Source organism: Opisthocomus hoazin, chromosome 12 (assembly GCF_030867145.1).
Source record: "Opisthocomus hoazin isolate bOpiHoa1 chromosome 12, bOpiHoa1.hap1, whole genome shotgun sequence".
Lineage (NCBI taxonomy): Eukaryota > Metazoa > Chordata > Aves > Opisthocomiformes > Opisthocomidae > Opisthocomus > Opisthocomus hoazin.
Window position 1 is genome coordinate 21,573,921 of NC_134425.1, and position 60,948 is coordinate 21,634,868.

General features: G+C 38.1%; 1 protein-coding gene across 1 annotated transcript; it reads left to right on the forward strand.

Annotated features, from left to right (window-relative positions):
• The first annotated feature begins 32,423 nt into the window (after nucleotides 1-32,423).
• On the forward strand, nucleotides 32,424-56,284 carry N4BP1 (NEDD4 binding protein 1). The gene is made up of 7 exons (XM_075433620.1): nucleotides 32,424-32,826; nucleotides 35,307-37,072; nucleotides 44,520-44,650; nucleotides 45,086-45,182; nucleotides 46,918-47,025; nucleotides 48,535-48,642; nucleotides 50,766-56,284. The coding sequence occupies exons 1-7, from the start codon at nucleotides 32,581-32,583 to the stop codon at nucleotides 51,100-51,102; spliced, it is 2,793 nt and encodes a 930-aa protein (XP_075289735.1). The 5' UTR covers nucleotides 32,424-32,580; the 3' UTR covers nucleotides 51,103-56,284.
• The last annotated feature ends 4,664 nt before the right edge of the window (nucleotides 56,285-60,948 follow it).

A 60,948-nucleotide genomic window follows, 5' to 3' on the forward strand; every position in this document is an offset into this window, starting at 1 on the left:
TCCCTAAGATTTCAAAATAATAGCTGGGGATGAGCATGGAATATGTAATGGAAAGCTGATCATCTTCTCACACCATGCATTTAGTCAGTGGATCTGCAGGGCTGACTGTTGGTTGTGCAGAATATCTAGACACTACAGTAAATAGGCTATAGACTTTCAGATATTTCTAAAGAGAGAAATGACTGATCCAGGCACTGATTTAGATGATGCAGATGACAGTTTTGTGCCTTGTTTTGTATTACAGAGGACTATGTATGACTTTGAAGTCACTGTAGACATGTAGTAAATCTGTAATGAAGTGGGGTCCCTGTGCTGTTGCTGTCCTGAGCTGGCATGTAAATACACAAAGAGACAAAAAAGAAAGATAGCCTTAAACAATCATCTCTAAAGGAAATAAACCCTGCCTTATAGCTGTTGTGTTTATACTGACCTGGGTTCTGGCACAGACTGCTCTGTGAGGCATTTCTCTGCAGAGAGATGCCCTTAGAGTGCTTGCATTTCTCCTCTCTACCTATAAAATAGTTTTCATTGTGATACAGCAAAGACCCATTCATATTATAGGGGTGAGTGTTGACTTGATAGATAAGTAACAATGTAGGTATCCCAGAGATCTTTAAAAATCATTCTTCATAATTTCAGTGCAATAGCTCATACTGACAAAACATAGCAACTACGTGGTCTTTCGGTTGTGTACTACAATAAAAAAAAAATAAGCCACTCATTGTTAAAGGAAAGTTGTGCTTAGTATGAGCAATTTTGAAATTCTGTAGAAATAGGATGTGGAATTAAATTATGGATTTAATCCAATCAAGTATTAATAAGCCATGACTCACTGAAGTGCTGTGGAATACCATGAGAACATACTGTTATTATTGTTATCACTTCTTTTTAACATTTAGGTTTGATCTTAATGTTTACTATTCAGGTTCCCCAAATAAGAGAAAAGTCGTACCAAACACATATTTAGGGATTTCTGTATAGTAGGTGATTATGCCATTCATAATCTTTTGAAAGAAGACACCAATCACTTTTACTAGTTAGACAGAAGTTACTAGTTTAAAAACAACTTTTTGATGTTTAAAACTAAAATTCAGTAGTTAGCAAGACATATTGCTCTGGTTGTTTTATCATAACAATGCCTTATCTGCCAAGTTACACAAATTTAATATCCTGGGAAAAATTAATATATTATAACATATTCTGCTTTATCTGGCAAAAAGGGGGAAAATGGATTTCAGAAAGAGGCTTAGTATGTCCAAGAACCATGTGCAGTTCCCAGTTAATATTAGGCTTTACTGCTATCTCTACTCATCGGCTTCACCAGTTGCTTAAAGAACGTCGTTTTTTCACAGGCAGCATGCTAGACTTGTTCAGCAGCAAGAGCAACAATTTTTCTTTCAGACATGGTCAGCTTGCCACAGCAGCATGACATGGGTATGGAACCTGCACTTGTGCATGTTACAAACATTTCTTGCTCCTATTCTGCTGTGTGGATGGAATTCTTCAGTTAATCTGATTTTAGATAAACCCCCATGTACCCTACGATCATCCTGGTGCACGCGGGTCCTGGTTCAAAACTGAATTCATATCTACAGAATTGCTCCCATTGGCTCTGGCAGACTTTGGCTTAGGCCTTTGCTAAGCATTTATAGGAGCTATCCCCTTCTTTCACTTGGTTTACAAAATATATCACATTTTGTTATGATGCTAGATAGTGCTGTGGAGTGCACAAAGATACAGAGTGAATACTTAGTATTTTGAGCTAACCATAGGGGATAATAATCCTGCTCATGCTTCTCAGGTATTTTACCAGCTATGCTGATATAGCGTAATTAAAATTCAGGATCATAAAAATCCTAATGCAACCACTAAAATTTCAACAGCGTATTTTCAAGACTGATCGTTGCTTTAAATTCCAAAAGCATCTAACTTAAAACTGTTCTGGCAAATGGTAGTGTTACAAATCTGAAGTGGAGACATGATTAACAGACAAACCACCAGCTAGTGATTCGAGTTCCTTTATCTACTTCATCTACATACCTGATGTGTACTTGCCTACCTTTAAGTGTGGATTTTTTCCTCCCTTTTCATGAGGGTTTATAATGAAACTGTGATATCAGTATACAGGTTATGTGACATCTACTTATCACACAGTGCACTAAGTAATCTGCTGTAATGCAGGAGGGGAAAAACCTGCTTGAATGCTGATCTGTTCCTTTCCAGTTTTACATACAAAGAATGGATATTTTGGCAACTGATGATGATTCATTTCAGACCTAAGCAATTGGTGGAAAAATTTTTTTAAGTCAAGTCTGAGGTTCAGTTGTGCTCTTATTCACTGTGATTTCAGTGCATGAGAGCATAAGTGAGTAACACCTCTTAATTTAGCAGTAGGTGCCAGCATAGAAGAGTATATGGCACAATCATTACTTTGATTCACAGCAGGAATGGAATCACCCATCACTTCAAACAAGGAAAAGATTTCCATAAACTTTCAAACAAACAACATTAAACACATTTTAACTAATACCTACTTCTGGGAAAATGTGTAAGCTTTAGTTGCTAATACACTGCTAAGAGATGAAAATACTGCATTATACCCAATCATACACAATTATTCCAAAGCATGCTTTATCACTGTACTTCATTTTACAACAACAGATGCAAAAAAATTACTCTGCAGGATAGTTTCATATATTATTCTTTTTTTTTATTGAAAACCTATGATTTAAAAAAATAGAAGCAACTTCAATATTCTATAGGCAAGATTTTTAAGTTATCATAAACTTTGGACATATCTAAACTCAGTATATATCTAGAAAAGAAGAATCACAGTAAATTCCTTTGTATTTCAGTTAGCTGAGAATTCCAAAACTTTTAACACATTTAATTTCCCACTATTTAATTACATTTAAATTCATCAATGTCATCCAACCTATTAAGGAACCAAAGGTGCTTAGAGTTAAAAAGAGGAAAGTAGGAGATTTTATTAAGTCCTGTATGGAATAAAAAGGTAAGATATTTCCAAACAAGTCTAAATTTGTACTCGGTAAGATTTTTTCCTTGAAATTGCACAAAGCTTAGTTTCAGGTGCTGTGTATTCCATACTCATCTGTTTATTTTGTGGTTATTTATGGCAGTGAGACTCACCTTCCAAAAATGTAAATGAAAACTCCAGTGGAATGAATATAAAATGAAAACTCTTACATGGTATAACTTTTTTCTGAAGTGTTAAAAAAATAAAGCTAGTCCCCTTGAACATTCCTGTCACTACTTCAAAATAAATATTGTACTACAGAAAATAGATGATATATTGATATGAAAGCAAATAGATTTTCCACCTGAAATATAAGCATACAGCATACACCAAGATTACTGAATTAATTTTAGTATTGCATCCCAAAACAGCAAAAAATAGTTCTTCTAAAAAATGTGGAAAACACTTTAAGTACGCAACAAACTTTTCTGATTTGAAAAAGTTTTATTGACTCTAGTCTACTGATTTAGACTAGAGGTCTCAAGTTGAGTGTATGTAAGAGAAACGTTTAATCACCATGATATCATAATCAAAGTACATATACACCTCACCCAGCAATAGGCCAAGGATTTGGTACACAATAGCTAGTGAGTCTTAACCACTGCATACAATTTTACTGACAACAGAAGAATCATTCTTGTCTCTTCTACAAGTCAGAAGTGGGTCTATACCATCCTTTCCTCAGAAGATATATAAATCTAAGTCCTGGGTTTATGTAATATGATAAGTCAAGTTCTTCTCTTGTGCAGTTCTACCAAAGTTGTCATAAACTTTAAATATATACACCTATACTTACACTTACACACACAGAAATAACACAGTTCTTAATTTCTCTTACAAAGGTGCTACATGAAGCAAGACTTCTGGCTGTTAAAGTTTTAAAATAGCCCTGGTTTGGTATTGCTTAACTTAATAAAATAAATAGGACTTTTATATTAGCAAATAGTTTACATGCAATCACTATAAATGTACAATATGTCAAAATAAGTCAAAATATGTAAAATACCTTATAGAAAACTGTAATCAAATTATATATGCAAAACACCTGAAAACCCAGGAAATAACTACACCCTGATGTCAAAATCTATACAGATAGCATAAGGTTGAAAATATGCTGATCAAATGCTAATCTCTCCATAATGTAAAAGGATGCTTCCCATCATTTCACAGATCTCATATCACTTGAGGGCTCTTTTGCAAAGATTGTTCTTTGTATGATCAGTCTTCCAAGACCCACACACTACTGAAAAATGCAGCTATTATTTATGTTTGATATTCAGTTTTCCATACAAACGTAATGATCCTCATCTTTGGGCCTCTCATTTTAAAGGTTTTAGAAACATCAAGCTGCAGAGTTAGGAAGCTGAAAAAAGACGCCCAGATTTACCAGGGAAAATATGTGTATGCTTATATCAAACATGTTGACATATCTGAGAAAATAAAGTAGCCATATTTATTCACATTGCTATCCTCTTTCATATACCTTGTCGTAACTACATTTTAAAAAGACTAGCACACTAAACACATCTTTCTAAAGTCCAAATAAATGTTTGAAGAATATGGAAAACAGAACAGAAAGTGAAGCAGATGGATGATCAAGAGGGGATTTTTCAGAAGCATGTACGATCAACAGAACTAAATTTTCCACAGAGATGTTTTTTCTTATTAAAAAAAACTTTCAGCTCACAAAACCAGAGACAAAATATAGTTTGTTTCATGTTAGCATGAACTGAATCATATCAGTTTATTGAAACGACGTGAAGTTTTTCTTCTTTATTTAGATCAACATGTAAATTTTTCAGTGTGTCATAGGATTCACATGGCCAGAGGTAATATCAAGAAATCCAGTCTTCACAGAGTGTATCACAAATCAGAAGCTGGGATCATCAAGCAATATTCTTTTAAAGGCCTACCATTTGGATTATGACCAACAGCTTTTTAATCCCATTAAAATATGTTTTGTTGAGCAAGTATGATTCATGCTTTGGTAATGTCCTAAGCATGTAAATGGCCCTGCTGGCTTCTCTGAAGCTGCTATAACTTCAGCCTGCAAGAGTATACTATGCTCAATAAAATCAGGCAGACTAATAACGCGGTAAAGATGAAGCACTTGCTCATGTGCTATGTGAAATAAAGGCAAAAATACTTAGAATCATGAAGGATCATGTCCTGACTGCTGGACACGAAGAAGTAACCAGAAAACAATACACAGTCAGATCCAAATGCTTAAAGCATAAAATTTTAGGTTTTGAAATTACACACATAAAGAAGCTCAGAAATACGCAGTACATGCATCATGAAATTCTGCTTACCAACTCATATCATATTTTGACAAAAATAACTTCAGCTCTCTATGCACCTGTGTTGTCTTTTGTGACCTCTGTCCTTTTTGTATGCACACAACAAAATTAATCTGGCTGAAAGCTAAAGCTTTGGCAGGAGACAACTGAATCCTGTGAAATTACAAAGCTGCAGTTACAACTGCAGTTCACTGAGTAAAAGACTAGAGCAGCTCACAACTCCTGTTTCAACAAAAAACTACTTTTATTCCTCTAGCCACCAGAAAGATACTGCATGGCCAAAGCAAACAGAAAGCTATTGGCCAAATCCATTGTGACAGAATTGTTTAGTCAAGATGTGCAGCTCAACTATCTTGATATTGTCTTTTCCAGAAATCCTAGCTCTCCCATAACAAGTGATGATTAATTACTGTTTTAGCTGAAAATACAAGCCTTGAGGTAAATGTTTTAAAAGCAAATAATTTGCTACAATTCACTTTTATGTCATAGCCTGTAGTCTGCAATGGAAGATTGCTACCAAATCTTCTCTACCATGCATGTGTTGAATGTTTACGTGAATATTTCCTACTACACAAACATAAGGACTTTTCAACTGTATCTTAGGGGTGCCCGATCAGGTGAAAAATGAGACGAAGAATGTTTTGTGCCTTTTCATCAACATGCAGATTCAAGTATGCTAACTATTATGTTCTCAGAAGCTCCAGCTCCATTCTTCTCCCCACTCTCTCTCTTCTTATTACTCTAACCTTTTTCTGTACATGTGCCAGAAACACAGTTGTTGCTGCCAGAGCTCAGTATTATTATATATTCCTATTTTACATTCTATTTCTCCCTTTCTTACCATGGCAATTCCAGCAAATCCCAGGATCCAGTATCCCCTCCTATCTCCCACTGCTGCCATAGGGCCACATCCTGTACTCATGCTCTTGTCTGCAGTGCCCACACTATGCCTCTAACACTTCAGCTATCAGATTCCCAGCATTCACCTTTCTGTCTCAGACTTCTAAACTCCTCTGTACAGGATCCTGACTCCACCAAACAAGAACCATACTGACTCGAATAAAAGATCCATCTGTCCCAGTACTCTATTTTCAGTGGTGACAATAAGCAGATTTTTAGTAAAAAAAAAGAGAACAGGGCAAATGTATAAAATACTTCCCAATCTAACAATTTCCTAGCCTCCAAATAATTTCAGCTCAGAGGATTTCCTGAACCTGATTATCTGATTAGAAGGATCATCCCAAAGGATGTCTCTGTCTCTCCCTTTTGAAGTCCACAAACTTCAGCAACCATGACATCATTTGGCTGTTTCCCGTCCCCCAAAAGATACATTTTTTTCAGTCTGAAAAGTTTTAACCTATTCAATCTTTCTCATACAGAAGCCACTCCATGCTTCTATTTATCCTTGATATGCTTTTCTGAATTTTACCAACTCTAATGTATTTGTTTTTAAATGAATGGAGCATCAACACTGAATCCCCTTTTATCTAATCTTTTCTGTTTCTTATGGTGGAGATAAACCACTCTTACACACCAAATTTCTTTTAACTAGTTATCTCATCCGGAATAAACCTGTGTTATTTTATAACTTATGCCATCTATGAGCTCCAACAATCCTTCAATGATCCAGACACAGAATATGCCAAGAATGAAAAATGAAAACCATTTTTTCCTTTTTCAGAAAATAGCTTCGTAAGCCAAACCAGGTATCAGTCAAAACACGTTCTTAGGGAACAGCTCTGTAAGATACAAATCAAATGCAGAAAATGGCTTCTAAGAAATATATACCTAGAGCAATGATTCCTTGGCCTGAAACACAGAGAACATGGCAAAAATTTACTAATGAATGTAATACTAATTGTAACTGTAGTAGGTAGTAGATATTAATAATAACATACTAAATTTCTAGTACTTTTTCAATTTACATCCTGTTTATTACTACCACTTGATGATGTCTACAGGAGCACCCTATCATCTCCAGCCATTCTCTGTGATCTCCAAGCATTCATCTGCATGAGTATTTTAGCTGGGTCAAAATCTGAGAAAAGACACAAGCGTCTTGAAGAGGCTTGCATAAGCATGTGCCAGAGAAAAGCTTCTTCCATACGAGCAGGGAGCTACATTATACAGTCCCCCAAAAAGATCAGATCTTCTGTCAGTCTGTTTTAATCAAACTACATGAATCAGCAAGAATTTTACCAAAGTCTAAACATCTGAGTTTTATGCTAACTTCAGTGAAATTTTTCATGCTAACTTCAGTGTGGTAATGATCAGAATCTAGTGTCTACTATGAACAAAATGAGGAAATTGTTTAAATATGTAAGGGTTATCTACAATTCTTTATGCTAGAGCAATCTTCTATAAATAACTATAAAAACTTGTTAGTGATCAGGAGAAAAGAAAGCTTGCTCAATCATCATTCTAATATACCCTACGTGATAAGTACTAAACAATTTGTATTTTTGACAGAAGAATTTTATTCATACTGTCTTATTTTAACAACACCACCCACAGTGTTCTAGCATCTTACTAATATAAACCAAGCCAAGTTCCTGGTACAAAAAAAGTTATATCAAGGAAAAAAATAAGCAGAGGAAGAAATTAACATGATAACCTTCTACCTTGACCCTACAAACATTATTCACTTCAAGTTAGGAAGCTGGATGGCTCAGCTCAAGACACTGATATACGTAAATGTCTGTAACACTGGAGGCAAAATAACTCAACTGCTAGCTAGCACATCTCTTACAAGTTCTTGTTAGATATCTGTGGTTGACGGATTACTACTAATTTTTATCAGTGTTGCAAAATTATATCATCAAGCTCAAATTTTTGTTTTGCTAGGTACAATAAAAATACACAGTAAAACATGTCGCTGCTCCAACAACTTTACATTAGTAACAGATTATAGAGCTATGGGACTGATTTCCTGAAATGCAGAGGAAACCCTTTAAATGAAACTATCATTTCAGAGACACTTGACTGGATCTAAACCCCTTATAGCTGTCAGAAACTGCTGAATAGAAACCTGAAAGTAGTGGTCTTGGAAGGCTAGTAAAATAAGGGTTGTGAATGTCATGTGAAAGTGACCCTAGATTTAGTCAAGGTTAGTCTGACTATTAGAGAGCTCTTAACAACTGAGCAGCAGTAATGTTTGCCCGAAATGCTCCTGTTCTCTTGACTAACTGAAGTAACTTATTTTTTGCCCAACTGGATATAAGCAAAAATAGCTCTAAGGGAGAAAGGACACAGAGCCAAATATTATTGAGCTAGGATCCTCATAAGCAGCCATCCCTGTGAGGAACTAATATGAACTCTATCTACTTTATTGTTACAAATAAAATGAAACTCCAAATAAGAAAGAGAACTTTACATAGCATGCGGACTGAATTGGTGGAGCAGGTTGGGAAATGTTTCTGCTTATTATACCTCATAAGATAATGCAGGGGGAGACAGAAACTTTACCTATTTGATTCTTTAATGTAAATTAATTCTTTTACTTGTCAAAATTATATCAAAAACCCAGTGGAAAGAACACACTATTCTTTAAAAAAGTAAACAAACAAAAAAGACAGCTTTGATTTGAAATAAAAACAAACAGCTATGAAAGATAGACTTTCATTATTCTGGAGACCTTGGCATTCTTGTGGATATATTCATGAATTAATCATTGAAAAACTTAAACTCAAATAAATCAGGCATTTTCCAATGTCAATATTCTCTAAAGAGTACTGCAAATGGTTATTAAAGCATAGTTCTTTAAACTTCTTGTATCAGGAATCTCTTTCACACACAGCTAACTGAAAGAAATGCATGACATTAAAGGCCCTGTAATCTTGCAAAACCAAAGAAAATTGTGAGTAGACACTAGCAGTATGTCTCCATGTATTAACAGTACTAAAATCTGCTAACGAAACTACTATACGTAAACACCAGGAGTTTTGGAATGTCATGCAGCTTTTAAATTATTAGCACTAATTAACCAAATCAAAAAAAGATCAGGAAACACATTAGAAGTGAAGAGAAGGCTACCTGTATTGTTGTGTCAAAATTACATTTCCAAACAACCAATTAGTAAAGATGACCTTTCAGCCCAATAAGCCATATGTAAAGTGGGACGGCTTCATTACGGTGGCTCCCTAATTAAAATGTAAAGGCTGCTGATCATTGCATAATTAAACAACATGTCATGTGGTTTCATCTGGCAATTGCAAGCAGCTAGGCCTAAAATCATTAATGACTAAGACATCGTCTAAATGAGTCCAGAGACTGTAGAACTACATTCTGTCAGAATGGAGAGCATCCTATGGTCATTATGGAGATAATATCCTCCAAAGGGACTGTTATGTACAAAATGTTGAAGTTATTTCTCTCAAAATGACTTTGACTTTTTATATCCAGTTTTCTTACTAATTAGCCTAAAAGAAAAAGGCTAGCAAGGATAATTAACTTCCAGCTACTGTAATCTAAATATGAAGCTGCAGAACCAAAGATTTTCCCTGTGGATATTCTTAAAGTTTGTCATAAGTTAAAGCTCTGCTATTGAGAAATTATTTGTGAGCTAACCTTATGCCTTGACTGAAAATCCCTTACGTGGCTTCTCACTTTACAGAATGCCTGAGGAGCAAACCCCTTTGCAGCAACAGTTCTCTGCGTTCCCTATATCACAGACAGTCCATTCAGCCGTCACTGATGATGCACCGAAATACTAAGAACACCACAGTGAGTTTGTAGTACTGTAAATTTACTGGAGAATTTTGGGGGTGGGAATTGTATTGCAAAATAATAATGCCAGTCACAAGAAGAGCATATATCGTGAAAATCACTTCTCCATCTATACTTTTGGAGTTTAAAAGTGTAATGGACAAAAGTAACATTAGTTCAAGTTCCTTTGAAAAGCAGAATAGACAGGATCTTTTGTAAGCAGCCAGAAACAGCATCTGCTCCACATCCCAATCAATACTTTACAGTTCATCTTCTGCTCTTCTTACATCTTCCATGTGTATCCTTCACATACACCTTTACTGCACTAGGGAATTCAGGCGCCTTCTTTTGATCACTTAGATGCTAATACTCATTCAAGGGCTTTGACATGTAAAAGTAAACAACACTGCATCTAATTGAACTTGAAAGAAAAATACTTGGCAGAAAAATTAAGAAGTTCTTAGTGTTTGCCAGATTTGCAGATAATATGGAACTAAATGAATTTAGGGGAGAAAGAATAAAAAATAATAGCAACAATAAATATCTGAATATGGCAAGTGGATAATGATCTGAAACTAAGGGTTAACATGCGACAAATGCATGCACATTTTATTTCTCAGCTCACAATACCTATATCAAGTTGTCAGCCTCTCACCAAAGCTCGGTGAACAGATAAAGAATCAATTCAAGACTTCGGTTTGAATGTCACTTTTTTTTCTTTCTGCTATATGTACAATTTGTACATTTTTCTTGTTCCAAAACATCACAGAGACTAGTCACAAAGTAAACCACCAAGATGAACACTAAAAGTGAGTGAGACAACTCTGAAAAAATATATTATCTCTTCACAAACTTTGTAGTGGAAAACTACTTGAAGTGTTATTTCCAGCATTTGTACTGCTCTCGCACCCTCTCTTCAGCATTTCTGCGGACTTACACAGATATAAAACTGATCCAGCTAAAATAATTCAACTTCAACCAGTGTAAAGTGTGTAAGAAAGGTAAGTAGCTGGCCAAATGCTTCTTACTACCACACTTGCTACTTTATACAAGCAATTTACCTAAAAAAATGCAAACAAGAGTTATTTCCATTCTAATTAAATGATGCATTTGCTCTCTGAGGTTTCTGTATTTCTTGCAGTTCAAATTTCATGTTGGTTCTATGGCACGCTGTTATGATTGTTTTGACTATTCCGCTGCACTTTCCATCTAATAAGTGCAATCAACTTGATGCCAAGAAATCGCCCTCGGTATTTCTTCTGTTGTCTCTAACATAAGCTAAATTTTGCTCTAGATAGATACAGAACTCTCCTCTTTGAACTTGCTGGAGAATAGTTACCAACTGTGTGCGATCACTCTGCAGATCTTCTCTCTGGTAGAAACACCAGCCAGAAAATTATTGTAGTAGGAAATCCTACTGTTTCCTCATTCAGCCTCTTATTAACACTAACTTTTGGCCTTCTGTGTCTAATGGCTTTACTCCTTACAAAGACTAGAGGCGCCTTTACAGCAAATCAGTTAAACAATGCTGCCAACTGAAAAATGGGCCACAAGATTTATAAACACTCTGCTATTCACAATGAACTTTACATGCAGTTAAAATTGCCTTTTCTGAAAGAGGAAGTTCTTATTGGATTTCTCTCTACTGGGAAACAACTATTTTCCCATGGATAACATATAAAAGAATGACATATCCTTTTTACTTCCATAAAAGACCTCAATAAAAGGATATATTCATAGTTGATCCTTTTGATTCAAAAAGAACATGCTTACAGTAAGATTGCCTAATTATTAATGTAATTCTACAAAATAGCGAGTGAATGCTCACAAATTTTCATTTGCATTCATGATCCACCATCAGGTTTGGACTATAAATTTTCCATTTTAAAATACAGTAAAAAAATAATGCCCTTTTCTGAGGAGCATGGCTCAAGTAGACTATGTACCTAACAACTCTAAACAGCAAGGATTTTCAAAGAGCAGACCACTGCTGACTTGTTTAGTAAAAAAAACAACTGTTGCTGAATAGGGTTAACCCCACCATAGGGTTTACAAAGTATTCAGAATGCTGGTTACTCTGTTCCCTCTAAGATGATGTTTCATATTGTACATTGAAATTACTGTTTTATACACACTATAAATGTGAAGTGTCAAATGAGATTCTTATAGCTGTATTAAAAACTTAATTTTACAAATATAAAATCATAAAATACGGTTGATGTCCCCTACAGAACACAAACACACACCTTTCATGCATCCATCTTCGCACAAGGAGTAACAAGCAGAAAGTTATCCTTGGCCAAACTATTTTCTCTTGTTCTGATAATGGTGATGACTTTGCCCATTTCTGCATCTGAACATAAAATAGAACATAGGCATGGTCATAGCATCATAGAACCATAGAATGTTTTGGGTTGGAAGGGACCTTAAAGATCATCTCGTTCCAAGCCCCCTGCCATGGACAGGTACACCTTCCACTGCACCAGGTTGCTCAAAGACCCATCCAGCCTGGCCTTGAACACTTCCAGGGAGAGGGCACCTACAGCTTCTCTGGGCAACCTGTGCCAGTGCCTCACCACTCTCAGAGTAAAGAATTTCTTCCGTATATCTAATCTAAATCTACCCTCTTTCAGTTTAAAGCCATTACTCCTTCTCCTGTCACTACGTGCCCTTGTAAAAAGTCCCTCTCCAGCTTTCTTGTAGGCCCCTTCACGTACTGAAAGGCTGCTATAAGGCCACCTCGAAGCCTCCTCTTCTCCAGGCTGAACAGCCCCAACTCTCTTAGCCTTTCCTCATAGAGGAGGTGTTCCAGCCCTCCGATCATTTTTGTGGTCTTGTCTAGCCCCGCTGCAAAAGGTCCGTGTCTGTCCTGTGCTGAGGGCTCCAGAGCTGGACGCAGGGCTCCCAGTGGGGTCTCACCAGATCAGAGGGGCAGAATCACCTCCCTTGACCTGCTGGCTACACTGCTTTTTATGCAGCCCAGGAGATGGTTGGCCTTCGGGGCTGCGAGCACACATTGTCGGCTCATGTTGAGCTTTTCACCAACCAACATCCTCAAGTCCTTCTCCTCAGGGCTGCTCTCACATGGTCAACAAATGTGAGTAATCTGACAAGCCATCCTCCTAGCCACTCTGTTGAAATTTTTTTCCTATGTTTTCTAACTGATAAGCATAGAAGACAACAGAAATTCCTGGAATCTCAACAGAGATTATCAGATGATTACTGTGTAGAAACACATATTCTTTCCCCAAACATTCTTCTATATTACACAGATTTTCAGAGAAGTTTCAGAAGCAGAGCAGGGGCAGGACACACCATATAGACAATTAAATCCTTTATCTCCCCCCTGTGTGGTATGGAAGAACAGAAATCTGCATGTACATGATCTAGGGATGGAAAATGTGTATCTTTTAAGTCTTACAGTTGAAGAAAGTATGAGGTAGGAGTACATACTTCCTCAGTTTGAGGATGGAGAGAGATATCAGAAAATCTCAAAATCTTTAAAATAGAAGGGAAGAAGTTCAGTAAAGGCCAGGAGCAGTCAAGGTTTTGAGAGTGGTTTTTAAGTAGTCAGTCAATGGACAGCAGTTACAGAAAATAGAAGAGCTGCCTAATAATACCATTACATTTATTTATTACCATAGCACTGTCACCATCCCCATATTATGTCCATTACTAACCATAATACTTTTCTGATACATCTGTTAGTATTGTTACTTCATGATGCTGTGATACTTTCATGCTATTGCTGTCATGAAAGATCCAAATGTTATTATCCATCATTCTTCATAAACAAATACAATATTACAAAGCATCTCGAGGCAAAGGTTAAAAGGGGAAGGGAACAATAGCATTAAAGAAGAGATATCTGTTGCAACCATTTCAGATAAATAAATTATCAAAGGATAGCCACAGAGTAGGAAATGGTGGAAGGAAGAGAAAGGGGGACAGAGAAGAAAGAGAGAGTATACGAGGGGGGAGAGAGGGGAACAAACTGTGAGAATTTACATGGCAACTGCAGTGGTTCCAGATAACAAATAACCGGTCTGTGAGTTCAACAAACCATCAGATGTGCTTAGTTTGTAATAGACATATCCTATTATTACTCTCAGCCTCAGTGCACAGCTAAAGTCTGACTCTGAAATCTGTCTCAGTTTTTGAACTCTTTAGGTCATTCCCCAAATCAACCAAGATAGCAGCCATTATTTAACACAGATTATTTAAATTCCAGACCAGAAAATATATTTGCACTAAATTTTAAAGATGAGAGTATGATCAGACATGCCTTTTCTTCTCTATATTATTCACTTTTTTTCACCACAATTTACACTGAATTCTTCCTCTGCTAGGAACAATCTGAGAGCTGTCAACATTTCAGTGAAACCCTGGCAGACAAGCCTGTCTTTTCCATGCATACTCTTTCGGTTTTGAATGCATCAATCATGTCACAGCCAATTAATGTTATCCTACAAATTGATTAAAAAATTTAAATATAAATCCATGGTGAACAGATAGACAGGTGTCTTTTCTATATAATGTATTATTTGCAGCAAAAGATATGATTTCTTATGCTTATTAAATGTACCTGAATGAATTTTTCCTTCATTCATGTGCAGCTTATATGCACTGTGCATATCTGACTTGGAAAGCAAATGCGTGCTGCATGTCACTGTGTACATATCATGATACGAATACATGCCTTTGCCTATTTTCATTAAAACTATAACAGGCCAATTGCATTTCATGCACTTTTATAAGGAAAAGGTAGCAGCCCTTCTTTTCCTAACTATGATGACAGTAGTGAACCACAGCACTAACAGGGTTGTGAGACTTCACCTGATACATGAAATCATTAAGCTGCCTGGGAAGGGACCATTTCAGATGTATTTCACTCAAAGCAGGAACCAACTATGTTGTGTTCCAAAAAAACCCTGAGAATGGCAGACGTGTTTCCATATTTTTCTTCTGAGTGTCAAATGTTTATTTTCTTGCTGTTTGTTCTTTTTCCCATGGTACACTAGAAAACTGAAATGCTGGTATCCAAATAAGAATATACATTTTGGCTCCAATACATAGCTTTCTAGACAGCTAAGGAAGTTCACAGTAAAAGCTATAGTCTGTTATGTCCCTTTCTTCCCCACTATCACTCTTGATAAGCTAACTCCACAGAACTGCTAAAACACTAAGATGAAAAGAACCAATTAAAAAATACATAAATATGTAATTAAAAGCAACTGCAATAGAATTTCACCTGCCCCTCAGGAGTGGAGCAACCATAAAGATTCTGCATTTGTATCTCCCCTCTTTGTATGTTTTCTGTCATATTCCTAATACCAGTCTGCATTTGTTGATTTATCAGAAGGATTAGTAAACTAAGTGTACCAACATGATGGCTCCAGGCAGTATCAATTTATGGGAATTTATATTAGCAGAGTAGAGCCATGAGGGATCAGAAAAAACCCACTGAATTTTCAAAGTATGGCCAAATCATTATTCCTACCAGTGAGGGTTAAGACTCCCATAAGAAACTACCTTTTTCAGAATCTAAACCTTCACATAGGCAGAGAAATCTACATGAAATCAGTCCATTACTGGGAAACTGTTAGCACTGGCAACATTGCAAAATGTAAACGATAAATTACAATGCATAATTTCTCTATAAAACTAAGAATTATTAAAGCATATTGAATATAAAAAAGAGCCAGAATGTAAACTTTTAAGAAATTCAGCAACAGCAATTCAAGCTTGCTCTGAGGAAGCTCTATATGCTGCAGGGCTGATAGTGAGTTTTTTGTATCTACAGTCATTCTTTCTAAAAGGCTGGAGTCATTGATCCAAAATCTGTTTTCATTTAAACCTGGACAAACTCCTTGCTGTCCAAGCACAAGATACAGTAACCAGTGAAGACCTCCTTTATGCCTGGATTCTAGAAAATATATTTAAGGGAAATACCCTAAGTACTCCTTTGCTTCTTTCCATCAACCTTTCTCAAACATTATCACAGAAAACAAGTCTTATTATATGCAGTAGATAAGAAAATAATGGACTGATAGATGGTTAAGTAAATGGACACTTCACTACCTTGCAATACATTCTTAACGATTATTTCTGTAATAACAGAGTCAGAGTACATAGCTACCAACTCTTGTGACATCATAGATGATATAGAGATGCTGATTATGTGAATTTTGGTTAAAGAATAACAAAAATGAAAAATTAAAAACCTTCCTGCAGCATACCAGGAAATCTCACAAAGTCAAAAGTTTGTAAATAGATGGCAGAAGAAGATTTTAGCATAAAAGATCTGAAACAAAAGGAACATGAGTGGGGATACTTTCTCATCCTTACAAATAACTCCTTGTCACCTCAATCATATCTTGAATGCTAGCCAAAATATAACAGATACACATTTAATTGCAAGCTATTAGAATATGAAATATTAGATACAAATGTTCACACAAAACTTCCAGCATTTCAGCTCATTAAAATATCAGGATAATTCTAATGTACAAGCAGATTTTATGCTACTGTAACCCCATTGGGTTTATGGGTTTGTAATTTTTTGCATTGCAAAAGCTGTAATAAAAACATTTACTGACAACAGTAGAGAGGACAGAGGAAATCCTGAAATTTATTACATACAGTGAATATCCTTTACCCCCAAAATACTATTCATCATAGTATTTTATGACCATTCTCATCAACGTAATCTTCTGTTATTTCCTTTTGTTACTCATATTAGCTACTGAGAAGAGTGTTGTATTGACACTGTCAAGATGCCTAAACTGAGTTATTTCACATCACTTTGGCAACAGTATTTACTAAAAAGTTAACTGCACTATTTCAGGGAACTGAATAAAACAGAATTTGGTTTTGTATCCTACCTCATTATGCACAGAGTGTCCCAAAGCACTTCATAACACAGTATCTTACTGACAACCCAGTGACTACAGGAATACGTGGCAGCCAGAATGCTCTCAGCAAAAGCTCAGATACATTCAAAGGCAATAGAAATTCTTTTATTCAGAAGACTTGTTGCCCAGAAACCTAGGGTTTATTTTTGTTCTTTTTCACAAGAAAGACCTGAGACAAGTTTTTCTTCAACAAGATAAGGATCCTCTTTACATCAGATGTGTTAACTGGTTTCAGTTACAAAACACATTATTTCACACCATTGAACAGAGTATTACAAATGGAAAGCTGAACAAAATTGTGGTGAAAATAGTACTAAAATACAGGGATTCTGGAGAAACAGTGTAACTTATACTGTTTTGCTGATACCATTATGTCTTCTGGAGTCTGAAAAAAAAACATATAACCCAGCTGATGTTATTCTAGATGACAAAATTCCCACTGCAGACTCAATTTAATTTACTTCAGCCAGTAAAATCGGAAATGTATACTAACCAACATATTTATGTATATATACATATACATATATTGCTAGCATATGTTACATCACAGCTATGATACAGGAAACACTGCAATGTAACTGGCAAAACTTAAATAACAGAATTGAGACTGGAATCATTCATTCAAAGTCTTGCACAGTTCTTGAGGTGACAAATATAGACACACATTTTTGGAAGGGCAAATGTTTTAGATATGGCCACTTGTTTATCTTCCCTGTAAATATCAAGATCCACAAAGCTTTAGCCTCAAACGTGTGTACGCAGCTGCCACGTCCTGTGGAGTTAGGATCACGTGCTTGTTTTACCCAGCCCACAGAAGCGATTATTTCCAAGGCCAACTCCACCCCTTCTGCTCACATTTCCTCTGTCTTCCACTTCCACTCCAGTCACAGATCACTCGAATTGCTGTTTTTATTTCATCTTAAGTGACCCCTCTTTATTGTCTGATCTTGCAACAAGTTGGTTTTATTTGCAATCAGAGATGGTTCGATTGCCAGCTCCAAAGAGGTTCTTAAATGTAGAGACATTACTTTCGTAGCAGAGGATGGATATCCTAGAGAATTACCATGGTTTAATATTGTTACCCCTATGTAAATATCCAGCTCTAGCAGTCAAAGAAATTAACATCACTTGGTGCAGTGCATCCACTAAGGGTCACAAACAGTACTCTAGGATCTAGTGGGAGCCTTCTTTTATTCCAGTACTGTCCAAATCCTTATTTAGGTTTTTTTTGCTAGTACCATGTATCTTCACTTCAGTGCTGCATTCAAATTTAATTACTTGGCTCCCCCAGGGCTGCAAACTGAGGCAGCTTCAAAATGAGGGTGGCTTATATTAAATATACTTTAATTACTGTCTTCTGCATCTGCAACAGTAAGGTGGTTCTGTTAATCAAGGGGAATGAATTTTCCTTCACTCAGATTAGTTGTACGTCCATTTTGGACTTTCACAGGGAGAAATATCAGTTCATATTTTTTTTTAATAAAATATATAACTGCTTTCTTAAAAATGATGAACATCCATGGAAAGTGGAAATCATAGTTCTGCAAACACAAGTTGCAAACAGATTTTCAACTATGTCCTGGCTAGTTGCATTATTATTACAAAATAAGAGGTATTGATTCATTCTGATCTGCAGAAACTCAAGCTGCTGTGCAGAGGACTATAGTTAAAAGCTGAAAAAGGGCACTGTGCTTATTCTTTCAGGGTTTCTTTTCAAACTTATTTTCACATTTATTTAAATTCTTCAATCTACCTAAAGACACACCTATGCCTTATTTGTCTCCAGCTGAAGAACCAGAACAATATCCCACACTTTAGCTGAATGAAACCTGTCAATCTTGAATTCATATTCATCCCAGCTATCTCAACAAGTAAAATAATTCCTAAACATCAGTTTCAAGTTTTTGCAGCTAAAAACCAAATCAAACAGATTTTCATAATGTCATCAAGGTACAGAAGAATGAATACAAGAATCTGTGAAGTCCAGAACCTTTGAAACAGTGCTGTTTGCTATAAAGCATGACAACATCAGAGAATACACAGAGAGTGATTCTGCTGGTCACTCTTCAAATATGCTGGACCAGAGAAGACCAAACCAGATTTTGCTGTGCTCAATGTAGTGCTCAGTATAAAGCAAATAGTAGTTTAACTGAAATTTCAAACTTCCTTTTTTTAGAAATGGAAAAATGTTGTTTGAAAGAAGATAATTGCTTATTTATTTGAGGGGTTTTTTAAACAACTATCTGCACTCATTGCACCTCTTGATATTGCTATGCAGCATTAGCACTGTTTCTATCCCTGTTTGCAATACTATATGTTAGACTCAAGCCTGATCTTGAGGGAATTACAGGTCACATAGCACTGTCCCTCAGAAATTGCTACTCCTAAGTAATACAGTTTAAAAAAGAAATAAAGAGAGAAAACTAACTAATCCAAGGTTAAAAATGTCAACCAAAATGGAAAGCGGGTAAAGGAAGAAACAGTGGAGATGATTATTTGAAAATTAAAAGCAGAGTCTCCCCAGAGGTGGTGAAAGTAGGAAGGACAGTATCATTTCACTTCTGCACATTTTAAAAGAAAACAATCATCATGTAGGCATATTTTGAGAACACTCCAACACTCCATTGGTTAAAAAAGCTACTGGGTAGCTAACTGGTAAGATGTTTAGGAAGTCTAAAACAATTCTGAAAATGATCACAGGCAGAGCTTGTCACCTAGATATTTTCTTTATATACTTTAGCCAACTCTAAGCTTAATTTTCTCCTACCCTGTATGACAACTAACTGGAGTGTTTGTATTAGATAGTATCTAAATAGTTTTGTTATTTCAGGATTAATTAATTTTTCCTCAGTCCGTTGGGTGATTTTGACTATTTTTTTTTAAGTAAGGCCTCAGCAATAAAACAAATACATTAAAAGCAGTGGGGAAAGAGAGAAAATTCTTCTCAAACTATTCAGGTCATGGTCCTTTGATGGAGCTTTGTGATTATATAACTCTATGCCTTTTGGTACTCTAGAACTAGAGTGGAAAAAAAGAATCAGGCCCAAAATAACCTACATTTTATTTAGGAAGGTGCTGCCTGTACACTTACTCTATTTTCAAGCCATCTACCACCATGTTCACCAAACATTTAGTTTGAAGGATCACATATACAGCTGATTCTTTCAGTTTTGAGCAAGCTGAGTGTTCCAAAAAGTCTTGCAGAGGTGCACTGAGACTGGCAAGTCTTCAGACAGCACTGAGACAAGGATAAACTTTGGTATTTCAAATATCATTATTAAAAAATTGATCTAAATTCAGTGGCTAATTGGGTTACAGGTTTACTGACTACATGTAAGCTACACCCCCGACTATGCAGTTACCCCAGGTATCAGAAGGTTACCTAAAGTAAATCCACAAACCACAGTGCTCCTGTTCTCCTAATAATATGGTTAGAGGTCTCTGCACAGCACTTAGTAATAAAGAACTTTCGCTTACGGAAAATAGCTGCTGAACAATGACATCTGCTGATACTGCAGCCTGTTATACATCTTACTCGAAACCCCCCATTCTCTCCCACATTCATATCCCCACAGTATCCTGCAGAGTAACTTCAGTGCATCTAAGAAAGGGTAAAAGCTTTGGGTTAATAATTCATTCTGAATAGTCTACATTTTCATGCAGTGTGTATCCAGGTGATACTATGCTTTATATAAATCCAAAATGTCAGCTTTTTTTTTTAAAAAAAAAGAAGCATCTCTGTCTTTGTTTTAATTGTGAATCCTCAAATAATTTATTCATAGTACCACAATAAACTGTCAGCTATCTTGACAACTAAAAATGAAGTGTACTGCACTCCTTGGAAATTCTCAGAAACATTTTTTTGTATTACAAAAAGAACAGAGCAAAAAGATAACACATTGAAACCCCCAGCCAGACTCCACATGCACAGAAACTTCATTCACATGCCATTGCACTAGGATCTGTAGAGCTCTTAAGTCATAACAACCTATCAGAAAAAATCACCTGAAGTGATCTCAGCATATCTAAAAATGTTCAACTGTCCTTTTGAAGCAGTAATTCAAGTATTTAAACTCAGAAAAAAAAAAACCTTGACGGAAAATACAAGGAAAAAAGCATGTTACTGGAAGAGAAACTGCCTTAATTGGGTAGTTAAGAGTATTTGATAGGATTACAAAAAGGCAAAACTGTCAGAATGCAATTCTTCTCCTGGCCACTGGCCAAAGCAGTGCAGATTTTAGAGGAGAGAATAAACCACCACAATTAGTACAGCATCTCCCACACAAGATAATTTCAAAACACTTCTCAGCATTTCACTTTTATTTGCATCAGAGGTAATTTTCACTCACTTCATAGTTTCTTACTGAATTTCTTCAACATTTAAGTCTTTGCCTATAACAGGGAATATGCCCCAATGAAAAGCCACTGATAGCCAGCAGCACCAACACATATTTCTAGTGTGGACAAGCAAATATTCTAATAGCACCAGAAGAATTTATTCTTGTTTGAATCATTCCGCTCATGCAAAGTATCTGTACCAGAGGCTGCCTCAGTTTAGGCACACCAATGTCTCAGCTGTAGCTGGAGCTAATGTGCAGGTCAGCAGCAGCTCCCTGCTATGAGACTTGTATTCATCTTCAGCTACCAAAGTGCTTCTCTTCTCCACATGAGCCACAACTTTCTTTTTCTCCAAACTTTAACCAGTGATTTTTAAAGGCTAACCATTCTTCTGACCTAAAAAAGCCTGCTGTAAGTGAGGAGAAGCTCACCAGGAAGAGAAGATAGAATGAAGATCCCAATACCTGTGCAGTACTGCTGAGACTGGTTTTATTTTCAAAACGAAAAAACTTGCACTAGTTGATACAAATCCTGCAAATCTGTCAGAATTACTATCCACCCAGTGGAAAGAGGACATTTTCACTTGGTAAAACGAAGAGTCTCATGAAATACCCTCATGTCTGCTGCCTCTGAAGAGCAAAGGAAGCTTTTTTTCTTTTCCTGTAGGTGGCAAACTTATTTCTAAGTATTCTGTGATTACAACTCCTATATCAAAAAGGCACAAAGGAACACATGAGAAAAATGAGATTGTGTATTTACATATCGGGGCTTAAAGCTACATTTCACTTGCCCTTAGCCTTCAAATGGCTACCAATAGTTTGATAATTTGTTGGTTTATATTTACATATTTAAATTTTATTTATGTTATGTATGTATGTATTGTACATATATATGTCTTATCCACAGCAGACATGACATATCATGCAGAGTTTGCTCATTGTTGTCTCGCCTATTTTCATTTCATCAAAGAAAAAAAATATTTGAATTGAGAAAGAGGCTCAGAGCTGTATTTTTGACAGTATCTGCCGTTTGTCACAATCCAACACATTCTGAGAACGGACATGAGGGATGAAAGTCCAGGAAACCAGCAATGCAAATGTAGGACTAACATCATCAGGTCAGTATTCCTCTTTCCATTCCCTTCCCTCCTACTATTAATATGACTTTCTCGATCAACATGGACAAGATACATTGACAGCAGCAGCAACTATGACTGCAGCATTTCTGTTGGGTCCACAGGGACAACTTCATTCAAGCAGATGAAACACATGGCGTTCCCATATTTCTGTTGATCCTTGTAGTCAAGGCAGCACTTCTTCAGTAGAAGGAGGCATCCAAGACAGCCATTTCAGAAGAAGTATTATCAGTCTGGTGAAGAGTCCCAGGATTTTGTCCTATCTTGTTTTGTCACAACTGCACATTAAAAATTAATACCTGCAAATATGACAGACAAAAAAGCCTCCTGACTTATGCTGAGGATGGTTGCAAAGTAGGAACCATGGCAATCTGCAATATATACCTCTCATCTGTACCACTTCCAGTGGTCAAGTAATGCTTTTAAGTGACATGTAGTATCCTTGCGTTTTCTTTCCGTTATTGGAGATGTTGAATTTCCGGATTGGGATTTCCAAACACAACAGTTTTGACAACATTATCAGATATCCCGAATTCTGGGGAAAAGAGCTGCTGCACAAAACCAGATCATCTCTTTATGGTATGTTCAGGAGTCAAACAAACATGCTCACGGCATGCAGAAACATTTCTACCTTTTCAAATTTCAATTTTTCATAGGTATTCTAACGACTGATCAATATGCAAAGTAACAGTTTATTATCATTAGCTGAAGAATGTTCCTTTGGTTCAAGTGGAAGTTACCATACCTTGACGCTCCAACGCTGTGAGGAGAATTACCATTCTTAGGATTTGGTATCTATTACAAACACTTAATTTGATATGGCATATTACAGCATGAATAATAGCTTAGTACAACACATTTTCTTGGTTCACCAACAACCAGCACACTCTTCATTTTCCATACAGATCTTCTGTTCTCAAATACAGCAACCCAGCCCATTAAAAAATAAATTAGTCTTTTTTTACTGTCACACGTGTGACATTTAAAAAAAAAGTACTTCCTTTCTTCTTTCCTTTTTGCATAAGAGACACTGGAGTAATTTCTTCCTCCTTGACTCACACGTTCTACTCAACATACCTGTAGTGTATGAAGCTAGCATAAATGACGGCATCTTCAATTCTTACTACTACATCTTCATTATCTAAAAAAATTCAAACTTAAGGGAAATTACAAAGTATATCCATGCAACGTAGGCTGCAGGAAGATTTTTTAAATTATCCTTCTAAGATTGTAAGGAATCTAATTACTCTGACAATCCATCATTGTCTATTGTGTGTTAAGAGAGACAGCTGGTACTGTTGTATTCAAACTCTTCTACTCATCTCTCACCTATAACTAGACAGCAAGGCCTAAGCTAGTCCACTAACTGCTTTTTTCTTGTGAGCAAGCTCAGCCGAAAGACAAGTTCTATTAAACAATTACTCTAAAACTAGGAGCAGGACTGAAACTACCATCAAATAGCCCTTAGTGTTATGAAGAGCAAATACAGTGACCATGAGTGATTCTGCCATGCAAATAATGTAATTACACATATATTTTCTATAAAAGCTTTCATGTGAAGGGTCTATAAATGGTTTGAGTTCCTACAGCTGCATGACAAGTTTTTTTCCCTCCCAAAACATTAAATCCAGGCTGAAAAATATATTTTAGAATCTCACCAAACATCAGCACTCTTCCAAAATAGCATTACATAACTTTTACTTCTGTTCAGATTTTTCTGCCTTTTAACTTGTACATATTTCATAAATACTGACAAATATTTTTATGTGATCATTGCTATGATAAAAACAGATCCCAATATCAAAATGTAATAAGACCTGAGATGAGGGAAAGAGAGACTCAATGTTCTGGTCTTATTGAGGGTCATAAGCCTGAATCATTCTACCTGAATAATCCTACCCTGAAACCAAAATGTACTTTAGGAAAACAGCATATACCTCGCAGCCCACAGCCCATCCAAACATATTTGATGAATCAGCACTTCTGCACCATGGAGAAAAAGATGAACTACTTGTAGCATACACAATTACAAAGTATATTCTTTTGCTTGCTTGAAGAGCATGGAGAGTAATAAACTTGCTATAAATTTGTTCCTCAATTACAAACCAAACAGCAACATAAGCATTTAATGCACATTAAAAAAAAAAACTTTACAATAAAAAAGTTAAAACAAAATTGTTTCACTTACAATTAAAAAATAATGAGATTTTATAAATAACAGATACATATATAAGTGAACAGAAATAGCTACAACAATTTACATGCTGCTAGTTGTTTAATCACCTTTACACTCTCTTTAAAATTTAATTTTAAAATGCTTTCCTGATCACACTTACTTGGCAAGTAAATATTAATATCAACACCTTGCTTGCTTTGTTTCCACATTTCATAAAGTTTCTATGCATTTAGACATTCCAGGATTTATATTTACTGGTTTGAAATCAGTGTCAAGGATCAAACATTCTATGAATTATAAAAACTGACTAACACATCAAACAAACAAAATATGTTTGTACTGTTTAAAAGACATAATCAGAGGATAAAGAACTAAGTTCAGACAATAAGTAAATTAGATTTATGTTTTGCATGTAAAGATCACTGATATAAAGTGCTCACTTGTCTCAATTCATCTTAAGCAGAAGTGAGGGTAATGGCACTTACAGAAGAGTCTAGAAATGATAAATTACATCTTATTGTATTAAGTCAAAGGTTAAACTTATTATTGCTCACCATAGGCCAACCTTAACCCCAGGATTAATGCCATAAACAAAAAAGAAAATTCAGTTTGCACACATAACGCACTGGGATAACGTCTCTGAAGAATTACAGAAGTGAAATGATGCCCCCTACTGCTCCCACGCAAGGTTTCTGTAGAAACACGGTCCTTTGGTTCAAAGGGAAATTATCATGTAAAGCCAATGAACATGTATTTTCAAACTAAGCAGTGCTCATTAGCATGACATCTGCCAAAGACAATTTATTTCTCCTCTGGCCTTTAATTAAAATATATGAAGGCCCTTGTCTTGTAGAGGAAACCCTCAGGAACATAAACAGCTACAGTGAACATATAATCTAAGTTTCTCAGAAGTTATGTATTTGGGTTAAGAAAGTATGAAGACTTAATTCAATATTTTTTCTTGATGTATTTCTGAATACATCAAATTTCATATAACAACTTTTATATAGTAATGATATTTTTCACACAGCAAAGTTGATGATAGGATTGATTTTGCTGTCAGCTAGCAAGTTGACACAATTCATTAACAGCTAACAGAGATCATACAGTGCCTTTGAGTTGTGGAAGACCACAGTTCAATTCCCAACTCAGTTGTTTAGTTCTGGTATCACAGCTACTGTTGTAATGAGTTTCTTGATGGGCAGGTAAAGCAACGGGGTTATTGTCTGAAATACTTTTCAGGGAAAGAGACAGCTCAAATACTGAAAAGCCATTACCAAAGTCTCTTTTATTTGTTCTTTTAAGCCACAATAGACCCACTGATATCAATACTGTTAACTCCTGATTTCCAGCCGTGTGAGTGAAAAGTAAGCCTCAAATTCTTAAAGGTCTTTGGACACATTGAACTTCTCTATTTCAAAGCAAACTAGTTACATAAATATATATTGGGTACATTATTGCCTTTGATGATCTGATCTTCAGCCCCCTTTAGACAATTGTTAAAAATACCAAATCTTAAAATTGCTATCACCTATCTTTGTTCAAAGCTTGCAGAGTGAAATGGCTACAGTTCACAAGTGTTTACGGCACAAAAATAAACAAAATTAAATCACTAAGCAAAGTTAATGCACTGACATGAATAGGTATACTTTTTTGTTACAAAGTCCTATTTTGTCACAAATCCTACCATGTGTTCTGATGTTATTTATACAATACTATGATAACCTTACAGCAGTCATTTTCAACTCAAAGCACAACAAAACACAGATACAAGAGGATCAGATTTCATCTGATTCTTACATGGCGCTCCTGCAACAGTGTAAGAAATCAAAAAACTTTCTTGTTCATTGTCAGAGCATAAGAAATTGAAATTGCAGCATCTGTATTTCGGAAAACATTTGGATAGAACCATTTCTGCTCATTTTTGGGAACTTCACAACCCATCAGCAACACGAAAAACAAAATCATGATAGTTTACCCTTTAAACATTACCCAGATCCAAGACTGGCTCAGTGATGAGGTTTAGCAAAATATAAAATCTATTCAAAGTTGAAAGACTGTATGTCATAAAGACACATATAACCTTTCTTCAAGAGCATATTTTCTAAATAAGCTCAGAAATCAGATTTTGTCCCAACTTAATTTTTTTATCCTGTTGACCGTTTCTGTCAAAGATTTTGGCCCTCATAGTGCTAGCTGAATAACACTAATTCAAAATATTGCAACATAACCATCCTCTTCCAATCCTCACCTAATATAAATCATCATGGGTTAACTGCACTTAGAAGTAAATACAGATTTAAATAAACATAAAACGTTTCAAGTCATAGGCAATGATTTTGAACCACTCAAGAGTAGACATTGACCAGGCAGGGAATTCTAATAATTACAGTTTATTTCCATAGCAAAATAGCATTTAACTGTACTCAAATACAGCTCAAATGCAATTGAAGATAGTCCTGACTTATGTATTTCTACATGTATGATAAAAGTGTGTTGTTCTAGGATTTAGCAGTATGGAGATGACTGGAGACTGACGAGACAGTAGTACGAAAAAGTACATAACATGTCTGACAAGTTTCAAAAATTTAATCTGTCATATACAGCAAACTACCTCCAAATCATTTTTCATAGATTTTTCTGTAGGAGTCTTTATCACAAAACAAAACTTAGAGCTGATTCCTATTACTTCTAGTGGAATAGGTTGAAATGGATAGTATATTCTTGAAAATGTTTTACTATTTATCTACCACTGTGAAAGCAAGCACATAAAAGGAGGCATCCCATTTCTCTAAATACGCTTTCTAAATGTTAAAGGGTTAAAGCAATTTCCAGAGGTCTCTGTCTAGAAAAAGCCCTCCACTGACATTTAATTGAACTGCCTTTGCTCTGAGGCGTGCAGTAAAGCACACTGGAATCAAATGTAAATGCATCATTGTCCTTTATGCAAAGAAAATCAGCTTAATTTCCTTCTTCAGTACTATTGCACTTGCCTAGCATGCCCAGTTGGTGTAAGTAAAATTTAACCGAAATTGGTGGAAATATTCTGATTTACAACAGCTGATGATTAATCCCACTGACTTCAGTATGATTATATTAGACCCTATTCTCACAGAAAGTCTGTGAGCCTGATTTTTGGCTGCTGTTTTCATACAGACCCCTCAAGAGAGGACCAGTTACCATGTAAATATATCAGAACCGGTTTCACACACTTCAGCCAAGTAGAAGTCATTGTATGGAGTGAAATGTGCTGAAAGTCTGGCCCAGCTTACCGTCCATACATAAAAGGTTAAAAAACATGGTATAGTCAGAGGGAAAAAATGTTCTTCTTTAATTGAAGAAAAAAATATTGGTCTGTACAAGAAAATGTAAGCCAAATATTACCATTCTTTTTTAAAGTAAAATTGAAATGTAGGACCAGATTCTGGAAAACCTCACTGAAGTAAATCGGCACCCATGGAAAAGTCCAGCCAGTAAGAATACCTATATTCACTTGAAGACTATATTGCATAGCCAGATAGGTGCTTCTTTTACACCTGTAATCTTAACTTATGCTCTAATAGTATTCTAACACCTATTCTCACCCCGCTGTGCACAAATATAAATAGCAAAACAAAAAGCAAATCACCTGCAGTTAGGTTTACTACATTCTCCACGTCTTAAAAGCATTAAAAAGCCATATTAAGCACATCTTTCAAGATTATTGCACCCCTTGTACCTTTCAACTATTGGTGCCACTTTCCACCAACTCTTTTATACTGTACTAAACCTCCCAAAATAAACATAAGTCCCTATTAAGGCCCTGTTCTATCAGCAGTCAGCTACCAAACAGGTACAGCACATACAAGAATGTTGCTCAGTAACTATAGCTGGTGCTTTACAAAAAGGATTTAAATTCTTGTAGTCACACTACAAGGAAAATGCTTGTTTATGAAAATTTTGAAAAAGAAAATACTTTTGGCTGCAAAAGGCATAAAACCTTAATGGCGCTCAAGAGTCTAAATCTACCTTTTGATAAACTATAAAAAAATTACTTGAGAGAGCTTTATAAAATCCCTAGTTACAAAATTAGCAAGACTGCTGCTTTAATTTTTGCAGTTGCAGAAACTTTGATAAAGTACACCAATTTTAAACTAACTGAGCATAGCACACTTTTTGCAGCATTTCAGCTGAAGCTGGGCTATGTATTCCTCAGACAGCTGCATGATGGTGACACCCCTTGAAATACCACTTGTCAGTTCTGGAAGTAATTCAGTAGTGTTCAGTCCCCTCTCACAATAAAGATTATACTCTCACATTATCATTTGTTTTGTCAGTCATTCAAGTGAAGCTACAATGTTTAAATACACAGCAGGCACACAGTGTGGAAGCTTTAAAGTGACTGGTAATAATGCAGCTAAATATTTACATTTAAAAAAAACACAAAACTGTCTTCTGGAACATTTCCCAGGCTAAATAACAGTCTTTGCCAATACACCTGCAGCTTTTTGTAACTAATTAAGAAACTTGAACAAATACACTCAAAAAAACCTCAAAAAACAGACTCCATTACATAAAAAGAAAAATATTACCCACTCTCAACAACTGATGCATGTGAAATTGCAGTGCTTTTGTCTTTTCTTCCTTTTATAATGATTCAGTTATTTACAGCAGATTCTTTTGAAAGGAATTTGGAATAAAGAAAAATAATTAATTCTAAAATTAAGGGACAGAATAAGTTTCATGAACAGAAACTACTAATTACAGAATCTATACCTTCGATTATTTTCAAAAGGTTTGCTTCTTGGTGCTAAAGAAATAAGACCAAAGCTTTGATCTGTAAGCTCATTAAGATGTCAGCATTGCAATGAGGTCTCCAAAAGGGAAACCTTCTTAATCACAAGTGTCACCAGGGCTTGAAGCAAATATAAATGTCTGTCACTGCATAACTGGAGACTTGAACAAGATCTAGAAGTTCGTCTTTATAAAGCTTTGTGAAGATACTTTCTATACTCTAGTATTTTTGGCCCCCATCGTGCGAACAATTGAAGCTATATTTAAATTTATACATGTGAATAACCCCACTGAAGACCATAATACTAATAATGAGGATCAGAGCACCATCTGTAAAGTGCATCATCATAGACTGCATAGCTCATTTAACCAACACAGATCTGAAACACCATTTTAAGATTCAGTTTCCATGCTGTTTCAACTAGCACAGCTCCTATTTCAAGTAGGCAACTGAAGCCCAAACATTTCAGGAAGGCCCAGTTTCATCAAATCATTTATGCAACCAGTTTTCAATTGCAGAAATTCTAATAAAAATCAAGAAGTTGCACAAGACAGCTGAAGCAAGCTATTTTAAAACATGAAAGAAAAAAAACTATTTACACATTACTGCATTTCTCCGACAGTAATAATAATAACGAACTTGGCAACAACTCACTTACTTACTTCCAGGACAACCTGTAAAATACCCCACTGGTGTTCCAAGTAGAAATGCAAGAACAGACATTGGGTGTAACCAACTTCTTTGACTGCTACTACCTAAACATTGTACTTTCCCTTCCCTAAAACAAGCTTACAAGGTGCACCCAAAGATTCAGGAAACTGAAATTTCTCCTCCATCTAAACAGGGCCTATCACTTTGGACATTTTACCGTGAAAAGCCCGTAGGCTGAAAAAGTCTTTCTTCCTTGACAAATCCTCTTTGTAAGCAGCCTGTTATAAAATGTCAGAGAATTTCTAGCGTTCTCAACCTAGCTCACATTGGGTTTTTGTACACCTGAATATGTGCTTGTGACAAGAGGCGTGCAATTTCTCCTAAGTATGGGGAAGATGAAGTTTGGACTGCAGTTTCAAATGGACACACACACACACAAAAATTTTAAAATTACTACAATTTAAATATTTTTTCTAGTCTGAGTCACAACAATGCAGGGATAAAATTCCTACTTATTTTAACAATTGACCCATGTTTGTAAATGTAAGTAAACCTTTTCAATAGTGTTGGTCTTTTCCACTTCAAAATGGCTTTAGTTTATCTTGAATGTTACAATGTCATGTAATACCTAACCTTAGCAGACTGGGTCACCGTCTTACAGAACCATTCACATTAATGACGACCTCCTCGAGAGCAGTTTCAGACCATTATAATGCTGGAAATGACCTTTGAATACAGATTTATAGAGAACACATACAGAATTATACAGATTACAATAAATTCACCACTGAGACCAAGTTTTGTAACATACAGCATGACAAAACAGACCACAAGAAAATATACACAGCAGCAACCATCATCCACTTTATTTAGAAACCAGTTAAGATTTCAGTTATCCTGGGATATTCCAAAAGGATGTGTTGCATGGTAGACAGAAATAAAAGAATCTTCATTCAGTTTTTTAATGATATTTTGTATCCCAAAATGCTGGTAATTTCATTTTTGTTATGAAGTTCCTTGCTTACAACTTCATTTGTAATTAATGACTACGATGCAACAATGGCTGCAGTGACTACATTTTAACAGTTGATGGCACCAATCACCTCAAGAAATTGCCTACCTAAATGTTAGATTACATTCTTACAAATTAATCTTGTAGAATAATTTGATGGGAAAGCAAATGTCTAAACAACAAAAACAGAACAACTGTATCTTCAGGGAAGTACAGCATCTTTCTCGAATATGACGCTCATCGTAAAAACCCTACCCTGTTTCAAATGCATGTATGTGTATAAACGCAGTGTGTGTACACAGATGTAAATTTTTCCATCTTACCATGCCACAGCAAAAATTATATTGGACTCAAAAATATAACACTTCAAATTCAGATAGGAAAACGTATATAGCTATACCTGATTGTAAGCATTTAGCCTGATTTTCCAATGTGCTAAGAACCGCAAACTTTCATTTGGTTAAAAAGTTTCTAAACAGGGATAAAAATGCCTTTAAAAAAATGATATTTTATATTTTTATATTAATCCTTTCCTGGTGTAGCATACAAGTAGATTAAAACAAAACATGTTCATTTAGATACACAACCATAAAATAATAATCTTCCCTTTGGAGGCTGTATTTAATGAACAGCTAAACCAAGTTCGCAGTGACCCTAAAGAGACGGACAAAACAAGTGGGAATCAGACAGCCTAGGAGGAACTGTGAAGGTATCTACCTGCGTCTGGGATGGGAAGAGATGAAAGAAACGAAGCTATTCACTCCTTTGTACGACAGCTGGTCAGTACTGTCAACTCCAGGCATTCAAAAGTCTATTGAAGCCCCAGAGCTACTTTTTAAGATCTAATCTTATCGTTCACGTCTCATTTTAAAACTTTTGTAAGTAAAAATGTGCCCTCTGTTTTCCAAGCTACCAGAGCTAAGGATCTGGGGATGGGGGCTACACTTCAGTCCCCTGCAACCACGGTGGATGAAACTTACATTTCTTTTTAAATGAAATCCAGGGCGACGATACGAGAACATGGCTGTGCCCACAGTATCGCAAAACCAAACATGTGGGCTGGGAGATGGTAAAACAGGAGGGTTTCCTGCCTGCGCGGGTGAGCCGGAGCCTCTCGCCCCGCCTGCGAGGCGCGGAGAGACCGTTCTGCCAGGACGGGGCGCGGCGGGCTGTGAGGAGAGGAGCCACCACCTCCCCGGGGCCACCGGGGGCACGACAGCCGGCGCCCGCCGGCCTGCAGCGGGAGACGCGAGCCGAAGGACAAGCAGCAGGCGGGCGGCCCGGCCTCCAGCACCGCCCCGGGGTCGGCCACCAGCTGCCCAGCCCGCCGAGGGAGGGGCGCTTCCGCCGCCCTCGCTAAAGATGGCGCCGCGGGGGTGGAGGGGCGCTCAATGCTTCCTGGCGCGGGGTGGCAGCGCTGTTGTCGCGGGCCGATGACGTCGACGGGCTGTGCGGAGGGAGTTCGGGGATTCCCCGTGTTGTTGTCCTGGGGCCCGGCGGGATGGGAGGCCGGAGCGCGGGGCGGCGCGGCCGGCGCTGATGGCGGCTCGCTGGGCAGCCCGCGGCTCCGAGCCGGGGGTGGACGAGTTCACCGTCCCGGCGGAGAAGAGCCGCCTCCTGGAGGGGAGCCGGGGCCGCATCGAGGGCTTGTTCGAGGTGCGGCTGGCCGTGCTGAGGGCGCAGGGGGACTGGCGGTCCGCCATCCCGCCGCCGGGCCCGCCGCCCGCCGCCGTCCGGATCTGGGTGCAACTGGCAGGCGGCGGGAAGGCCGTGCGCAGCGCCAAGGTACGGGGTGGGGGGGGGGCCCGGTCGGGAAGCGGGGCCGCGTTTGCGTGGGGGAAGGCCCCTCTCGCTCGGGGCCGCTGCGTGCGGGTGGGACGAAGAAAGGGTGGGGGGAAGGCCGGCGCTTGGCGAGCAAACAGGAGCGGTCCCGCCTGGGCAAACAGGCGCGTTCCGGGTGCCAGGGTGTCTCCGGTGGCGTTGACGCGGGCGGGGAGCGGCCGTTCGGCTGAGCAGTGCAAAGTTCGCGGTGAGGCCGAGCGCGTTGCGGTCTCGGCGCCGCTGCCGCAGCCCCAGGGCTGCCGGCGCCCGGGGGGAGGGGCCGGGCTTTGTTTGTCTGCCTCGCTCTCCTTTTTCCTCCCGGAGCCGGTTGGGTGTTGCCGTGTTTCACAGTCGCTTCACGGGCCTGGCTCGCCCCGTGGCGTGCGGTGGCTGATCGGCAGAGCTCTCTCTGGCAGCCGGGCGGGGCCGGCGTCTCCGTGGAGCGCGGGCACCGGCACCGGGCCGCTGCTGGGGCTGCCGCGGAGCCGGCCGCTCGGGCGGGCACCGAGCGCGCTGCGAGCGAGAGCCGGCGCGGCTGGGCGGTCTCCGGCTGCGGCAGCAGTTGCGCAGGGTCACTTTGCTGAATCTCTTGGGCGATGAACCTTGGGGGAGCCTCGGCAGTAACGCCGAAATCGGTCTTGCCCGCAGTGAGCCTGGCAGCTCCGGCTGCTGGAACCGTGGGGTGAGAGCAGAGTGCGAGCGCTAGCTGGGCTGCAGGTAGCTTTCACAGCTGAAATCTCGGCAGGTGCGTGTGTGTTTGTTCTGTTCAATACCCGTGTGTATTAGTGGGCGTCCTTAGGGTGTATTTTGTGACTTAATTCACAGACTTGGCAGTCTGCTTTCAAAGGCTTGATTCCTGAACTCTGTAGAGCGTAAGATTTATGAGGAACATAGTATGAATGTTGAGGTTTTTTTAATTATTTGCCTTTGAAATTGGCTCTAAACCAATTTGCTTGCATATTTGGGCTCAGAGACATCAGAAACCATTGCAGGTAGTATAAACAGCTATACTTCTGCGCTAAGCAGCTGCAGTACAACTTTGTCTTTTCCAGAAAAGTAAAGCCTGAAGCAAATATCATGAGGCTTCCATTTTCTAATTGCTGCTTTTCCTAATAATGTATATAATGTTTCCTACTCCAAATGCTTTAAAGGGTATGGGACACTTGACTTCACTTACATGTAGAGCAGTTCTCAGACCCTATCTGGAGGGGTTATTGACTAGTAAATACGAACAATTGCACATTTTGTTATCTCCCTTTAGAAGGTTTTGTGACAGCAATTTGTGATTTAATTCATCAGTCACATGCAAAGTGTTCATTCTATAGTGCTGCTTGGTAAATGTTAAGAAAGAAAAATCCCAGATTTTTAATCTCCTTTTTTTTCTAATTATATTATTGTCCTGTTGCTCTCCAGAAGGAGTCATGTGATGACTAAGGCATGAAAAGTAATCCTGTGGATTTTGTTGCAGAAGCAGTTTGTGCTAATATAGTCTTGAAGCAGCCTGCCTTGGTGCCTGTGGTGGTGTAACACAAGAGATGATAGAAAGTGGTATTATGTTATTCATTACTTTGTATTGGTTTTCAGTTCTATTTAAAAGAGAAGTTTAATTTCTGAGAGTAAAGGTAGATAATAAAATTTGGTATACTTGGGAGTCTGCAAGTACAATGGCTGCAGCTTAGAAACTGGTTTCATTACCTGACAGAATTTTAAGCACAGAAAGAAACAGTTCAGGGAAGAATAGTGTTACCTGAGAGAAGAAATAGCATTTTTTGTTTGGGTTTGGTGGTTCTGTTTTTTTTTTTTTTTAATCTGTTAAAAACCTGAACTTCTAGAACACAGAACTAGCTGTAGCCTGGAATTTTCTCAGTCATTTGACAGTATCATTTGCTTTTTCAAAAATACAGAGTTTGGAAGCCTCTTGTGGAAAGCTGGTTTGCTGTTCAGCTTTCTAAGTGCGATTTTCTTTGGTGTTACATACCCACTGTAAGCAGACGCTGTGGCGGTTTAGTTTTAAAATACATATGTTTTATTTGGTTAATAAGGGAATCAGAGTCCAGCTAGTGATTTTGTTCTTTGTTTTTAGCTTTTTTTTTTTTTTTTTTTCCTCCATAGGGTATATTTTAATGGTTACTACTGTGGCTACTAGTTATCTTGTGCCATGCCACAGGATCAATGTCCTTGATTTATTAGTAGTAAGTATAGAATAAGTAACAGTAGGATATAAAAGATAGTTAGCCTTCTACAAGTTCTATCCAAAAATCATTTTAGATATCTGTATTTTATCTCTGTTATCCAGTTTACTTGACAGTACTTACTTTCTCAAATTTCTTATGCCAAGTTGGCTTTATTTTCTGGTGTACTTCTCTGTTACTGACCTAACCAAAACTAATTTTATGTAATAGCTTTTCACAAATATTTACTCTGCTGTCTCTTTCTGTTTCTAGGAGTATATTAAGGGACTCTGTGAACCTGAACTAGAAGAAAAGGAATACTACCCAAAGGACATGCACTGCATCTTTGTTGGTGCACAGAGCCTGTTTCTCAACAGCCTTATTCAGGATACCTGTGCTGATATAACAGTGCTGGAAATAGGATTGCTCAGTATTAAGGGGGTTGCAGAAGCTGTTGTTATGGCTCAAAGTCACGTTCAGCAGTTTGTGAAGCTTTTTGAGAATAATGAGAGCTTATTAAGTGATAATGAATCAGAGATTAAAAAGCAATTCAGACAATTTGTGGAAGCACATGCAGATAAATATACAATGGATTTACTGATTTTGCCTAGCTCACTAAAAAGAGAACTTCTAGCTCTCACACAAACTGAATGTTGCGAAGTGGAGAGCGATGTCATAGACCTTACCAGTTCTGAAAGTGTGACAGAGCTTTTACAGAACAAAGCCTCCAAAGTAATCACTGCAAACAGAGATGGAAGAGCAGGTGGTGAGGAAGAAAGAAACAATGCTGGGACACCTGTAACTGAGCTTACAAAGCAAATGAACACTGTGTTTTCTGATGCTCCTGAAACAAGCTTTGTTCCCATAAATGTTGTGCCTCTGTTAGAGGCAGTGGTGCCAAAAGAAAGGCAGTCATGTAAAAGAAGATCCTCTAATGATGAGGAGAGACTCCCTAAAAAGCAGTTCTCTTTGGAAAATGATCAGGAAGAGAGATCTGCTTCACACAGTAATCCTTCAGACAGCGATGCAGTTATTCATCTGCTTTCAGATAGCTGCAGTGAATCTGAAGATCCGAGTTCTTGCCTTAAAGAAGGTGATGATATCAGTGAGGAAATGGAATATAAGATTCTTGTGAACTTTTTCAGAACAATGGGATATTCACAAAATATTGTAGAAAAAGTTATTGGTATCCTAGGAAAATCTGTGGAACCATTAACATTGCTAGAAGAAATTGAAAAGGAAAATTTAAAATTTCAAAAAGAACATGAACAGTCATCTCAGAAGCCTAGAACTATCAATCTTCCTTTAGGAAGTAATGCAAATAATTCACAAAAGCTAGAAGATAAAGGCATTTCTAGCAATAAAAGTCCACTTAAATCCAGTCATACATCAAGGGAGACAAAAAATGAATATCGCAAAGTAAGAGATTCGGCAAGCGTGCAAGTTGATGTGGAAGATAAAATGCATACGTTGCTATGCAAACCTGCTTCTCCTTCCACTAAAAAATCAGCTATATGCTGTAAACAAAGAGACACTTCTTGCTCTGGTAAGAATCACAGTTCAAGGCCAAGTGATGTAGAAACTGATGGTGGTGTAACTTTCAGCACTGTGCAAGCTGGAGCTCTAAAAGATGTTGATTTTGTAGCCAGAGGGAGCTCAGATGTGCAGTGTATCTCAGCTAAAACTGCAATTCGGCAAAAATCTGCAGGGGCCTCAACTGTACAGAATAGTCATCCTGGTTTTGAGGACCAATTAGGACACTGCAGCTCTTCTCAAGTGAGATCTCTCAACCAACGCCTTTCCCAAACCTCAAATTCTGAAAATCCTGTCCCAGACCAGGTATTGTCTTCACAAACACATCCTTCAAATCCTGATAGAGAGACAGTGGGACCACACAGACGGCATCCTGACCCTTCAGTTACTGGAGTTCAAAGATTTTTGGAATCGCTGAAAAAGCCATACAGGCTGGAGCTGAAAAATGAACCTGGGAAACCACATTTAAAACATATCATCATTGATGGAAGCAATGTTGCAATTTCGTAAGTATTGTTCTTTTTGGCTGTGTCTTTATTAAAAGTTCAGTGAACTTTCAGATGAAATAGGTATTAAGAGGTTGCTGTGGCATGTGTAAAGTTTTTGCTACCTAGCTTTTTGATGAGCACCAGCCCATGTACAGAGCAAAGGGGTATTTTCAGCTACTGATAGTGGCTGCATTGGTAAGTTATGGTAAGGCTCGATAATGAAAAATTATGTAAGATGGACAGTAGCCATTTTAATTTCCAGTGCATAGCAATTTTGATAGTTTTTATTCTCCGTTTAGTGACAGCAGTCATTTTTGACTGACTTTTTTGGAGTTGTTATTCTTTGAGATATTGTGCATAGAAGGAAATGCAGAAGCGTTTAGCAGGTACACTATATGACACTTCAGTACACAAATCCAGCTAGAACAGCATGGTTGTGGGATGTCCGATCATGAAACAATTTTTGTAGAATTTAGTTTCACATAGTCTGAAGTTGAACAAATGCAGTAACTGGGTAAAACAGAATAAGGAGAATCTTTGATTTTGGCTTAAAAACTGGGTGGTAATTCCAATACTCTGGAAAATATTTTCTGTAAAGCCTTTTAAGACTTGGCTTTCCTGCTCCGGTAGAAATTGCAAACCTGTAAAAACAGGTAGCTCAGATTTATGAAGCCCAAATACTAAAATAATCTGAAAAAATCTTGAACAGAATAGGTAATGAAAACTAAAACTAGATATACATTAGAAGTAGATGAGATCCTTTTTGATGACAAAGTGTTTCAAGATGAGACGTGAATAAATTCTACAGCATTTCCTACTAGGCAATGGTCAAATTTGAAGCCTGGTTTGTGCTGTTCAGTAACAACCTACTTTGAATTATCAGTGCTCCAGCTCGATGTAGCACTTCAGTCAGAAGTAATTTCAGTGAGCACTGTTCTGTTGCAAGCAATTTCATGCATGAAACTTATTTTCTTTGCACACACCTGTTTCGGTTTCGGCTGCCGCCGGCAACAAAAGCGCCACGCGGCCGCCCCTCCCCCCGCCGGCGTGCGGAGGAGAATGGAAAGAAACAGGCAGAAAACTGGTGGGTCGGGATAAGGGCAGTTTAACAGAACAGCAAACAGAGGGAAAACAGGAACAACAACGATACAGATAAGGAGAAAACACAACCACGAACCGTACACAGCCGCTCTCCCGAAACCGGACCGGCGCTGCGCCCGCCCAAGCCGCGAGTGCCTTCCCGCCGCACCGCCCCCCCCCACCGGAACCCAGCGTGACGGCACATGGTATGGAATACCGGGCTCTGTTTGGCCAGGTGGGGTCAGCCCCCAACCCCCGGCTGTGCCCCTTCCTGGAGTCCGGTGAAAATTAACCCTGTCCTGGCCAAACCCAGGACAACACCTAACAAGGAAGTTGAGTTACCATCAACTGAAGTGTAAAAGTGTTTTGGTTTTACTTTTGCTCTTAGCATCTTGTAACTTTAAAGTGCTAGTTCTTCCACAGTAGTAACATTTGTCCTTTAACAATGTTAAACCTTAGTGCTTGGGTCCTGTTACTTTTTGCAAATATAGGCATGCAACAAAAATGTTCCCTTTCTCCATAAAACTTGCAGAATGGGGGGCTGTGTGTGTGTGCAAATACCTTATCTCCTATTCCTCCTGATACCTGAAAGAATGTATGCAAATGATAGTAGACAACGATAAGGCTGTTGGATAACTTTAATAGCTTGGCTGACAAGGCACCATGCAAACAAATCCTATGAAATCGGCACGGTTAATAGTGAAAAGATCAAGAAATCCCTTTCATTTGACAATGATGCAGAGATTTTCTACTAGTGTAAATATCTTTTTTTTTTTTTTGCAATGTTTCTGTTGTCTACAAGTTTGGAGGGCATTGCCAATTACAATTTTATTTTCTTTTTTGAAGTTTATAACTAGAATAGCAAAAATCAGTTACAACCTGTATCTCTTTAAAATTTTGTGTTTCACTTGGTTCATTTTGACATTTGTCTCATCAACTATCCTTGAATTGATTGCTGTTCTCTAGTCAGGGAAAGACTTAGATTTGTTCTTTTTATACTAAGTAGTTCTGGCAAGCACGCATGTCAAAAGGTTTTGTCAGTGTTTGCTATGAGACTTTGTTGTAGTTTTGGAATATGAAAGTGAGCAATGACAAACGCAATATTTCTTAATGAGGAAGTGGTGGCTGTTAGGAACAAACTGACTGTTTTCCTGATGCACTTGTCAATGTAACAATAAGTAAGCGTAAACTTACTATGCAAACTTGCTATTTAGGGGGTTTTTTTGTGCATTCAGAGTTCTTCTGCTGAACATGCATGAGCCCTTGCAAGTATAGAAATTAATTTTCATTCTGAAACCATGCTGCCAGAGCCAAAATGGAGTACTTTAAGCAAAACAGTATTAATTCTGAGAGAGATCATCTGTATCCCCAGACAAAATGAGACAAGATGAAGCTATTTAAGTGTTTCTTAAACACTTAAACTATTTTAAAATATGGATTTTAATCTTGGAGATTGGAAATCGTGAAGAGCCTCCTATCAGCTATATTATCTTGTATTTAGTTGTAACTAGTTCTTGAATAGGCCAGAGTGCTACCTGTAATCCCATTGATTCCATAGGATGCTCCTAGGCTGACAAAACCACATCTGACTGGTTAAGATACATGTATCATATGTCTTCTACTTCCAGCTATTAGATGAGAGAGGCTTCCCAGAAGAATGGGCTTAAACGCTGTTTAGGGGAAGAAAATAAATTTTTCTGGGGGGGAATAATTAGTATAATATACCATAAGAAAGTAATGTCAGTCTGTTCTAAAATGAATGTTATGTTTCAGAGACTTGACAGGTGGTACAGTTTCTCAGAAATGGCGATATAAACACAGATCTGCACTTGGATGTACACACAGTTCTTTTAAGGGGGGGGGGGAACGAATGTATGCTTCTAGTTTCACAGAGCTAAAGATGCCCTTAGATATTGTTCTTTCATGGTTATGAAAGATCTACCTTAGCTCATCACCACTTCACCAAAATTCATTGAATAGCAAAACTTCCTCAATTGTTAGAGATAGTAAATACTTCTAACTCCCTTTTTCTCTGTGATATGTGTGAGTTTTGCTTGAGAACAGAAATAATAAATTCTGTTGTTGTTTTTGGGAAGTGCTAGTAGAACTGTTAATATTATTTTAGCAAATCGGGGAATCAAGCTTAACTTCTTTCCTTTATGTACATTCCTAGCCTGATGATTTGAATTTTGATACCTTGGTATTTGCTGATAACTTGCATAAACTACCAGATGACACCTTGAAATTCCTAGATGTATCGTTCATTCAGAAATATTTCGGTTGATGTTTTAAACTTCATTCATGTGAACATACATACCACTTTGCCTGGTTTTTTTTGACAGACCTCTTATGTATTTGCACGTGTTCCTCTAGATCACTATTTTTCCCTATTCAGAAAAAACATACATTTTTAAAGATTTACTTCAAATGCAGTTTAAGGCCCAAGGACGTAGTAATATAGAAGTGTTTGTGGTTAGTCCAGACAGTCTCTGCAATACAGATGAGGCGTCAGAAGTAAACCTAAGTAACTTCTGTGTATGAGAAGGAAAGTTGGAGGATTTCTTAACGTGTAACCTTTCTTAGCAAGTGATCATTAATTGAAGAAGGTGCTGATCATCCTTATAAATTGATTTCCCCAGGTTAAAGAGCCTGGAGCTAGTCCCTTATGACTGGCAACAGCAGAACTTTTCAGGTCAATCACTGGAGAATAAATTGAATTAATAGATTAATGTTTTCTGTCTATTTTATAGTCTTGCTAACTTTAAAAGGGAAGTCTGTCCTGATCCATAACTCTTGCACTGCTTTAATTCAAGTACAGTGTTTCGTTACAGCAAATTGTTTCTAAAGCAAATGTTTCCTCATTGTTCAGACTCTGTTATTTAGAAAATAGTGATGTAAAACTGCAAGTTAAAACTGAGTCATAAGCTGCCTTGAACTTTTTAAAATTATTTCCCAAACATGTATTAGTGGAAGAGAAATGCAGATTGTTGGGGTCATACAGAAAATAACAAATATACCACATCCTCTTTGTCTATTTTTCTTATATAGAGGTACTTTTTTATCTGTATATTTCATCTATGGGATTTTGTGTCTTTTTCAATAATAACCAAATACATCTGAAACCAATGAATTAAAAGATAGTGAATAAACATCTGCTTTTCTCTGATGGCTGCAAGAGTACTGTAGGCAGTGGTGTCCTAACTTTTTTTGAATGAGCACCCCACCAGTAAAAAAAGAAGTCTTTGAACATGCACCCCCAATATACCTATACTTATCAACTACATATTGTTTCTCAAGTTCTAATATTTCCTTCATGCACCCCAATGGATTGTGTTGCACACCAGCTGGTGTGCACACACCCCACATTAGAGTAGAGCATAGTAGCTGGGTACCATTGACGTGCAGTCCCCAAATATGGTCATGTAACATCTGCCACCTGCTGCTCAACCAAATGAAAACTCTGCTTATGGAAAGTGAGGGACAGAGAATTGCCTCAAAATAGCAGAACCATCGAGATATTTGAATGTCCTACTAAATAATTAATGCGGGGAGGCCTGGGCGTTTTTTAGTGTAGGTATTCTGCAGCTTCCTTCTGGCTAAATAAAGCCTCATTATTTTCTTACATCTTAAAAAGTGAAGATTCGTTTTCAATTTTGCTTTGAATTGTTTTCAGTTTTGCTTCTCAGTATCCTGAGGTTATGGATGTCTGCTTCCATGCCTATGTTTTGATGATTTTTTTTGACCCCTGAGTATAATGTGGGGTTGGGGGGGCTATTAATGTGTTGCCCACATGCCTGGACTAAGGCTGAAGGAGCTTCTGAATCACTACTTGCCTTGTGTCTTCAGTCTGGAAGACTGCAAGAAGCTGAAGAAGTTTTCCTCGTCACATGCAGCCTAGTAAACATGGCACAGTGATATATCAATGCTAGCTGTACTTTCAGTGTGCTTGTTGAATGAGAGAAAGCGCACAGTTTACTCTAGCTGCTAACAAATATTTTTAAGTACTGCCCCTTTTTGTGTGCTGAAAACAGGCATTTCAGGGCAGACTGAAAGAGCCAGCTAGTTGTCAGGTAACTTTAAATCAAATTTTATTAAAATGTGAAAAAGCTCAGAATGAAAGAATAATTAGATGGTGTTATATCTTGCTAGAATTGTTTGTAAATAACGATATGTACTTTCCTTAATTTAGTTAAAAAACCAAAGGGAAAATGTTACATGTCGCAGAAAGCAACCTGCTGTTTGCTGCTTTGTGCTACATGTGATCATCTCTTTAACTTAAGAAATACCTTTGTAGGGTCGTCTTAGTTTTTTTCAAAGAACTGTGAGAGCCAAAGCCAGTATTTACAATGGCAGTTGGGGAACAGATGCAGTCTTTGAGATGGATGTCTTGAAAAGACCACCTTGCTGTGGTAATTTGGTGTCCATCAGATGTTCACCTAGCTCCAGTAAAGTGTTTCATATTTCTGTTTATCTAGCAGCGACATATTTATTCATATAAGAGCTCACCTTAACTCTACACGTTATTTGATAAAGTTAAATATATTGCTTCTATTGCATGTACTTTTTTAAAGTTGCTACAGAGCAGCAGTTGAGGTTTAAAGCTGCAAAACGTGAGAATGAACAAGTAGAGAAGGCGTGATTTGCAATCTGAACATCGAGACCTCTGCATCCTCTGCAAGTCCAATTGAGAGCCATTAATACAGTGAAAGTATTTAACAGAGTGTTCCAGTTTATTGAATAGGATACCTGACTTACACTGGGGGGATAACTGCAATGTAAGTTTATGACCTAGAAGATTTACAAGGGGTAACTCTTCTGTGACAATTGCCTTCCTTTATTTGACTGCTGTTGACATTAAGAACAATTATTTTTATTAGGGGAAGTGTGGCGTAGGATTTTTTTGTTCTCCAGAAACTCTGTTTGTAAGTCAGATTTTTTCCTTCTATAGTTCAAATGTAGCTTACTCATTTTTCTGCACTTCTACATAAAACATTCCTTTCCAAATTCAGAGAACCTTAATAGATTTATATTTTGATGCATTTATTTTAAAATAAGCTTACACAATTGGAAAAGGATACATGAATACTACTAAAGGCTGAGTTTCACTGTAAAATATTCCGTGGAGGTGCTTTAAAGAACTCTCTGTTCAGAAGATTTCCTGGTAGGTTAAACCTAAGGGTTTAAAGATAAGATTCCATTCATAACTAATAAGGCTTAGTATTAGGCTTATAATATACAGTTGCACATTAACTAGGAGACTGGTTTAAGATACAAATACCACTTTGTCACTTACTGTTGTGAGAAGCACTTTGTAGTGACTTAACATCTAACTTAAAACATAGACTGTGTTTTACTGTGCAAGAAATGCTTTACCTGTTCATGCAATCAGTTCCGAATCAATGTATTTTCTAAGTAATGTTTGTTTTGTCTTAAGTGTAGCCTCTAATTATGAAAATGCAAGGGGAGAGTTTCTGAATGAAAACTGTATTTAACCTTATGTGAGGTGCGAATAGGTGTTTTGTAGGAATTTTATTCTAGAGGTATTTTTGATTCTGTCTTCTATGCTTTATTTTAAGATTCTCCCATTATTCTCCTGAAGCTCAGTTCCAAGAATCTGGTTAGACAGTTCATTGCTAAAGGAGGACTTTCTGCAATGTATTAATGGGCATATAGGATCATTGGGATAATTCAGATTGGGAGGGACCTCACAAGGTTATCAACTGCAGTCTCTGTATCACTCATATTAGGCAGTTGCTGATTTTTCTGGAAACTCACTTAAATGAGTTGCAAAAATAGGTAATGAACATCATATATTTTTAAGGGGGGGGGAGATTAGCACTGAAATACAGTGTTTTGAAAATCTTTCTTCAAATAAATTTCATTATTTTGCTTGAAACAGTAGGTCAGATTGTTGAAATAAAGTGAGAGGAGTCCCTAGTATCTTAGAGTATCAGAGGACTTCTCGGATGTAGTCCTTGGGAACCAATTAAACCGAAGGTGTTCTATTTTGTAGTGGGGCTGTATATGCAATGACCACTATATTGGATTATGATCATTTTAATCTGTAGTCGATAGAGTTTGGAAATAGTCACTGTTGCCCTCTTTTTAAAGCTAAACCCACTCCTGATTACTCAATTATTGTGGTGCCTGTGAAACTGAGACTGAGCTAGAAAGTTGCAAAGTGATGTTTCTAGTCTCTTATTTTGCTGAAGATCTGTTTCCATTTATAAGATTCCCAAGCTATAACTCCCATCTACCTTTTATTTTGGTGAGACTGTATGTGTAACTTCTAGCTTTGCTTTGCAAGGTTTTGTTCCATTTTCTTTGTATTCATAGTAGTAAAACTCTAGTGAACTTCATCTGCCTTCTGTTTCTTTCACCCTAGTCATGGTCTAAGGAAATTCTTCTCCTGCCGAGGAATTGCAATAGCTGTTGACTTCTTTTGGAAACGTGGCCACAGAAATATTACCGTATTCGTTCCACAGTGGAGAACAAGACGTGATCCTTACATTACAGGTGAGAGAAATAGTCTAATGTTTTCTTTATTAAACTAAATTGTAACTATTTCTTTGGATACTTCTGTGCAGAAGGAATGGAGAAGGAATACTTCGTGAAATGTTAAGCATGAGCAGTCTGGCTGCTCAGCATGAGTAATTGGGTTTCCACATACAGTGTGAGACATCTGAAATGCTGATTAGGCTGACTGATGTGCCATAAGTGGGGGACCTTTTTGTTTGGTTTTTTTTTTGTTTGCTCTTTAATTTCTAGTTTCAACATCTTTCTCCCCATTTTTATAATATTAGTAACTCTTCAGCTATCAATAAATCATTTCTGTAGATAAATAGGTACAAAAATAGCTTATCTTCTCTGCTAATCATATCTCTGACTAATTGTCAAATCTATAAATAGCTTAGAAGAAAGCTTTTAAGAACATGTTTCATGTTTTAACAGAGCAGGATTTCTTAACACAGCTCCAGGATGTTGGAATATTGTCTTTAACCCCTGCAAGGATGGTTTTAGGAGCAAGAATTGCTGCTCATGACGACAGGTATGGTATATACATAGTTTTAAAGTCTTTTTGAACATCTGAGTAAGGGTTGTAAAAGCTTAAATCTTCATAAGCGGAGGTGTGAGCTAGCTCTTCAACATGTGTAGACAGAGCGCTATGCATCTAACTTAAGACTGAGCTCTAAATCTGTTATATTATTTTACTGTCCTAAGAAACTTTTTTATACATAATTCTGTAATAATGTTGTACATACTGTTTTCGGAAATTCATGGAAAATGACAAATTTTCATGGTAATTTTAACAAAAAAAGTTAATCTGTTTCAAAAGTCATAACTTGCGTTGAGGAAGAACTTAGTCTTTTAGTAATGTTTTTATGCTTTCCTGATGTCAGTCTACCCCTGAATTGTCTCTTATGTTTGCAGAGCACTGGCACAAATCTGATCTGGTACTACTTTGTTCCACTTTTTTTTTTCTTGATGCCATTGTGGTATACCAACATAGATGTGTATTTGTAATGATGTGTAGGCTAGGAAATTTCCAAGTTACTTTAAGCACCAAAGTTCAAAATGTGGGGATCATCTTTCAGTAAGCTTCAGGGGGTTTTGCTGGGTGCTGGGGGGCTTTCCTAGTGTGTACATTGCTATTGCCAAATTTTCCCAGTCTTGAGACATGGTTAAAAAAAGCACATGCTGCTTAAGTTTTTTTCCCACACCCAGCTTTCCTAATTCAACATGGATGAGCAGTCTGCAGCTTCAAAATCGTGTATTGCAGCCAGCTACAGTTTGCTGGATTTCAGTTTCTTCCTTCCTACTAATAATCATTCATACTTTATTTTTCTGACTAAAAAATTGACATGTTTTTGTCATGGGCATACCTATTTTTGTTAGATTGTGCAGTCATGTACCTGATTGCGGAACTTGATACACGAAAGATATATAGAGTGCACTTAATTTGTCCTCCTCCTTAAAATATAGCAACTTTGAGCTCTTAAATAATAATGTTGTAGCAAAAAAATGCAGAAGGCAGCCAAGTTGGAGTTGTTTACACACTAATATGTTATCTACACTCTGTATTTCGCATAAAATGCTATGTAGGTGCAGTATTTACAGTTGAGATTACTGTGCAAATGAGTGTTGTGCTAACATATTTGCACTTCTGTCAAGTGTGCACACTTCTTTAAAAAAACACCATCCATTATCTCCTTGCTAAAATAGTTTCAAATGGCAAAAAGCTTGTTTTAATCCCTTTTTTTAAAACAAATATTTTCTTAATAAATGAGTAGTTACTGTTTGTCACAATTTATTTAGCAACAAAATGGTAGCAGCACTTTTTGTTAACAAGTGTCAACAGAGCAGACAACTAACATGCAGAACACGAACATTAATGCTAAGCAAAGAAGTATATGGAGTAAGTTTTGTTGGAATGTGTAAAAAAATACTGTACTCTTTAGTAAAGCAAATCATTTATCTCTACAAATATTTCAGAATCTGATAATCTCATGGAATTGGGGGGGGGGGGGGGGTTCTTGTGGGGGTGTTTCTGTGGGGGAAAGAAAGCCTATCGTGAAGACTCTGCTTCACTAAATAAATGCATGCTACCTAAAATGTTACTTAAAGTTATATGGTGGGTCAAAACAGAGTAATTTCCTGGTAATCAAGTGCTGTTTTCATGCACATAGATTACTCTTGGGTGGTGAAATGTTTAGTTTTCTAGATCTTTGGACAATTTTCAGCAAACCAGACTATCTTAACAGTCTTTGAAATGAATTTTACAGATTTTTATTACACCTTGCTGATAAAACTGGAGGTGTTATTGTGACTAATGATAACTTCAGAGAATTTGTGACAGAATCACTTGCCTGGAGGGAAATTATTCAAAAAAGGTAATTACTCAATTTCTATGAAAGATTAAAAGGATGTTTGTCCTTACAGTTGTAGGCACTCTACTTTCATGTGAGATTTTTTTATTTTTAATTAATCTGTCATGCAGTTCTGGTAGAGCCCAACAAAGTACTGTGTTTCACCACTTGGATTCATGGCCTTGTAACGGTGTGTTGAGTAGTCTAATGTCCCTATTATTCATATATTCTGTAATGTTAATCAGTTCGTTGCTCATTGTAAATAGGAGCGTGATGTAGCAGCTAAGCTATATCACTTCTGAAGCTTGATGTTAGATCCTCGTAGAGTATATGCTTTGTGGTCCGTTCTCACAGGCTTGCTTGTTTTACATTTCATTTCTTCAAGGAGACGTGATAGCTGATGCAGACATACAGTGTCACTTTTAAGGGATCGGAGTACAAATCAGCATAGCTAAACAAAATAGCGAACACTTGCAGCATATTGCTGTAGCTATTTCACTGCAGTTTTTGAGTGTCCTTTTGGACAAATATCCTTGCTTCAGCTTTGGATTCTCTGTGAATTAATTTCTCCTGTGCAACTGGTTTCTTTTTTTAGTTCATTTGGGGTTTTGATTTCATTTGGGTTTCCTCCCTCCAGTTAAATCGTGTCATTTTCCTGTTAAGGTGTGGTCTTCTATTGCCCAAATTTCCCACTAATCTCCCAGAGTCTCCCTGACACCTTCTGAGGTGTCACCTACTGCAGTGACTGGGGTCTGTGTAGGTCTAATGAAATAAATAATTGAAAACTGTCTTGGGTTCTCACAGCATAGCTGGGAGAACATGGAACTGATGTTGGCTAATCATGTAGGTATTTACGCTGTTTCTTGAGTGAATTCTATCCAAGTTGGGTTCTGTTCTACAGAACTTTTGTAAGAATACTTAGCACATCATTCTGAGTCTGTGGTTTTTTAAGAGCTTGTGTTAACATCTGCTATTAGTTTTACTTCTAGGGAAATTCCACTACACCAGTTTGTCTCCTCACAGATAAATTAAGTTGAACTGGTTTCCTTTAATGCAGATTTCCCTCTGTCCCCAAATGATTCCAGAAAAAGAGCTTCGTCTTTAGTGTGAACAGCTAATGTTATGTTTGCTACTTGTGTGGCTTTCTGATAACATACGCATTTTATCTACATGGTTGAAGACCCTTACAAGGAAGGGGAGTTTGAACAATCAGAAAGTCTTCTCTAATCAGGTAGAAAATTTCACCCTGGTCTCTCTGCAAAAATTTGCAGTCATCCAACACTTGCTGTCAAAAAAAAATAAAAAAAAAATTGTGTTCCGCAACACAATGGGAACAGTTCATATAAGCTCCCATTAAATAATGTTGACAGTGGATGCTGGTTGTATCTAAAATGGGCTACTAGTTAAGTTTAAGTGATTCCGGATGTGGTGTGAATTGTCTGCTCTAAGGCAACTTGTCCTATGCTACAAAGTGAAGGGCAGCGAGGGTGTAATACATTGTTAGTAAATAATATTGAAAAAACTCTCTCACAGGTTGCTGCAGTACACATTTGCTGGTGACATATTTATGGTTCCTGATGATCCTTTGGGAAGAAATGGACCTAGATTAGATGACTTCCTTCAAAGTGAAGGCTGTTCTAGGTACAAGTATTGTTTTCACTTCTGAGACAGTTACGATTTCAAATGTGAAATAAACTGTTTTCCTAGCTCACTTGAACACTTCTTTAGATCTATGTAGTAAAGGTACAGTAAAATTCAGCAAGAACACTGTCGCTTGTAGTAGCTTAACAAAAACATGTTTTTCCTATTACTTCAGTCTGTTCAGAAACTGCTGGTGATGTTTGCATCTAATCAAGATCTCTCTCGGAACTAAGATAAATAAGACAGTGACTTCCTCCTCAGATTGGATTGTGGTGGCTTTCATACAGACATTGTCCAACCTGTTAACATGGCACAAAGCTGCCAGTGGTTTGGGTACATGGTAGCCTGGTATCCTGTTATTTATGATGTTATTTAAAAGTCCTTGGTTGATCACTTATTCATAGTGGGACAACAAATGCTACAAAAGAAACACTCTACACATATTCTTTGTCATGGGAGAGCCATTTGACTTGACGCTTGAGGGTACTGTTAATAAAACCATTTTTGAGGCATTGTTACTAAATGCGTTTGTATTCGATTCGTAACTTTAAGTATTAATAAACAGATATTGTTCCATTAAGATCATTGTACTTTTTAAATGTGCATATATTCAAGGTATGAATTTGCCTTGCATGAACTGCCAAGACTTGAGAATGGGTTTGCTCTTTTGCACAAGAAAATAAGCTGCTCTCTGCTCTTTTTTTCACCAGCTTGGTCATTGTAAATGCTAATGATAGTGAGGAGTATTGAGAGAGCTTTTAGAAACAAGTGAGGTAAATAAAATTAGCAATAAAAAAAGGCTAAAAGCTAAATTTAAGGATTAATACAAAATAAGCAGGAATCTCAGCTTTTGGAAACAATTGAGGAAAGTGGGACATGTATATACCAGTAGGTCAGTGGCTGATTTGAAAATAAGCATGTAATGTCAACATGAAAAAAGCAAGTGCAATTCTAGAACTCCAATCTGAAAAGTAGAAAGAAAGTATTCAAGCTCTGATATAAAACACGAAATGTCATTTGGAACACTGTTTTAGCTGCCTGTGTCCAAGAAAAATAAAGTGAAAATAGAGTGTATTCCGAGAGCTGACTGATTGTACAAATGGAAAGACAGTCTTTTGAGAAAGATCTAGAAAAGCATGGTTTCCTATCTATAAACTTGGAACTGGAACTAAGCTTTGGGTTTTGGGGGTGTGTGGTGAGGTTTTTTAAGACAGAGAAAAGGTGCCAGAGTAAAGAGTTAATTTTGTTTGTTCCTTGAGACTTCTACTTGATTTAAATGATGCAGAAAGCATAAATGGCACCAGCAATAGGACCAGAAACTAGAAGGATTTTGAGCAATTTGAGAGCCTTCCAATGCTGAGTAGTGGGAGCTGTCACAACCTAAATGCTTTTAAAATAGAGCTCTGTAATTTAGGTATTGTTTCCCTTCGTGGTAGGAGAATGGACTGTAACCTGAGTTTCAGTTCACATTTCTGTGTTATCTGGTGCCCTCTGAAGTAAACTTAGCCCTAAATTTTGTAGTGCTAGCAGTTTAGAGTAGCAACAACTTCTCAAAGTCTGAAATGAAATCTCAATAATTAAGAAAGAATATTCAGATCCTGAAATTGCTGTAAAACTTCATTGCCCCATTAAGAATATCATCTGAGGAGAAATAAGCCCTTGATCTAAATGTGGCACATCTCGCTGTCAAGAGCAATAGTAGATGAGGAATAGTCTTCTGGAGCATCTGGAAGTCCCTTTGGTATTTTCACATGTTCTGAGACAGTGCACATGTGTTCATTGTATCTTTTTATTATTTTAGTTCAATAATACTGATGTTGATAGTTCCATAAAATAAGCTTTGACTGTTGCTGTATTCTGCCAAGTACTCACGGCATATTGGAACTAGTTCTAGATAATGTTAGTTAGTGTTGTTAGTTGTGCCAGATTCAAATTGAAAACTGTTACATATACTGTTTTGTTTCACTTCGGAAAAATATGCTTATCATTTGATTCTAAGCAGTAACTAGCTGAGCAGCAGTGAAGTATGGGAGTTACACACATTTTTCTTTTCTGTGTTTGTACAGAGACAGCTAGCATCTCCTTTACCTTAATGTAATCAGAATTTTTATTTTGTTCCATAGAGATTTTCAGTCAGCACAAAAGGCTTTACAGAGCAGTGGGCAATATTCTTCTGAGACAGCTTTGTGCGTGCCAGTCTCCAAACCAACCAGTAGCAGAGGACAGCCTAAAAACAGAGTGCATGGTGACCATTCATCAACGTGGCTTCCACTGGAAACAGACATACAGGCGTGTCTAGCAATTCCGCCACAGAGATCCACTTCAGAAACAGTACAGCTAAGAGAAGCCCTGATAAAAATTTTTCCTGATTATGAGCAAAGACAGAAGATTGATCAAATACTAGCTGATCATCCATTCATGAGAGATCTTAATGCACTGTCTTCCATGGTGCTTGACTGAATATTATGCAGGATTTTTATATCGCAACTGATCTGACTAACTTTGAATATTAATGTGAAGAAAAATGTTGCTTTAAGTTACTTTGTGAATATTCAGAACCTAATTTTATTTGTATAAACAAAGATATTTTTTGTGTATGTTCTGTTGCTAATAGATGCCAGTTTTTGGTAAATTAAAAACTGCTGCTACTACAGATTTGTAGTAATATTTTTTCTATGAAAAAAAATACATCTGCTTTACTTGAATTGCTTACTAAAGCAGTAGCAGTTCTAAAGAACTGTGTCCTGGTTTCAGCTGGGATGGAGTTAATTTTCACAAGAGGCCAGGAGGGTACACAGCCAGGGTAGCTGACCCAAACTAGCCAAAGGGATATTTGACACCGTATGACGTCATGCTCAGTATATAACTGGGGGAGTTGGCTGGGGGACAGGGATTGCTGCTCGGGAATGGGCTGGGCATCAGGTTTTGGGTGCTGAGCAAGGGCATTGTGCCTCATGCTCTTCGTATATTCTGTTATTATTGGGGTTTTTTTCTCGTCCTTTTGAGCTGTCTTTATCCCAACCCACAAGTTTTACCTTTTTGTTCCGCTTCTCCTCCCTATCCCCCTGGGGGGAGCAAGGAGTGGGCAAGCAGCTGTGTGGCACTTGGTTGCCAGCTGGGATTAAACTACAACTGTCCTTTTTGGTGCCTATTGTGGGGCTCAAAGGGTTGAGATAACAACAGATCTGGCCAGAATTAGTTAAAACAAATTTGTTACGTTTCTTGTAAGCATTCATTATATTAGTTTAATAGTCGCTGGTCACAATGTTGCTTCATTTGTTCTGAGTTGCGTTATGTAATACTTAGTGCATACACTGTTCACTAGTATTTATGGGCTGTTTATCACCTGTGGGAGCTGGATTAAGGTTACCACTTTGCTGTACGGTGTAACACTGGCTTATAGTATGATAAAATCATTGATACAAAGACCAGTATTGTATTTGTATTCAGTAATGCTGTCATCATATTTCAGGAGTCATCTAGTGGAAACTATTAATAATTACACTTTTTACCTTTTCTCCTCCGAGAGCCAATTTCTTGAGGACGTACCTTCCTTCATCTTCCCCTTCTCCTCCAGGCTAATTACAATAACTCTTGAGAATTTTGAATATCCTTGGAATGTTCAAACCAGCATGTTCTTATTTCTGTGTCTCCTGAATGTGTTTCTGGTCTTGAAATTGTTGAAAGTTATTAAGCAATGTGGGAATATGACCCAGGGTCTGCGAGAGTATGATCACAGGTGGCACAGTACATGGGAGAATATGTGCAGGTATCTAGAAAACTACTCACCTCCAGTGGTCTAGATCTTTACTTATGACAACTACAGTGATAGAATGTTTGAAGAAAAATGCTGTGGTTCTTCAAAAGAGGCACAACTTACAGCATTGTGCTGGGTCCTGGGCAGTATCTACCAAACACTGCTTGATATTATGCAGGACCCTCAGGGAGAAGAAAGGGAAAACAAAGTAACAGATACTGCTTTTACTCTAACCCCTACAATAGGTATGGTGGTTACTCATACCCTGCGGACAGGTAGCACAGGTGAACCAGAAAACCAACCTGTGCTGGTATGAGTTACACCTATACAGAAAAAGAAATACACAAAAAAAATGAGTTCGCTTAGTAAGGGATGACGGTGAACCAGGACCATCACCAGAACAGGAGGAAGAAGCAGAACCAGAGATAATCAACCTGTAGATGGGCTCGTGAGCAAGGCGTAGACTTGACTGTGGACACTGTTGCACAGGCTGTCTGTGAATGTGAAACACGTGCTGCAATCAAGCAGGCCAAGTGGGTAAAGTCTCTGTGTTGTGGAGGATGATGGCTGAAATATAAACAGGGAGAGGCCTGGCAGATTTATTATATCACACTCCCGCAAACCTGCCAAGGCAAGCACTATGTGCTTACAGTGGTGGAAGCAACCACCCACGTTGCTGCAGACCTGTCCTGTGCCCCATGCCACCACCTGGAACACCATCCTCGGCCTTGAAAAGCAAGTGCTATGAAGACATGGCAACCCAGAAAGAATTGAGTCAGTGGGACTCTTTTCCAAAACAATCTTATAGACACCTGGGCCAAAAAGCATGGCATTGAGTGGGTGTATCACATTCCCTATCATGCACCAGCCTCCGGTAAAAGCGAACGATGCAACAGATTGTTAAAAACTGTACTGAGAGCAATGGGTGGTGGGACTTTAAAAATTGGGATATTCATTTACCAAAAGCCACCTGGTTAGTTAACACCAGGGGATCTAGCAACCAAGCTGGCCCTGCACAATCAAAACTTCCACATACTGCAGCAAGGGATAAAGTCCCTGTAGCTCACATGAAGAAAGTGTTAGGGAAGACAGTCTGGGTTAGTCCTGCTTCAGGCAAAGGCAAACCCATCCACAGGATAGCTTTTGTTCAAGGACCTGGGTGCACTTGGTGGGTAATGCGGAAGGATGGAGAATTCCAATGTATATCTCAAGGGGATTTGATTTTGGGTGAGAATAGCAAATAAATTAAATTGTCTGATGTTATTTGTTAAATAACTTTGCCACTGTGTGTCATCACTCCTACAGTTGCTATATGCTGTGTCAATGGTACTACAGTAAGAATCACCCAGACTAATAAAGGATGAACTTTAATGAAACCAAGCAGAGTGCAGCAGTGATGAAACTAGAACTGGCTTCAGCAACTGGTGCCCAGCAGCTTTCTCGAGATCGACATCTTCAACCCACAGACCATGGGCATGGACAGTGCCAGATACACCAGCCGCAAGCTCCAGATACAGCATGGAACAATCTGACACCAAATACCATCTCTGCTGCCCTGAAGGACTGTTATTACAGATGGAGCCCAAAATCATGGATTAAATGAACACAATGAATGTTTTAGAGGGATGGCGCATGGACTAAGGGAGTGATCTGTGTCTCTATGTATCAAGGCAGCAAAAGTGGTGGTGATTAATTTGAAAGTGTAAGATCTGGGCGTGGTGTAGATGGTATGGCATAAGAGGTGGATAATGTCCTGGTTTCGGCTGGGATAGAGTTGTCATGAATCCTGATTCAGGATCCTGACAACTATGCCAATTTGTCGCGAATGAGTGGTTAGGTCACTTAAAGAATCACCATCAAAGGTATTTGCAAGAAATTATTTTAAAAAGAACATGTAAAATGTGATTTGTCAAAGTTCATAGGCAGGGTTCACTCTATTATCAAATGAATGGAATACAAAATTGAAGTAGGGTTGAGGTAGAATGGTTTATACAGAGATTGGAGAAGGATGTAAGGCATAAGAGAGACTCTCCTGTTGAGTCACAAGGTACAGAACAGACCCCCTTGCTTTCTAAATTCCTTCTGAGAGAGCAGCCCAGGTGTGGCTGGATCCAGACTTGGCCTCACACCACAACAGTTTATGTCTAAAGGGTATGTCTAGTCACAATTCAAGGTGTGTTCACCATTAGAGAGAGAGAGAGAAAATCATAGAAATTTAGCAGTAATTAATCGTTGGTTAACGTAGCATTTACAGAGTGATTAAGAAGAATTCACTACTACAATCACAGCACTAGGATATTACAATTTGAGTCGATTCGCACATGTACACACACACAGAGACAATCTGCATAGATAAAGGTACCTGTTAAAATTCCCCTCGAGTTCAGTGAAATACTTCAAGTGGTTTTCCTCAACAAGCAAATGTCAAGCCTCAAGGAGTGAGGGATCCCTGTAGTTCATCCAAGGTAACCTCGAACTTCAGAGTTCGAAGTGCTCTGAGAGGCGTCCCACTCGGAGGGAGGTGCTGGGCGCAGCCCGCTGCAGACCCAGAGAGCTCCCAGGGCCTCCCTTGGTACCGCTGTTTTTAGGGTAGTGAGATGACTGACTTTGGTCATCAGTAAATTTCTATCCTGCCCACAATCAGTATGAGGCAATTCTGGTATCTTGACAGCAACCGTACAATTCCAGCACTTCCCAGAAAGTGTAGTTCTGACATTCACCAGGCAGGTACAATCCAGGCAGCAGGATTTCCCAATGCAGCCAGGGAGTGCCTGATCTGCCCAACCCACTGTTCTTGTACAAAGACAAGAAAAGTGCCAAGTCATCCCAGCTCGCTGCTCTTGCAGTACAGGCAAGAACACGATGTCAGCTGGTTCTGAGATCGCCAGGAGGTCCAATGAGAGTGGACTGTACCACCACAAGAGTTAACTTTCACAAGAGGCTGGGAGGGAACACAGCTGGGGTAGCTGACCCAAACTAGCCAAAGGGATGTTCGATCCATATGATGTCACGCTCAGTATATAAGTGGAGGAGTTGGCTGGGGGACAGGGTTCATTGCTGGGGAACAGCCTGGGCATCGAATTTCGAGCGGTGAGCAATGGCATTGTGCCTCACACGCTTTGTATATTGTCTTATTAGTGTTATTGGTTTTTTTCCTCTTCCTTTGCTGTCCTATTGAGCTGTCTTTATCCCAACCCATGAGTTTTACCTTTTTCTTCTGATTCTTCTCCCCATCTCCTGCGGGGGGAGGAGTGGGCAAGTGGCTGCATGATGCTTGGTTGCTGATTGGGGCCAAACCACAACAACTGTTATCACATTAAATGGTGTGTTATCACTTTTTAAAACCCCCCTTTCCTCAAAAGGGAAAAATCACGTCAGAGGCTTATAAGTGACTCTTATAGCTTCAGATATATTTTCCAGATGTAGGCATAGCATACTATAACATAAGCCATGCACCTGTTGGACATCACTGTTGGTGTTTGTATCTAGAGTATAGATATTCTTAGAAAAATCTATGGTCTACTAGTACCTCCCTCACTTATGAACTTTGATATATTTGTCCATGGAAATAAACCAGACCTTTTTAATATTTTCAGATACTAAGACTTCTACGTAGTGTATATGTGAGCCTGCTTTCCTTACGCCTGCATCGTCAATTTTGGAAATGGGTTACACTCCTAAGGGTCTATGGACAGCAGTTTGCAGATCCCTGCATGGGAGCCATGGCTGTGCTTGTTGAAGTACTGTCACAAGGTGGCGTGATGCATCTGTTTGTTTGTAATGATCAACAGGAAGGCTGCTGACATGCTCCTTCTTCCGTAAAGAAAGATTAAATGCAAGGCAGAACAGTAATTGTAGGCATGATGTGGATAAAATTTTATATTATGTGAATGACTTCCCGACAGTGAGCAGCCTTCTGATATTACAGACGGCTAAGAAGCTTTGTATATATGGGTAAAATTTTAGTGGCCATGGAAATAAACCAAGTAAATCCATTTGCCTGTTCATCCAGGTTGAGAGATACTATGCTAGAGTAGTTAGGAGAGGGAAGGTTTCAGTTAGAAAATGTAAATTCATAAGTCACTTCCAAGAAGACGTTTGTAGTGCTTTAAAAGATCTGTCATATCTACATTGATTTTTAAATTGGAAATTCTTTTGACCATCAATAGTCCTTCAGAATAATTTTAGCATCTTTCACAATCTGCACTGTCACCAGTTTGTCTTTGCCGTGCCTGCTCTAAATCTGAGTGCTGTGATAAGTTATTAACAGAATGTGATACTGTTTATATAGAAATGGCATGCTGCATTGTGCAGAGCTAATATGCTGCAGTTAACAGTCAGCTCCACAATTTTAATTCTGTTCTGGGATCTACCCCAAAATTAAGGTTGAAAAAAAGAACATAATTTATGAAAGCTGACCAATAGGGCCACTTTCCAAGAGCAGGAGCAAAGTGAAGATTACTGTGTGTCTATGTCTCTGTACACACTGAAGTCTGTTATACCTTCCTTTTAACCAGTTTCTGGTGCTAAGTGTTCACATTAGTAAAATCAAATTAGACTGTAAAGAAAATGTGGGCTACAAAGCCCACATTAAACTTCTGATATACTGAGCGTTACCCTAAAATATAACTATAGTGGCTTTCTACCAGTTCTCTGGGTTCTGAAATCACTCTTTGCTTAAATGCAAAAGGGCTGAAATACACTGAGGAAACGAGAGTGTTGAACATGTCTTCTTGCATGGCCCTTTCACATGTATTGTGAAGTAAGACACAGAAAGCAACGTCTTGCTCTTCCCTCAACAGGAGTGAAATGAAAGATGATTTCAGCAAGAGCAAAAGGAAAGTATTAGATACAGTTCTTACAGTATCTCAAAAATACAAGTCAAGATGAAGAAATTTTTGAATGTTTCTACATCCAAATAGACAAATCTTAATTTTTTTTTTCTGTATAAATGAGTGGGTAATTCTTTAGCCAGGTGGGCAGAGTCATTCTGACAAGCACGTTTGCCAAGAAGCACTGCTTACCTTCTAAGTGCTATGCGATCACCAAGTTCTGTCCCCATAAAAATGTAGGCAGGTTCCTAAAGCCTGTTGTCACTGATTGGAGTTGGTATCATTTTAATAAGTAGTAAGGGAATAAATTGTGAAGGGCTTTTCCTTAACAAGGATAGGATCACAAGGAGAACAGTGGTGGTGAGTTGGATAATTCTGCTTAGCTGTACATTGGAGTGAGATGCAGAAAGTTTGGGTCAGCTTCTTAATTCCTGATAAGCTAGAGGCAATCACAAGCATCGAGGAAATGGGCCAAGATCAATACAAGCTATTCCATGTCTCTTTTGCATATCATACTCAAAACTGAAACCAGCTGTGCAGTACAGAAGTGCAGGTAAAGAAATGCGGTTTTGTTTTTCATTTGTTTGTCACAAGGAAGGAAGAAGATAAAAATTGGAGTATGACACTGCAGGGGCAGCAAAAGATGAGTACCATGTTGATTACTATCTAGCATGGGAGACACGATGAAATACGTAAACTTCACTGGCTAGGAGTGGATTAGGGAATATAGAATCAAGTGTTCAGCAGAGTAGTGGCTGATTACTTTTTCATGATACAAGAAGCGTAGCTGGGATAGTAGCTATCTAAAACCTGTAATCTTACCACGTTTTTTCACAGATAGAGGACAGACTTGACAAATTAATTGATTTTGATGGCAGAAGCTTATTGGTGGACATTAAAGGAGGCTGTTACAGCTAAAGTTCATGTAAAATGATATCAAGTGAGGCCAAATATTCTTTGTTTTCTATTTTTCTTTTTTTTAGGTTCTATTGTCCCTTCAGCTATGAGTTTTAAACACTGCATTTCTGTTAACGGGGAAGATGACAAACATAACCAGTATGGTCTGAATTTTCTTTGAGGCAAATGAGTGGAGCTGTTGCAAAGCTATGCCATATGGTAGAGGAACACCCAGGGTGGCATCTCAAATGCACTTAGAACAAAACCATTAGTATCCTTCAGTTTTGTTTTCACTTTTTCTTAGTTCCCTATTAGCCTACTTACTGTAAGTATGGCTGTTCACAAAATCCATAAACAGCCTCTTTCAGTGCACAACAAAACTAGCACTGCATGAAACACAGCAACCAAAAAGCTTTCTTCGAACCAAGAGAAAAGTTTTTTTGTTTGTTGTTTTTTTTTAATGTCAAAGAAAATATGCTTTTTTATGCAAGTAGGTTGGTCTGTGATTCTCCTCTATCAACTATACAAAGTAGAATGAGCAGTGGAAAAGGTCAAGTCTAAGTCCAAATGTAGCCAGAATGTCCCTGATCCCTAGAATAATTTTCTGTGAATGGTATGTATAGCTAATACAGCTTTGAATTTCTTTGTATTTCCATTGAAATGGGAAGATAAAGAAATATTTATTTGATCTTACTCAGAACTTCCCTTTTGTCTAGGATAAGATATTCATAATTCCAGGTAGATACAGCTACTTTTACCTGAACAGGCCGGAGTTTACCCGTGATGGTAAAAAAGTGCCAAGAATGAGTAATAACCAGCAAAAAACCCCAAATCCTGGAGGTATATATATAATCTCCTACCTCCATACTAAAAAAAATAAAATATCATAATCACTTGAGTGCATTCAAGTAGTTGTCTATGTGATAACTAATGTGTAACTGTGGTATAGTTCTGCTGTGATCCCTGTGTAGCAAACAGTGGCAGTTCAGATACCCAAGGCACTCTGGATTTGTTGGTTTAGGACCAAAAGGATGCAGCTCTAAGCAATGATCTTAGAGCTCTCTACTCTGCTTCCTGCATTGCTCCCAATCCCAGACAGTTTACACTTCAGATATATTATTGTGTTTTCTGCTGGCAAAAGAAACGTACAATTAGTGACATGGTTTTGAAAACCAGTCCTGCGCTGATGGTGAGCCTGAACTTGTCATTCCTGCTGGACCTGAGCTAATGCCGTTGAAGTGTCTTCTTACTGTGTTTCCCAGCATGTCCCATAACGTGATATTTGGGCTTTATTTTCCTACCAGTGTTAATGCCTTATGTGTTCCAGGCACCTTTTCCATCATCTTGGAAGACAGAGTTGACTGAACCTAAGAGAAAAAGCACATCAGTTTAAAAATATGAAATACACTGTTGTGTTTATTGCAAAATGCTATTTCCGAATGCTAACTTGTATGAAAAAAGAAAAATATGAAAAATAGTCAAAATACTGTGATATGTGGGGAAGCTGTTTTTCACTGAAAAAAGTTAAGATGAAAACATCTTAATATGACTAGGTAAAAATCTCTAGGAAGAAACTGTTACAGAACAGAACAGGTTTTTTCCACACAGTCATATGCGAGTATTACATAGGTCAATTCACAAGTTTGCTGAGGAGAAGACTACCTATGGGCAATAGGTATACAGCAAGTATACCTGTATGCAGGTATATATGTATACATATGTATGTATGGGTACATACATGTAGGTGTATGTATACATATATATGTATGTATACATATATATATGGGTATGCAGCATAGTGCTGGTATACAGCAAGTGCCTGCGTGTTGTTTTTGCCTATGAAAAGATACTAACTGATTAATGATAAGCTAACAACATAATTGTAAATTGCTTTTTGTTTAACACGAAGAATGAGCACGCAGAGGGCAAATTTATAGTGTGAATACTACTACATAATTCCCATTCTTTTTATAGACAGATCTGAGAATACTTAGATTTTAATGGGTGGAAAACATGGAATAAAAGGCCTTTTACCTGAGGAACTACAGAATTGCCAAGGAAAGTATTTGAAGAGTATCTTTTTTCTTATTAACCAAAATGTTCCATGCAGATGGCCAGTGTAATTATTCCCATTATTCACACAGAGACACTGAGGCACAAGAAAGAACCATCTTGCCTAAAACTGCTCAATATGGCGGATGGAAGTGGTGACCAAGCTCCCAAGCCTCACCGCAGCAATGAGCTTCTTGGTAAATCCCTCCTCATCCCACTACGGCAGGGAGATGTCCAGGGGTGACGTGAAGACTTTTCTCAGCTGGCTCCGGCATCATCCACCCTGTAACGAGCACCACAACAGCCCTGCTGCTGTGGATGATGAGGCCTCTGACGGTGTCCATCTTCTTTCACCTCAGGTGGGCTGTGTCAAGGAGGGAGGGAAAAGGGGCGTGGAGAAACCGGACAGCTGGGAAGGTGGTTGGTGATTGATGCAGTGCTTGAGAGAAGGTTTTCCAAGCTTGTATGGCAGCCTGGGCAGCTGCTGTGCTAGTTTGCTGTGCCTTGGCCCAGTTTTGCAGCGGAAGCAGGCAGGCTTGAGAGCGAAGGAACGCAAGACGCTGAGGGCAAAGAGGCTGGTGGGAAGGTGACAGGGGCTGAGGGAGCAAGAGCCAAGCCCCTGCTCAATGGCTGACTGTGTGGTGACAGCAAAGCCCTCAGCGGGGTGCAGGGCCGCTCTGCAGTAGGTATGTGGTTTAGCTGAGTTTAAATCTCGCTGCTTTATCCGCACTGCTAGGCTTGACAAGAGATAGTAATGTCAGTATTAAA

Excerpts from the sequence above, each read along its gene's own strand:
- N4BP1 (XM_075433620.1), top strand. The coding sequence starts at position 32,581 with ATGGCGGCTCGCTGGGCAGCCCGCGGCTCCGAGCCGGGGGTGGACGAG. Across the intron at positions 45,183-46,917 it reads ATTGCTGCTCATGACGACAG|ATTTTTATTACACCTTGCTG; the intron begins GTATGGTATATA and ends TGAATTTTACAG. Across the intron at positions 48,643-50,765 it reads CAAAGTGAAGGCTGTTCTAG|AGATTTTCAGTCAGCACAAA; the intron begins GTACAAGTATTG and ends TTTGTTCCATAG.